Genomic DNA, 68,590 nt, shown 5'->3' with positions numbered 1-68,590 from the left:
GCCACCGTGCCTGGTCCACATTCTTTATATAAAATGATGAGATCTAATATCGACATCTGTATACATATACACTGATGACACTTGCCCAGTGTATCTTTTCTTCAATTTCACAGGTTGAAAACAGATGCTTTTTAAACAAATGACCTCTTTTTGCAGATGTTACCACTATGTTCAAATCCTGGACCAGGCCTCTGACACACCTGACTCCTCTCTTCCTGTCCTTGTTGCCACCATGTTGAGTCATTAGCTTAGCTCTGAGTTCCTATTCATTTGTAAGCATGAATCATCTCATATCCACAACTCTATTGAAACTCCACCCTGCTTTTGTATTTTGCTTCTTTTTTCTGGCTAAAATTCAACTGCTAGGATGAACTTCCTCTCAACGAATAGTGCTTATCAACATTTCACTCCCATTTCTACCATTCACTAGCCACACTTTTAAACAGCATAGAATTATATCTGCTAAGGTCCAAATTGATCACTTTTCACTTTTTAATTGCTCTGAATGCCAGGGTTCTAACTTCACTTAAATCTAATCTCAAGGCCTGGTTAAAGCACAGCTGAGATGTGCTTCTTAGGGGCTGAGGCCTGTTCGACTTGTTTTCTCTGTGGTGCCTCATAGTGCCTGGCACTCTGCAGGCAGCTAGTCAATGTTTGTTTAAAAAATTCCATCTTCTCTCCCTCACCTCTTCTCCCTTTGCTTTTTCTTCTAGATTCCTTTCACACTTCTTTATTTTTTGTTCCCACCTACTCATACATTCTGTCAATATAAAATACACTCTACGCAGAATTCCACTTCTGGAGTTGGGACAGAATACATGCCCTTATGTGCTGGCTTGCCAGCACTTTTTGGATCTTTAGATTATGCTGCTAGAATTGGGGAAAGCAGTACAATTCGCTAAAGCTTCAAAAGGAATAGGATCTTAGTTCCATGTGGGCATTTAGCAATATTTAACATTCTTGTATTCAGGAGAACAAAGGTGAGAAACTCCTGTTATCATCCACACACGCTTGATGAGCATAGTCCAGAACGTCAGTGCTGGCCCAGCTCAGCAGCTAGAGGAACAGCTACTGATGGCACTCTACAGGCCCTTCCAGTACTCGAGAAACAGGAGAGCGGTTAGTGGGGCAGGTTCTAGAGTCAGAAGGCGTAGGGCCAAATCCTGCCATCAATAGCTGTGAACTCTGTGTGCCATGATTTCCTCATCTGGAAAAATGGGCAGCAACAGAATCGATCTTGGAAGATCAGTGTGAGGACTGAGTGGACACAAGGAAAGCACTCAGAACGGTGCTTTGCACCAAGTGTTCATGTGTGTTAGTGATCCCATCATTATTCCCATAGTCAGATCAGGGCCCAAATGTACAAAAGTGAAAACTTTTCTACCACAGTGTGACTGGATACACAGAATCTTGTTTCTGGAATTTATTTACTAGTGGGTGAACCTGGGCAAATCGCCTAAAATGAATCCTAGTTTCCTAAGTTCATCACTGATAAGGTTGTTGCAAGATTGTTCGTACCTATCACAAAGTACTAAGCACATTTAGGTACTCACCCTGAGTCCTTTCCTTCTCCCTAGTTTTAGATCAGGAAATAATTTGCAAATATCCGATTAGGAGTAGGAGAAATACTAATGGCTGGCCAAAAGGAAGCAATCCAATGTACTGGGTTCTCCTTTCAGTGACATGACCTGATGATCTCCCAGTGCCCCAGGTCCTGAAGAGTCAATTCTACTTGCTGCCAGATAATGGCCATGATGCAAATGATATATTTGCTCTGGTAAGGCATTACTCTGGTTACTACTGGCATTGGAAAATAATTACTCTCATTATAGTTTTGTCCGCATCTGGGGATTAACATTCTTCTAAGAGTAGGCCTTTGGCTCTTTCAGGGCAAATGGTCCATACCTGTGTTTTACAAATCACCCCAAATAGGTTGCTTCCAGCTGTAATTCTGGTCCCTATGTGGCAATAATTTCATTTCCAAGCTAAGAGAGTAAGAAAAAGGTCTTCTGGAATTGCCAATACGCACTGCTTGAAGAATGCTTGAGCTTCTCTGCAGTGAGGACTGCGTGGGCCTAACCCTTTCTAGTTGGGGTCATCAGGCAAGATCACCACCTGAGTTGCTATGGACTGCAGACATGCTGTTGTGTCCATTAAGACACCACAGAACTGACTCTCAAAACCTTTAATAAAGTAATTCTAGAAAATCAAAGCAAAGAGAAAAAAGCTGAACTTTTTTTTTTTCCCGAGACCTGTCACCCAGGCTGGAGTGCAGTGGTGCAATCTTGGCTCACTGCAACCTCCAATTTCCAGGTTTATGCGATTCTCCTGCCTCAGCCTCCTGACTAGCTGGGACTACAGGCGTGCACCACCACACCCGGCTAATTTTTGTATTTTTAGTAGAGACGGGGTTTCACCATGTTGGACAGCTGGTCTCAAACTCCTGAACTCAGGCGATCGGCCCTCCTCGGCCTCCCAAAGTGCTGGGATTACACCGTGCTTGACCAAAAGCTGAACCTCTATTAACCTGTGGGGTGGCATTTGTTCTAAGTGGGTAAGAAAGGCCATCTAGAATAAAGGAGAAAGAAGAGATCTGCAGTCAACTTCAAATTATAGCTTTGCTATTTAGAAGCTATTTGGACATATTACCTGACCTTTCTGCCTGTTTATCAGTAAAATACAGGCAGTGAAATGACTGGTAGGAGAGCTACACAAAGCAATGTACGAACAGCACTACTGCCAGAACATGGCCTCACAGAAAAGCTGAGCATTGTGTATACATCTTGCTTGTGGTACCCACCACATTCTACCTTTAATGACAGGTGACTGAACGTGTACGTATCTGGTCCCACTTCTAGACTGTAAACTCCTCGGCAGCAGAACTTTAGAGGCATTATAGCACAGTGGTCAACAACATAGATATAAGAATTCAACCCCGGCTCCAAGTCTTGTTATCTTGGGCAAGGTACTGAACTAAATGTGTCTTCATCAGTAAAATGGAAATAACATCACGTGTTAACACGTATTCCACGGGATTGTTGAACAGATCACTCAAGAAAACACAGCTAAGGCTATGAGTACTTTCCTAGCCCACAGTAAGTGCCCGATAAATGGCAGTGATTATCTTTTCCTGTCTTGTGTCCCTTATACCTGCTAACGGCATCTAGCTAATACCTATAGCTTTGAAGGTTTATGAAGCTGAGACACTGCCCCACCCACAGAAATCCAGAAATATCAGTATCAAGATGCCAAGAAGGGTCCCCTACCTCTGGAAAATCTCTTGCAGCGTATCCCGGGTGAAGGCATTGCTGTCCTGGAAGACGTTATTGAGGGCGTGGAGGGCACAAAGCTCCCTGCGCTGTTTCTCATGGTAGATTTGTGGGGGTGCTGCCTGGGGCAGCTCCAATGATTCAGATTTGGCCTTGTCTCCTTTCCATGGCACACAACTCATGTTTTTTGTTTCAGGTTCCAGAGATGGGTATAAACACCCCACTCTTCCCTCTAGAGGAAGAATGTAAGCTTCTCAGTCTTTTCCGGATTCCTGAGGTCCACCTTATTCTCTGGTGTCCATGATTTATGCTTTGTCACTGGGAGAAAACATTGGAATCAAAAGGAAAAAAAAAACCCACCTCTTCTCTCCTCAATAGAAAAATAACTTTTGGATTACTTTTATTTTGCTACCACTGTCAAAGTGCAGAATTTAAAAAAACACATAAAATGTAAGACCTTGTTTCCGTTTCCCCACCCTTCCCTCCCACCCCCTCCAAAATCTCCACGATTTTCTTGCTGTTTCCCTCTGCAAATGCCAGGCCTCAAAGCAGGAGGACCGAAAAGAATCGGTCACATCGCTCCTTTTCTTCCATTTCTTTTGAACCACGACGCCAATGACTCGGGAGACAAGGCCTGGGTGACGGATAAAGCGCACGAGTCGAGTAGCTAGCGCGGACCGGCAGGCGTGGGACCGCGAGCCGCGCGGGGGCCTCGGGGGCAGCCCTCCATCCCCTTGGGTACGGTAGGGCCCGCAGGGCGCGGCTCCCTCGGAAGGCGCGGACTCTCGCCCTCTGGCCGCGGCCCTGCGGAGGAGGAGACAACTCCGGTCAGTGGCGAGCGGGCGCGGGAAGTGCGCGGCGGGGCCGGCCCCTGCCCGAGGGAAGGTTCCGCGCGGCGACGGGCTGGCTCGCGAGGGGTGGGGCCGGACAGTCAGCCTCGCGCTCCCGGGCCCGCGCCCACCCGGCTCGCAGCCCCTACACAAACCTCCCCGCCCGTCACGTGAGCGCAGGCCCAGACGCCCTCCCGCCGCGCCCCCGGCCGCAGACCCCAGCGCCGCCGGAACTGCTCGCCGCTGGCCGCCCCCTCACCACCGCCGGCCGTCACCTGGAGTGCGGGCAGCCAACTGGGCCGAGCGGGCGGGCGCGCGCACCTGAGCCCGACGTCAGCGGCCCCCGCCCGGCGCGTACTCCGGAAACGCCCTCCCGCGCCGTCCTCGCTCCTCCCAGCCGTGGCGTCACGCCTGACGTAGGCCTGACGTCATCGGCATCGGCCTGGGAGCTGCGGACGCCGGGCGTGCAGAGGCGCAGTTGAAAGTTTGGGGTGTTGCAGAGGCCGTGGGTGTGGGGCTGCGGGCTGCGGACCTCGGCGGCGGCCGGCAGGGTTGGGGTCGAGCCGCTCGGCTCGGCGCGGTCCCTGGCGGGGCGGGGCGGCCTGAGGGAGTCCTGCCAGGATGCCAGCCTGCCCTTCTCCTGGGCGTGGGCGTTGTTTCGGGGCGGCAGCCAGGCCAGCGGCTGCAGTCCGCGGCTTTCCGCACTCCTGCCCTCTCTGGGCCGGGCTTCTCGGCCGAGCGTTCTAGCTCCTTCTGCGTTGACTGTTTTATGTGTGGTTAACGCGCGGCTCACCATGGGGGATTTTGAAGCACCTGATTCAGTCGGGCGCGAATTGCCTTGATTAGTGGGCCCGACCGTGCCACACTGTCCAGGGAGCGCCAAGGGTAGGTGTCTCGCTGGGAGTCACATTTCAAGTGGAAAGGAGAATCTTGTTGCAGTTCCTTGGTGTCGCATTTCGGTTCACTACACACAAGCCACTGCCTTCTTGCCTGGGGGCTCCCCGCTCTTACGGTGGCTTCCTCTCTGCAGAGACCTCTGCGCGAGAGGTATATCTAAGCGCATTTTGTGCGTCTTCTGGAAAAGGCGAATACTCGCAGTCCCACGTGGATTTAATTTTTTTCCCTTTACCTACTCTTAGGGTGCGTGGTAGGCATCATTATCCACCTTAGCTGCCCTCCTTTTGGGTTTTCTGTAAAACTAGAAAAACGAGAAGACATTGTTGCACTTTAAATTTAGTTTTTTTGTTTTGTTTTTTGGAGACGGAGTTTCACTCTTGTTGCCCAGACTGGAGTGCAATGGCGTTATCTCCGCTCACTGCAACCTCCGCCTCCCGGGTTCAAGCAATTCTGCTGCCTCAGCCTCCCGACTAGCTGGGATTACAGGCATGCGCCACCACACCCGGCTAATTTTGTATGTTATAGTAGAGACGGGATTTCTTCATATTGGTGAGGCTGGTCTCGAACTCCCGACCTCAGGTGATCCACCTGCCTTGACCTCCGAAAGTGTTGGGATTACAGAAGTGAGCCACCGTGCCCGGCCTTTTTTTTTTTTTTTTTTTTTTTAAGATGGAGTTTCACTTTTGTCGCCCAGGCTGAATTGCAACGGGGCGATCTTGGCTTACTGCAAACTCCACCTCTTGGACTCAAGCGAGTCTCATGTCTCAGCCTCCCGCGTAGCTGGGATTATGGGCTCCTGCCACTATGCACGGCTAATTTTTGCATTTTTAGTAGAGGCGGGATTTCACCATGTTGGCCAGGCTGGTCTCGAACTCCTGAGATCCACCCGCCTCGGCCTCCCAAAGTGCTGGGATTACAAGCGTGAGCCACCGCGCCCAGCCTAAAGTTTTATGTATTTTTGAGACAGGGTCTTGCTCTCTTTCCCAGGCTGGAGTGCAGTGGCGTGATCACGGCTCACCCACAGCCTCTGGGCTCAAGCGATCTTCCTGCCTCAGCCTCCTGAGTGGCTGGGACTACGGCATGCACCATCACACCTGGCTAATTTTTATTTTTATTTTTGTAGAGATGGGGTTTCACCACGTTGCCCAAACTGGTCTCGAACTCTTTCCTGAGCTCAAGTGATCTGCCCGTCTTGGCCTCCCAAAGTGTTAGGATTACAGGTGTAAGGCCACTGCACCTGGCAAACGCGACTGTTTTAACACCATTAACACTCAACGTTATAATTTAACAGGCTGGAGTGCCTGCCTCAGAGTGAGGAGCCCTCTGGCTCTGTCCAGCCAACTTTTGAATTATCTTAAATTTTTGTGGCCGGGCATGGTGGCTCACGCCTGTAATCCCAGCACTTTTGGAGGCCGAGGCGGGTGGATCACGAGGTCAGGAGATCGAGACCATCCTGGCTAACACGGTGAAACCCCGTCTCTACTAAAAAATACAAAAAAAATTAGCCAGGCGTGGTCGCAGTCGCCTGTAGTCCCAGCTACTCGGGAGGCTGAGGCGGGAGAATGGCGTGAACCTGGGAGGCGGAGCTTGCAGTGAGCCGAGATCATGCTACTGCACTCCAGCTTGGGCGACAGAGACTCCGTCTCAAAAAAAAAAAAAAAAAAAAAAAATTTGTAATTTGTAAGCTACCCACGGCTATGGTTATATTTACATATGAATAGTTTGAGGGCTTGCTGTGCAGCAAGCAGTGTTCTAAGTGCTTTACATATATTAGTTCATTTACAGCTGGTTTTATCCTGTTAGATACTTTATTTCTTTAAAGGAGAAAACAAGCTCTGACAAGTTAACTTGCTTAAGGTCACATACATATGATATGTGAACCCAGTACATAGTGAATACAGAATTTGAACCTAGGCTCCAACTTTTCTTCAGAAAGACGGGTAGATGGGTAGGGTAAGGAATTCCTTCTATAAAATGTCATAATAGAGTTCCCTGTTCAATTCAAAAGTACCTGCTCTGAGAGTTCTTTTCTGGGTAAAGGCTATAGTGCAAAGGGCATTTTTTTAGTTCGCTATTAGCTGTCAGCACATTCCGGACTTGAACTCTTTTTTTTTTTTTTTTTTTTTTGAGACAGAGTCTCGCTGTCGCCCAGGCTGGAGTGCAATGGCGCGATCTCCGCTCACTGCAGGCTCCGCCCTCCGGGGTTCACGCCATTCTCCTGCCTCAGCCTCCCAAGTAGCTGGGATTACAGGCGCCCGCCACCTCGCCTGGCTAATTTTTTGTATTTTTTTTTTAGTAGAGACGGGGTTTCACTCTGTTAGCCAGGATGGTCTCGATCTCCTGACCTCGTGATCTGCCCGCCTCGGCCTCCCAAAGTGCTTGGATTACAGGCGTGAGCCACCGCGCCCGGCCTTTTTTTTTGAGATGGAGTTTCGCTCTTGTTGCCCTGACTGGAGTGCAATGACTCGATCTTGGCTCACTGTAACCTCCTCCGCCTCCTGGGTTCGAGCGATTCTCGTGCCTCAGCCTCCTGAGTAGTTGAGATTACAGGCATGCACCACCACACCCGGCTAATTTTGTATTTTTAGTAGAGACGGGGGTTTCTCCATGTTGGTCAGGCTGGTCTCGAACTCCCGACCTCAGGTGATCCGCCCACCTTAGTCTCCCAAAATGCTGGGATTACAGGCGTGAGCCACCGCACCTGGCCTACTTGAACTCTTTGGAAGAGCCAATTGGTGAGATGCTATCAATCTGGGCCATAAAGGAAAAGCCAAAGTCTGTTTTTTAAAATGTTCTACTCTCAATACAACACAACACCTCTGGTCACCAAAATATGTGGATTTCTCCCCACCAGCAACCCATCAGTGCTGCAGGGGACACCAGCTGGATGTCCTCTAGTTCAATTCAATTGGTCTCACACTGTCTACCTGGAGATACTGTCAGATCCCACTGATTAAGGGCTCAGTCCCACAAAACTGTGCCCCTCCTTCAGAAGCCAGTTGTGAGTTCAGGCCTCCAGTATTTTTTGTGTGTGTGTGTGAGTGGGAGTCTCGCTCTGTTGCCCAAGCTTGAGTGCAGTGGTGTGATCTTGGCTCACTGCAACCTCCGCCACCCCCGGGTTCAGGGGATTCTCCTGCCTCAGCCTGCAGAGTAGCTGGGATTACAGGCACATACCACCACGCCCAACTAATTTTTGGTAGAGACAGCGTTTCGCCATGTTGGCCAGGCTGGTCTCGAACTACTGACCTCAGGTGATCCACCAGTCTCAGCCTCCCAAAGTGCTGGGATTACAAGTATGAGCCATTGCTCCCGGCCCATATAGGATGGAAGTGAGCAATTTGGCAAGGAAGAAATTAAAAAGCACATAAGAACAGTATCAAGACCATTGGAATCAGATGACTTCCTGTCCAAGATTCCCAGCTGTGTTTGTGCAAATAAGACTTGATAGTGGTGGAAAACAAGGACAAGAAGAGACTGTCTCTTTCTTCTCAGGTAGATCCCCAAAACTGAAAGCCATTTTCAATCCTGCCACTTGCTCACTAAAGATTTAGGGTTTAGGTCCAAACCTGCTCTTTGTTTGCTTGATGCCTGGGACGAGTGGCCAAGGCCGACATTATTAGACGTTAGTTAATGCCTAATTTCGCCAAACAATGACGGCCTAGGCTTTTCCGGGCTTTGAAACAGGAATTCAAGACACAAAAACTTGTGTTGATGGCATCTTGTGTTGGGGCTTTTCACAACTGATGACACTGGAAAAATAACCCATAGGAAACTACCTTATGAGACCCTAGATTTCGGTTTAGCAGTTCACTACAAAAGTGGTGAGGTGTTTTTTGGCTTTTAATTTTAGCTGCTTGGCTCTGTTTTTAGTTCGTGTGATTGTCTCCGCAAAGGCAGTGAATGGAGAATTCTCCCTAAGGTCAGCATTTAATTATTGCCTCACTCTGGCTGCTATAGTATTACAACTCTTGGAACGTACAGCATTGATCCTACTATTAAAGTTGCCTGGAGCATGCCAGCACGTTGGACATCGGCGTTCCAGCAACTGCCTCAGTCACTGAATCGAGTGGGAGGCTCATTTTGCAGTTTACTATCTCCATGAGCAGGTCCAGGCGCGGGACCTGTTCTATGACCCGATTGGGTCCTGCCCCTGTCCGTCATCGGAAGTCTTACAGCGCCTACTGTTTTGCAGTAAGATTTGCAGGCTTAGCACCGCCTCTGGAAACAAGGAGAGTGAAGGGGCGTTGACGAGTAACGTTGTTTGTATTTCTCTCCTCATTGGATGGCTGCTGTGTCAGTCACACTCTTCTCTGCTCCCGTTGGCGGGAAGGATTCAGGCGGGTAGCGGGGACTCGGTACTGCCCCCTTCCAAGCTGGGAGCAGGGCGCGTGACGTCTCAGACATTTGTTGTTGGGGTTTGGGCCTCATTAATTATTCATTAGGTACTTGAAAGCTCTGCAGGGATTGGTGGCTGAGAGGCCTGGTCGACTGTTTCTTAGCTAGAGGTACGTGTCACCCAGTACGCGGCTGGAGAAGTTTTGCATAAATTATTCCGATAGGGAGCGGGGCGGGGTTCTGTGCATAGATTAGTCAAATGAGCCTGGGAGGGAGGGAAGCCGGCTACGAATTAGCCTAAGTTATTAAAGATGGCGACGGAGCGCAGTCGCTCCGCGGTGGACTCGCCGGTCCCGGCCTCTATGTTCGCCCCCGAGCCTAGCTCCCCGGGGGCGGCCAGGGCCGCGGCGGCCGCCGCCCGACTCCACGGCGGCTTTGACTCGGACTGCAGCGAGGACGGCGAGGCGCTCAACGGCGAGCCAGAGCTGGACCTCACCAGCAAGGTAGGCCCGGGCGGCGGCGGCGGGCGCAGAGGGGAGCGGGCGGCTGGCCAAGCAGTCTCCGGGGCGACGGCGGGGCCAGCGGCCGCCCTGTCCGCGGGGAGCGCGGAATGGGAAGAAGGGGCTGAGCCCGCCCACCTGCTAGTCTCCGGGACGTGCGGGGGCTCGCGGCGCGAGGGGCCGTCCCCACGGTCCCCGCACCCACCTTGGCTCCCCCGCGTTGCCAACCCAGCCTCCCGCCCTCCCATCTCCCGCCGAGATCGCAACCCCTCGGCTCTGCCACGTGGAACGGGGGCGCCCGATGCCAGCTGCGCTCCGCGAGTTCCCTGTCCCCGCTCAGTGCCCCTCCCCGTTCTTCGGGTCCCCACTTGAGGGGATTCGGAGACCGAGAATCTCCTCTCCCTGGACCGCGCGGGACAGCAGAGGGGCGAGGGGGCCCGGGCAGGGGGCCCAGACGCTCACGAAGACAGGTAGTCGGAGGCCAGGGCAGGGTGGCAGCCGCGTCTCTTCCCAGACTCGGGAAAGGAAACAGAAAGTAGTCGCTCAGCTGGGGAGGAGCATGTCCGAGAATGTCTACTTTTCGAGCCCACCCGAAACAAAATGGAAAGATGGGCAGGCTCCTTAGTCTCGCTATCCTGTGAGTGGAAGCTCATCTTGTATGAGTGGAGCAGTGAAGGACGTTTAAAACCGTGTTTTTTGAGCTGTCGAGAAGGTAGGCAGGAATTAAGGCCTCGCCAACAGCTTGACATTGTGAAGAATAGAAAAGTAAATACAAGATGTGACTGGTGTTTTGAAGGTGCTTAACGTTCCTTAGGGAAAGAATGCCAACTTGGGAGTCAGACAGGGCTGGGCTCCCTTTCCTGCCCTACCATCGAAAGGCTCTGTGACGTTGGGAAAGTTTCTTAACCTTTCAGTTCTCCAACCACCTCATCTTAAAGTACAGATGGGTTGTAAAAATTAGAAATATATAAGAAGACACCTAATAGTGCCTGATGCATACTAGAGACTCAGTAAATGTTTGAAGTGAACGAGATAGTTCCTAATTTCCTGTGCAGATTAAATAGCAGTGGGTGAAAGATAGATCACCAATACCACCACTTACATTTGTAGGATAGTTACGATAAACATTTTATCCAGCTTTGAAAATGTTTGTGACTTTTTATAGTTTATGGCGGCAAATTTGCATGAAACTTGGTCCTAAACTGGAAGGAACTTTCCCTGCAACCTAAGCAAGTTATTTTCAACTGCTCTTTGCCATTCTAGTCTTAGGTGAGCGCTTGGAAGCCAGCTAGCTTGTCAAAGTTGGTCCTGTCTTGTGCCTGTAATGCCATAATGAAGATGGCCAAACTTAGAGAGAGGGATGGCCAGGACGATGTAAAAGACCCAGGAAACATCCAGGTTACAATTACAAGCTCTGATGCGTCAACTCAGAAAGTTACAAGATTATGGACCTGACTCAATAGCAAACAAACTGGATGTCAACACATGGTCAAGGTGCAAAAGAAACATGGTAGGTAGGCCGGGCGCGGTGGCTCACGCTTGTAATCCCAGCACTTTGGGAGGCCGAGGCGGGCGGATCACGAGGTCAGGAGATCGAGACCACAGTGAAACCCTGTCTCTACTAAAAATACAAAAAATTAGCTGGGCGTGGTGGTGGGCGCCTGTAGTCCCAGCTACTCGGAGAGGCTGAGGCAGGAGAATGGCATGAACCCGGGAGGCGGAGCTTGCAGTGAGCCAAGATGGTGCCACTGCACTCCAGCCTGGGTGACAGAGCGAGACTCTGTCTCAAAAAAAAAAAAAAAAAAGAAACGTGGTAGGAAATTGCAGGGCAGAGTTGCAAAGACGGTAGTACCTTCATTTCTTGACCAGCTCATTTAATATTCCTAAAAGTGTTATTTCATCACATAGCTGGGGAAGTCCTCCTCACAATTAAAAAAAACATATGTATCTTAATATTGGTGATATCAAAAAGAAAAAGTGATGGTGTGGAGGGAGAGAAGGGTTGGGTTGCATAGATTGATTCCAGAGGAACAGATTAGAAGCTAAAAGTTCATGTCCTTACAATAAAAAATGTGGAGACCTAAGGCTCCAAGAGTTTCCGAAGGGAGAAACACTTAGTGAATAGGGGTGGCTAGTTTCATCCAACAAGGTTTTTCTGGGAATGATTGGGTGAAGAAAACCTTGTAGTTTCACATTTATTGAGCTGTGGACTAGATGCTTTACATGTTATTGTATTTGCTCTTTACAGTGGCCTTAGGATGCAGGTAGTATTAGCTCCGTTTTATAGATTGAAAAACTGAAACTCAGCCGGGCGCGGTGGCTCACGCTTGTAATCCCAGCACTTTGGGAGGCCGAGGCGGGCGGATCACGAGGTCAGGAGATCGAGACCACGGTGAAACCCCGTCTCTACTAAAAAAATACAAAAAATTAGCCGGGCGCGGTGGCGGGCGCCTGTAGTCCCAGCTACTCGGAGGCTGAGGCAGGAGAATGGCGTGAACCCGGGAGGCGGAGCTTGCAGTGAGCCGAGATTGCGCCACTGCACTCCAGCCCGGGCGACAGAGCGAGACTCTGTCTCAAAAAAAAAAAAAAAAAGAAAAACTGAAACTCAGAGGGGTTAAATTCTTTGTCCAAGGTCACACAGGAGCTGTTAGAGAATGGGGTCTGATTGCCAAATGGCTTCCCCAACCAAGTAAGTGGTTGACACTTTAATGTTATTGGCAGACATTTGCAAAATGATGGTGCTAATACTCCTCGTAGTGGTAATGGTGATGGTGTTTTGTTGATGAAGATGAGTCTTGCAGGCAGTTTTCATTCCCAAATATTCAATATAGCTAAGACAAGATAGAACAGAATTCTTTTGTTATCCTGAGAGCCACTGGCCTGTGGGTGGAGGGCATGGAGGTATATGAGGTATATGTCTTGTGGGCTTCCAGATGCCAACTGCAGGTAGAAGACTTTGGCATGTAGATGGAAAGCACTGCGCTTTCTATCCACAATGCCATATTCTCAGTCACTTGGGTCCTGCCCTTCCTGTTAAGCAGCAGGAGGTAGGCTGCTTGTGCCCTCTTTACCATGGGTTATGGCTCAGACATACACATTTTAGTATATTATTTGGCTCATATAAGGCCTGAGGCTCAAAGGCTACTTCAGGAGAAGCAGAGAGGGCATGAAGGGGCTGTGCAGCCTTTTTTGATGAGGGTGCTATGGGATTCAGTCAGGATCTTTGGTTAGGCTATATTGATCAGCTTTGGCTGTGGTGCTCTTCTAGCAAGTGTGGTCCTAAGGCTGTTGGTTTCTTTTCTAGCTGGTTCTAGTGAGCCCTACATCAGAGCAGTATGACAGCCTACTTCGGCAGATGTGGGAGAGAATGGACGAGGGATGCGGAGAGACCATATATGTCATTGGGCAGGGATCAGGTGAGCATAGTTTTCGTTTCACTTTATTTTTAAAAATTATTGGGCCGGGTGCAGTGGCCCTGCCACCTGTAATCCCAGCACTTTGGGAGGCCAAGACGGGTGTATCACCTGAGGTCAGGAGTTCGAGACCAGCCTGGTCAACATGGTGAAACCCCATCTCTACTAAAAATACAAAAAATTAGCCGGGCCTGGTGGCGGGCGCCTGTAATCCCAGCTACTCGGGAGGCTGAGGCAGAAGAATTGCTTGAACGTGGGAGGCGGAGGTTGCAGTGAGCCAAGATCGCACCATTGTGCTCCAGCCTAGGCGACAAGAGCGAAACTCTGTCTCAAAAAAAAAGAAATTATTTAGAGCACATTTTCCCCTCTTTTTGAACTTTTCTGCTTATGTGTCTCAGTTACAGTGATTCTTTAGTGTCTGCAGAACTGTTTGGAGTACATGAAAGTACAAAGCGAATGTTAATTCTGATCTTAGTGGCCATAGTATGCTTGACTTTCCAAGCAGTTTTACAGATGCTTCCTTTTTACCTCCAGTACTCTCTATTTGCATAAGAGGAAATGAAGCACAAAGCAAAGGAACTTCTTGTCTAAGATCATAGGGCAAGCCATAGTTAGGTCTAGAATTAAGCTTATTCCTGGGCAGCTGGAGGTCTTCCCTTCCAGGCCCTGTTTACAGATCCCATTGCTACTTATTTTCTGCTTAGCAGAGGACCTCTGTGGTTCTTCTTGGTGTTAGCAAAGAAAAGATGCCCAGAATTCCTCTCTTGTCAGGCTCCTTGCCCCAGACCATACTGACTATTTAGTCTGGCTAGCTGGGATAACAGGTCATCTTCTCTCTCCACTGGATCCTGTCAGACACATAGGCTTGTAACCATTCTGAAAGGGACTGGTTATTGTTCTCCCAGCTGCTTATTCCTTGTAACAGAACCTACTATTTTAGAGGAAGGCAGCCCTCAACAATCCCAGAGTATATTACAGTTTCTTTCCCTGGTTGCTCCTAGTTAACAACTTCAATACAAGACCTGCTTACCTTCATCTTCATTATGGGATTATCTTTGCTGAAATGACAGCTGGGGTTGTTAACGATTATGAATTCAGCCCATACCAGCACTTGTCTCTGTCATCTTTGCAGGAAGCCCAGGTGGGCCTGGATGCATCATTTTTCACTTTTCTTTGCTGAATGTAGGCTTTGTAAAGCCAGGTAATAATTCTTTTGTAGTTTGAGTTGAAGATTGAAGAAATCTCAAAATCATTCTTAAACTATTTGACACATATCTATTAAGTATCTTCTAAGGCCTGCCACTGTTGCAAAGCTCTTTTGGAAACTTAAAATCTGATCCCTGCCCCAAGGAGGAAAGATGGCATATACACAAATAACCTCCGTGGAAAACAGTATTTGGAAATGTTGTAAGAGTGACATAAAGAAGAAGGATTTGCTCTCCAGATGCAGCTGTGCCTTCCTTTGAAATATCTTTCGTATCTGTTCTTTCCTTCCCATCCTTGCTGCTACCTCCCTAGTTGAGGGTCTTACCACCTAAAGGAAGGCATGGTCAGAGAGATAGGCAAACTAAGTGGTTGCATATCAAGAAAGGGAGAGAGTTGATTAGCATTATCAAGTGCTACAGAGGCAGCAATGAGTGCCAGGTTAAAAAAAAAAAAAATTCCATTTGTTGACTAGGAGATCATTGATAGCCTTTTGAAGCTTTGATGTCAGGTACACATCTGGCCTGCTCTAATAAGATGAACCACTCAAAGATCACTTAATGATTGTAGAATTTCAGGAACCACATATAGGTCAATTTTGACAAGTGTTGAGTCTGTTTTTGAAGACCCAGATTCTTTTTTTTTTTTTTTTTTTTTTTTTGAGACGGAGTCTTGCTCTGTCGCCCAGGCTGGAGTGCAGTGGCGCAATCTCGGCTCACTGCAAGCTCCGCCTCCCGGGTTCACGCCATTCTCCTGCCTCAGCCTCTCCGAGTAGCTGGGACTACAGGCGCCCGCCACCACGCCCGGCTAATTTTTTTGTATTTTTAGTAGAGACGGGGTTTCACCGTGGTCTCGATCTCCTGACCTCGTGATCCGCCCGCCTCGGCCTCCCAAAGTGCTGGGATTACAAGCGTGAGCCACCGCGCCCGGCCCTGAAGACCCAGATTCTTAAGACTCCCCTTTCCCCTCATCCTTTTATGTGGACTCAGTGAATTTTACCATGCCTTGACAACTCACATCCCACCCATGGCAATTAACCCACCCATGGCAAACCCACCCATGGCAAAGCGTAAGATGTCAGATATTTATTAACACATCTGTACACCCAAGCATCATCCTCGAATCCACCAGTTGGATGCTATTAGATTCATAGTGACTCCTCCTGCTGGAATTCTTTACAAATAGAAAGAGATCATAACTAGTTAAACAAGTTGAACATTAAACAGAAGACTAACCCAGATACACGGCCCCAAGGAGTCAGTTTCATCAGTGATTTCCTTGCTGCTTCACCTCTGTTTATCACATCCTTTCTCTGTAAAATGGGAATGATACCTTCCTCATCCTACCTCAGAAATTTTGTATAGATAAATGAGACATTTAAAATTGTAACAAATGTAGAGGAATGTGCTCTTTAAGAATACATTCTCGGCCGGGCGCGGTGGCTCACGCCTGTAATCCCAGCACTTTGGGAGGCTGAGGCGGGCGGATCACGAGGTCAGGAGATCGAGACCATCCTGGCTAACACGGTGAAACCCCGTCTCTACTAAAAATACAAAAAAAAAAATTAGCCGGGCGAGGTGGCAGGCGCCTGTAGTCCCAGCTACGTGGGAGGCTGAGGCAGGAGAATGGCGTGAACCCCGGGGGGCGGAGCCTGCAGTGAGCCGAGATCGTGCCACTGCACTCCAGCCTGGGTGAAAGAGCGAGACTCCGTCTCAAAAAAAAAAAAAAAAAAAAAAAAAAAGAATACATTCTCAATGTTGGTATTTTAAAAGGGGGCAGTCTGGACTAATCTATAGGATCTAGAACCTGGCAGGCCTGGATTTGCCTACTGACTCTTTTCCTTGTCTTAAAATGGGGATAATAATGGAATCTCTCCCATGGTGTAGTAGTGAAGATTAAATGAGAATTCAAGGAAATCATCGTGAATAGTGAGCATTACATAAATGTTAGCTAATATTAGTAGTTGCAGTAATAATTTTTTTAAGGGTCCCAGGTTGTAGTTGATTTATCGTGAGATTTCTTTGAAAAAGAAGGCTCATGCCTATAATCCCAGCACCTTGGGAGGCCAAGGTGGGCCAATCACTTGAGGCCAGGAGTTCGAGACCAGCCTGGCCAACATAGTGAAACCTCATCTTTTCTTAAAATGCAAAAAATTAGTTGGGTGTGGTGGTGCACCGCTGTAATCCCAACTACTCAGGAGGCTGAGGCATGAGAATCACTTGAACCCTGGAGGTGGAGGTTGCAGTGAGCTGAGATGACGACAGAGTGAGACTCTGTCTCAAAAGAAAAACAATTAAAAAAAAAGTTCAGGGGACATAGGAGGAGTATTAAGTCTTATAAAATTATTATTATTATTTTTGAGACAGAGTTACTGTCTGTCATCTAGGCTGGAGTGCAGTGGTACGATCTCGGTTCACTGCAACCTCTGCCTCCTGGGTTCAAGCAGTTCTTCCGCCTCAGCCTCCCAAATAGCTGGGACCACAGGTACCTGCCACCATGACTGGCTAATTTTTGCATTTTTATTAGAGACGGGGTTTTACCACGTTGCCTAGGCTGGTCTTGAACTCCTGACCTCAGGTGATCCCCCCCCACCTCAGCCTTCCAAAGTGCTGAGATTACAGATGTGAGCCACCGCGCCCGGCCGAGGAGTACTAAGTCTTTGTGGAAGAGTCAGGAAAGGCTATGAAGAGGAGCTGCCCTTTAATTGATTCTAAAGGATGAGTAGGAATTTTCCAGATAAATGGAAGGAATAGTAAATGGGCAGAGGAAACCATTCTCACAAAGGCGTGCAGGCATTAGAGACAGGAATATATAGTGGACCAGAAGTAATCCAGTAGGATGAGTGGAGAGTATGAGGTCCTGAGTGGTAGGAGGAGAGGCTGGGCAGAGGAAGGCAGGGCTCAGATTCTGAGGGTCCTTCAATGCCATGCCAAAGAGGTTAGACTTTTATTCTGAAAGTCTAGGGAGTCTTTGCAGCCTGTAGAAGGGAGAATACATGTAAGAAAGGTAAATGAGCCGGCAGGATGGAAATCTGATTAGCGTCTGGCATGGCTGAGTATGTGGCCTTTAGTAATTGGACCTCTGCAGCTTTTCTCCTCCACCTTTGTCTCCACTTCCACAGAGTGAGGAATGTGATGCATGCTGGAGACGGGTAATGTGACTGACCGAGAGCCCTGATGGACAAGGTGACGTTGGTGATAGCCCTTGGTGTGGAGCAGGACCTGAAAGAACAGTAGCAGGGGAGGTTAAATAGAATTTAGCCAGCCTTCTCAGGAACACTCCCAGCAAACCCTTCTCTAACCCTGAAGGCTTTCACAGCTCACTTTGCCATGCATTTAGAAACTCCTCAGCCCAACCGCTCCCTCTTTGTTCATTTGTTTTACATTTTACAAACATTTGAGGACTTGATATAGGGAAGGCACTGGTTGTGGGGCATCAGGAAATTGTTGCAGTATGTTCCTTGTTTTCAAGATGCTTATGTATTGTGCGGAGAGGGGAGGATGTGTATCCAAAACACTGTTGCACAAGGCAGTACATTGTAAATGTAAGGGAGACATAGACGTTTGTGGGCAGAATGAGTAGGATTTTGCACTGAATGAGTAGGAGGAGGTGCACTGTTGGGCTTCCAGGATAGGAAATCCATGAGCAAAGGTGTAGAGCTAGGACCCTGCAGAGAACCCCAGTACAAGGAAGGGGAGTGGTGTGTGTGTAATGGGGCCACTTGCACCAGGACAGAGCTTACAAGGGGAGAGTGAGGAGGGAGTATGGCACAAATGGGGAGGCTGTTAAGCAGTTGGGCCTGGGGAGCCATTCAGAACCTTTGATTTGAAGTGACAGCGTCAGAGCTGTGCTTTATTTAGGACCTTAAGGGGTCGGTTGGAGGGAATAGAGACTGAATTTGTAAAGACAAAAGTTAAAGAGTCTGTTGTGGTGGTTCAGGTAGAATAAGAGCCTGAATCAGGCTGGTGGCTGCGGATTGGCAAAAAGGGCAGACATCAGGGAAGGAGGCAAGGTAAAATGCTAGAATCAGCAGGACTGGACTGAGGAGACTGGTGGCTGGAGAGATGGTATTGTCATTGTCAGAAATAAAGAAGGAACTGGTCAGGCAGTTAAGAGGAACCCTTGCTCTAGAGGAAAAGGCTCTAGTTTTGGAATCTGAAGACCTGAACTCACGGCCTCCCCCAAGCTCTGAGATCTTCCTAGGTTCTTTTTACCCCACTGTTAAAAGGGAACAGTAATGCCTACCTCATAAGATTACAGTGAGAAATAAAATGCTTTATTAACATTATTAGTGTTTGTGCTATTGTTTAAAAGAGGGTTGGGTTGGGTGTTGAGTTTGGATATCAGACTTCTAGGAGTTATCCAGGCAATTGGAAATTCAGTCTGGAGATCTGGGCATAGGGTGGTGTTAGGAATGAGTGTTTTTATAGTTTTCAAAATGACAGCGAAAGCCATAGAACAAGATGGCCAAGGGGAAAATTTGGAGGAAACAGAACAGGGCCACTGACAGACTACTGGAAAAGACTGGCATTCAGGAGACAGCCGGGGACACAGGGGTGGGGAGGCACAGCAGGAGAGGTCAGGTGATGCGTGAGCAGGGCGGGAGGGAAGTGCTTCAAGAGGGAAAGGCTGAGTGGCCAGCAGTATCGAATGCTGTAGGAGTCAAGAAGAGGGCATTAGAGAGTTTAGAAGGCCACTGGTGGGCCAGGCATGATGGCTGACGCCTGTAATCCCAGCACTTTGGGAGGCCGAGGCGGGCAGATCACTTGAGGTCAGGAGTTCGAGACCAGCCTGGCCAACATGGTGAAACCCCGTCTCTACTAAAAATACAAAACTTAGCCAGGCATGATGGTGGACGCCTGTAATCCCAGCTACCTGGGAGGCTGAGGCAGGAGAATCGCTTGAACCCGGGAGGCAGAGGTTGCTGTGAGCAAAGACTGTGCCACTGCACTCCAGCCTGGGTGACAGAGTGAGACTCCATCTCAAAAAAGAAAAAAGAAAAAAAGGCCACTGGTGGCATGTGACAACTGCGGTTTCTTCTGTAGTGGGCAGATTCCCAGTGAGTAGATGGTGGGGTAGTACAGTCAACACGCGTTGATGACTCTCGAGATGTTTGATGGTGAAAGGAAAAGCAGGAGATGGTAGCTTTGCAGATAAGCAGGGGCGAGGGAAGGGGGGTGGTTTTCCTTTCCTTAGTTTAGGAGCTTGTTTGGAGTGGGAGGAAGAGAAGAAGAGACAAGGAGAATATTTAGTGCGGGGGAAGAGAGTCACACATGCTGAAGGGGTTAGCCAGCCAGGGAAGGAGCAGGGGCGCTCTTGGAGACAGGACAGCTGGGAAAGGCTGAGGGAGTGATTGTGGAAATTAAATCCAATGCCTCATGGAAAGCAGCTGACGGGTTGTCATATAGTAGGAGCTCAATAACTGTTTGGTCGGTTGGTCCTGCCTTCTGTCTGATTCCCTTCCTTGTCCTGAGCTCAAACTCATTTCTCCAGCTGCTTGCTGGACATGTCACCTGAGCCACCTCAGTTAAAAATCTTATCTCTAAAATGTTTCTGAATTCCTCCCCCATTTTCCTCCATCTTTCTGTCGTCATTATCTCTTGCCTGCATTATTAGAATTACTTCCTAACTGTACTCCCCCTTACTGGTCTCTCACTTGCTGGTCCACACTTGGCACTGCTACCCAGGAGATCTTTCTAACCCACAACCATCTGATCGTGTTACTCCCCTGCCTCAGCCTACGGTGTCTCAGTGCCTGGTGCAGAAGGTGTGTCGCTGCTGTCCGTCTGTTGTGCCGCTTCCACCTCTCATGTGGTCTCCCGCCACTCCATGTCACCCATCCTGCTCCCCAACACACTGAGCTGCTTCCTGGTCCCTGAACTTGCCATGATCTGCCACGCCACGCTTTGTTCCTCTGGCTAGGATGTCTTTCCTCCTTCTGCAGGCCCAGCACTTGTTGACCTAGCTTGGTGTCAGCCCTTTGCAAAACTGTCCTCGGCTTCCCCAGGCAGTGCTTTATGTTCTCTTTGCACAGTCCTAGAGTGCAGCACTTGAGCTGTATTGCAATTAATTAATTTCCTGTCTGCCTCCCCCACTGGGCTGTGAGCTTCCTAGGGGCACCTGTAGTCCTAGTACCCAGCATGAGGCTTGGCATAAAACCTGGGAGAGCCTCGGTGGCTGTTGTTGAATGAAGTAGCGAATGCTCTGCTTGACGGAGAGGTCTGTGGCACTGTCATGTTTTAACTTGGTGTGTGCCCAGGTTTTCTCTCAGGTAGAGAGGACCCCTGTTCCTCTGCAGTGCTGGGGTCGGGGGGTGGTGGCCTTTGTTAGGTGGGGTTCCTGGCTGGCTGGTTGGCAGGCTGGTTGGTCAGGACTCCCTCTCCTGCTGATGTCTGGGCTCTTGTCACCAGATGGGACTGAGTATGGGCTGAGTGAAGCTGACATGGAGGCCTCCTACGCCACAGTGAAGAGCATGGCAGAACAGATAGAGGCCGATGTCATCCTTCTGCGGGAACGGCAAGAAGCTGGGGGCCGCGTGCGTGATTACCTGGTCCGGAAACGAGTAGGAGACAATGACTTCCTGGAGGTCAGGTGAGGAGGCCTCAGGACGTTTTGGGGTCCCCATTCTTCACAGAGGTTGGTGACTGAGCCTGTGGCACTCGGTGTGTCAGCTCCATCCTTTCCCCTCCCGAGGCGTGGAAAGAGTGTCCAGGTGTCTGGAGACATGGGCTCCTTGCTCTAATTCTGCATTCCCTGTCCCTTTGGGAAGAGCATGAGAGAGGCCAGCCGTGCATTCTGTGGCCATTCTCTGTGGGTGTGTTTCTTTTCCCTTCAGCCTGTGAGCCTGGAAACCAGGGTCATGGAGAAGAGCCTTTTGTGCCTCTGGTAGCCTTGCGGCTTTTCCTGGCAGCACCCAGAAGCCAGTGGGAGTTAAGGGAGATAGCTGCTGTGGGAGTCTGGGCCCTTCTGATGACTCTACAGTAGCAGCTCCAGGAACCTTCCCACTGTGCTCCTTCTGCTCAAGGAGGGGATCAGGGGCAAGCCTGGACTTGCGGATCCAGTTACTGGGGTTATGATGGTCGCTCCATTTCACTCATGCACTAATTCTCACACAGATGTATGGGTTCATCCACATGCAGGGTAGCAGTGGTGGGCAACGTGGATGCCGGCAAAAGCACGCTTCTGGGGGTCCTGACACATGGGGAGCTGGACAATGGCCGAGGCTTTGCCCGCCAGAAACTCTTCCGCCACAAACATGAAATTGAATCTGGTCGCACCAGCAGTGTGGGCAACGACATTCTGGGCTTTGACAGTGAAGGCAATGTAGTGAACAAGCCTGACAGCCATGGCGGCAGTCTGGAGTGGACCAAGATTTGTGAGAAGTCCACTAAAGTCATTACCTTCATCGACTTGGCTGGTCATGAGAAGTACCTGAAAACCACCGTCTTCGGCATGACAGGCCATCTGCCTGACTTCTGCATGCTCATGGTGAGTGGGAGGCGCCCCAAGGAGGGGAGGCTTCAGCAGGGCTGCTTGGGTCTGGTTATGCTCAAGTCTGAAACTGTTCTGAGACTGAGGCCTGTTGGTTTGGGGCTTTGACATCGGGTGAGGCTGGCAAGTTTTGCAGGGGTGCCCAGTCCTTCGAGTAATGGTCTTCTCAAGGCTTGAACCTTGATCTCTCCCTTACATCAGTCTAGGGAAGGGATCCTCTTGGTGAAAACCAGGTACCCTTGAAGACCTGTCTTATTTTTTGCAGAGGCATAGAGGAGGGTTTCTCCTGGGGCTTACTTGTTACCTTCAGAAATGTTTTCTGCAGAGGATTGGGCTACTTTGAGGAGGTGAAACCAGGTAGATAGTACCTTCAGAGGGGCAGGCCTGGGGAAGAAATGGAGAAGATAGCCATAGGAGGCACAGGCCACAGTCGAGAGGCCCTGAAAGGTGGCCTCCTGGAGCCTGGGAGGAGGATCGGCCAGTGCACAGCCCTTGTTGAGAGGCTCTTATGTGTCTGGTACTATGTGAGGTCTGATGATACAGCAATGAACAGGGCTGTCCAGAGGCTCCCAAAAAGCTTAGGGTCAAGCGTGATTAAATTTTTAAGCAGCTATTCCTGCTAGGAACATTAAAAACAACCAAAAAATGTTTAAGCAGCTCATCTAGTAGATTAACTGAGAAAGAAAGGGAGCAGAGGGCTCTGTGTTGGATCTCATTGCTAAGCTTGCCTTTGTGACCCACTGATCTTCCTCCCTGGACAGACAGTGGGAGTGCTGAGGGGAGCGGCAAGGCCTGTAACCTTGTGCACATCTCCACAGCTTTCACAGCAGGAGTAAGGAAGAGGGAGGGCGGGAAGGGAGAGAGTCAGAGACACACATGCCTTGAGTGTTCCCTTGGCAAGGCCTTCCCAAAACCCTTCCCCATTTCTCGATTCCTTCAGCTGCCTGTATTAATAAATGTAGTAAACATAAGCATCTGTTCATAGCAAACTTGATCAAGTTGCTGCACAAACATGGGTTCTCAAGCAAATTCTCCCTAAACTGGAGAGCAGTAAAGAGAGGCAGAGCATGCCGTGTGAACACTCGTAGGCTCTCTGCCTGAGGCTTTTGGGACCTCAGCATGCCTTCATTTCCCATTTCCTTCAATGTTGCAAAGGGCCGTGACCAGCTTCTTGACTGGGCTGAGGAAAGCTGCTTGCCAGGAAGGGATCTTAGCGGAAGATCCAGAGGGCGTATTTGGGGGAGTTGTTGGGTTGATATTAAGAAGGGTATAGAAACTGGTTGAGAATAAGCATTTTTCCAGCTGAGCTACAGTGAGTAAGACCAATTAATGGAAATGTCTTCACCCAGGACAAAATGTTACATATATATTATCTGACTTTTTGGTTGTGACCCAAATGTTAACCTTTCTGTAGAAAACAATGAAATGTTTCATTATAGTCCCATGGCATTTGACTTCTAGGAAAAAATATTTAAAATATATAGAAAACAGCCGTACAGCACTCTCTTCTCCAGGTTGGGAAGAGCAAAAGCAAGTCTATGTTGGGCTAGAAAGGTGGCTGAAGGGCACGGGAAGACGTAGGGAAGACTGTGGAGGTGTCCTGGTGGAGGGAGAGGGAAGTGCCAGCCAGGGTGACTCATCTGGGAGCCATGGAAACCCAGTGGGCGTCTCCGTGACACACTGGAATGGATAGGGCCCTGTGTAAACACATCATGGCAGCTTTTCTTTCAAATTTTCTTCTGGTTTAGTATGGTACAAAATAGTGAAAAGTTTCCTCCCAGAGGCAACCAGTGTTTCCAGTTTCTTGTGTACCTGCCAGAGATATTTTGTACTCAGATCAGCAAATGTGTATATATTCTTTCCCTCCAATTTTAAACATTCAGAAAAGGTGAAAGAATAGTACAACGAATACCATAAACTCACCACTTAGATTTAGCAATCATTAACATTTTGCCATATTTATATGTATATATGGTGGGTACATATGTGTGTATATATGTTTTTTATTTATTTAAAATTTTTTTTTTTTGAGATGGAGTCTTGCTCTGTCGCCCAGGCTGGAGTGCAGTTGTGTGATCTCAGCTCACTTCAGCCTCCGCCTCTTGGGTTCAAATGATTCTCCTGTCTCAGCCTCCCGAGTAGCTGGGATTACAGGCACGTGCCACCACACCCAACTAATTTTTAGTATTTTTAGTAGAGACGAGGTTTCACTATGTTGGCTAGGCTGGTCTGGAACTCCTGACCTCCAGCAATCTGCCCACCTTGGCCTCCCAAAGTGCTGAGATTATAGGCGTGAGCCACCGTACCCAGCCTGATTTAATATTTTTTAAAGACACAAAGCCTCACTCTGTTACCCGGGCTAGAGTGCGGTGGTACGACTGTAGTTCATTATAACCTCAAACTCCTGGGCTCAAGGGATCCTCCCATCTCAGCCTCCCAAGTACCTAGGACTACAGGCGTGCACAACCATGCCTGGCTAATACTAATTTTTTTAGAGATGAGATCTTGCTATGTTGCCCAGGCTGGTCTCAAAACTCTTGGCTTGAAGTAATCATCCCACCTTGGTGCCTCCCAAGGTGCTGGGATCACAGGTGTGAGCCACCGTGCCCCCCCAAGTATGTATGTTTAGTTTGGTGTTTTTTTTTTTTTTTTTTTGGCTGAATCACTTGAAAATAGTGGAAATGTCTTCACCCCCGACAAAGTCACAATGTAGACATTGTGACTTTTCACTGCCAAACACTTCAGCATACAGCTCCTGAAAGTAAGGCCTGTCTCCTACTGTTTTTACAATTAAGAAAATGAAGAATAGTTACCTAATATCCTCAAATATTTAGTCTGTATTTATGTTATTTCAGATGTTTCCGAAATAACTTTCAGCTGCTTTTTTTAAGCCATGAATCAGTCACCACTTATCCGCCACTGCCTTTTCTTTTCTTTTTTTCTTTTTTTTTTTTTTTCGAGACGGAGTCTCGCTCTGTCACCCAGGCTGGAGTGCAGTGGTGCGATCTCAGCTCACTGCAAGCTCTGCCTCCCGGGTTCATGCCATTCTTCTGCCTCAGCCTCCCAAGTAGCTGGGAGTACAGGCGCCCGCCACGACGCCCAGCTAATTTTTTGTATTTTTAGTAGAGATGGGGTTTCACCGTGTTAGCCAGGATGGTCTCGATCTCCTGACCTCGTGATCCGCCCGCCTCGGCCTCCCAAAGTGCTGGGATTACAGGCATGAGCCACCGCGCCTGGCCTTTATTTTCTTTGAGATGGAGTCTCGCTCTGTCGCCCAGGCTGGAGTGCAGTGGCGCAATCTTGGCTCACTGCAACCTCCGCCTCCTTGGTTCAAGCGATTCTCCTGCCTCAGCCTCCTGAGTAGCTGGGATTACAGGCACCCGCCACCACATGCACCTAATTTTTTTGTTTGTTTGTTTGTATTTTTAGTAGAGAAGGGGTTTCACCATGTTGGCCAAGCTGGTCTCGAATTCCTGACCTCAGGTGATCCACCCACCTTGGCCTCCCAAAGTGCTGGGATGACAGGCATGAGCCACTATGCCCAGCTGACCACTCACCTCTTTTTTTTTTTTTTTTTTTGAGACGGAGTCTCGCTCTGTCGCCCAGGCTGGAGTGCAGTGGCGCAATCTCGGCTCACTGCAAGCTCCGCCTCCCGGGTTCACGCCTTTCTCCTGCCTCAGCCTCTCCGAGTAGCTGGGACTACAGGCGCCCGCCACCACGCCCGGCTAATTTTTTGTATTTTTAGTAGAGATGGGGTTTCACCGTGGTCTCGATCTCTTGACCTCGTGATCCGCCCGCCTCGGCCTCCCAAAGTGCTGGGATTACAAGCGTGAGCCACCACGCCCGGCACTCACCTCTTTTTATGATAGCATTCTGTATGCAACTTACTTTTTTTTCCCCGCCTTAAAAGCATATTTTGCAGATTAGTCCATATCAGTAGATAAAAATTTCTTCCTTCTTTTGTACAGCACATTTTGTACATGTGCCCTGATTTATGTAACCAGTCCTTACGGTGATATTTGGAAACATTTATTGTTACTGGAAGGATAATAACAGTAATAACAGGTGCAATTGCTTAAACACCTGGTTCCTGCTAGTTGTGTGCTGGACGCTTCATGTGTGTTGTGACATTTAAACTTCAGGTGACCCTCTGAAGTGGATCTTGTTATCCCCCCATTTTACAGATGGGGAAACTGAGGGCCAGTGATGTTAAGTTGAATCCACTTTTTGTTGTTGTTGTTTATGAGACACAGTCGCACTCTGTCACCCAGGCTAGAGTGCAGTAGCTTGATCATGGCTCACTGCAGCCACAACCTCCCAGGCTCAAGTGATCCTCCCACCTCAGCCTCCCAAGTAGCTGAGATTACAGCGTATCCTGCCACACCCAGCTAATTTTTCTTTTTTTTTTGCGGTGGGGGGGAAACGGAGTTTCGCTCTTGTTGCCCAGGCTGGAGTGCAATGGCGCTATCTCGGCTCACCGCAACCTCCACCTCCCAGGTTCAAGCGATTTTCCTGCCTCAGCCTCCTGAGTAGCTGGGATTACAGGCATGTGCCACCACGCCCGGCTAATTTTGTATTTTAGTAGAGACAGGGTTTCTCCATGTTGTTCGGGCTGGTCACGAACTCCCGACTTCAGGTAATCCGCCCACCTTGACCTCCCAAAGTGTTGGGGTTACAGGAGTGAGCCACTGTGCCCGGCCTTAACTTTTGTATTTTTTTGTAGAGATGGAGTTCTTACCAGGTTGTCCAGCCTGGTCTCAAACTCCTGGCTTCACGTCCGCCTGCCTTGGCCTCCCAAAGTGCTGGGGTTACAGGCGTGAGCCACTGCTCCTGGCCTGGATTCACTTTGATGGCTCAGGACAGTTGTTTCCCTGACTGGTTTTATCTTTTTTATTGTTTGCAAGTCTCCTCTGATTTTGACACCCCACATCATTGAGTCAGGGGTTAAAGTGATTTTTGCCCAGCCCAGCTTTCATCCACATCTGCTTTTGAGCGCCTGTGTCCACCCAGCAGCAATCTCTTTCTCTCTCATCCTGACACTTCCTTTCTGTGTTGGGGCAGGTGGGCAGCAATGCTGGCATCGTGGGGATGACCAAAGAACACCTGGGCTTGGCACTGGCACTCAATGTACCTGTCTTTGTGGTAGTCACCAAGATTGACATGTGTCCTGCCAACATCCTGCAAGGTAAGTGAAGCCTCCAGCTAGCAGCAGCCCCTCTGATTGGGGCTGTCACCTACTCTGCCTTCAGGTGGTCTGCTACCACAGCTTTAGCCCAGAAACTTCTTTTCTTTTTTATTTATTTTTTTATTTTACAATATGTTTATTTTTATTACATGCTCTACATTGAACACTTCAGCAAAGAAAATAATTACAATAATTTCAAAATGCAATCCCTGGATCCAATAAATATCCTTTATAATCCATTACACTGATCAATATCTAGAAATATATGTAGACAAAGTTAGCTAATGAATAAAATAAGTAAAATGACTACGTAAACTATAAATTTCAAGCATGAGGGATCATGCATAATCAGTTAAGTCACTCTGCCACTTTTTAAAATAATATGATTCACATTTGCTTCAATCACATAAACATTCATTGCAGGGTTAAATTTGACGGCTGCTAACAGTTGAAAGCTGTGATCTTTGTTAGCTTAAAAGAAAATTCAGCTTAATACAAAGACATTCAAGATGAAAATTTCAGGATTTTCATCTTGATCAGAAGCTTTCAATGTGTGTTGCTCCACTTTGTTGTAGACAAGATTCAAGTAAGGCTAAGACAGAAGAGTGTTTCCACTGAAGACGGGATCTAAGAATTGCCTTCTACAGAGGCGAATTATGTGCTGTAGAAACTAGCTAGCCACCAAGATGTTACCAATAAAGGATTCCTTGTACTAGCAACTAACCATGTTTAAAAGGCCTTAGCCAGTATTACAGAAATAAAACATTTAGAGTAATATTTATGAGTACAAGCATAATTGGTTCCTTGCCTTCTACAGATAATCATCTATAAAATGATAAAAGCAGGCTTCAACTGTGTTTCTTCTCTGGGGTGAGAAGGTGCAGATACACATGGGTGATGTACTGATTTACCTTCTGAAAGTACTCTTTGGAAGCAGCTGGATTTGGCTTGATTGTAGGAGAATCCGGTGTCCAGTTTGCTGGGCAGACTTCTCCGTGGGTTTCTACATACTGGAACGCCTTCACCAAGCGGAGGGTTTCTTCCATGCCTCGGCCCACTGGGAGGTCATTGATGCTCAAGTGCTTGATGACTGCACTGGGGTCAGTTAGGAAAAGACCTCTTAGTGCAAGACCAGAACCTTCTAACAGCACACCGTAGTCTCAGGAAGTTTGCTCAAATCTGCCAAGAGTGGGATGTTCATGTGGTCCAAACCACCATTATTTCTTGGTGTATTTATCCAGGCAAGATGACTAAAGTGGGAATCCACTGAGACCACAACAACTTCACAGTTCACATCATGAAATTCCTTAGCTTTGTCACTAAAAGCAACAGTTTCTGTAGGACCACGAAGGTGAAATCCAAAGGATAGAAGAAAAGCACCAAATTATTTCCCCTTAAAGTCATCAAGGCTTAGGTCTTTGAACTCTCCATTGACAGTGGCTGTACCCTTAAAATAGGGTGCATGCTGGGCGACAGCAGGTGCATGGTATGAGGAGCTGGTGCTAAAGAATTTTGCTTGACTGGAACCAGACCATGATATGTTTGTCAAGCTCGTTCTTCCAGAAGCAGCAAGCTTGAGGGCTGCAGTGGCAGAAATGCCCCAAGGAATGGCACTCACATGTCGGGCAACCGATGCTCAGAGCAGCCTTCCCACAGCAGCTACCATCTTCAGTGCATGCGGGCGAAACTTGCTTTGTCTTATAGTTAGATCTTGGCCTGAATTTCCATCAGCCCAGAATCTTCTGCTGCTTCCTCCCCTATTTAGTTCTTGGTCTGAACACAGCCTAGAATTATCCTCTTCCTTGTTCCTTCTGGTTCCAAATGCAGAAATCTTGAGATCCTGAATCTGGTACCTCTTTTCAGGTGACCCCAGGCAGAAGGAGTTGGGCTCTACCAGCTAAGCTGGATATATACGGGGAAGTTTGGACAGAGAGTCTGATTACCTTTTACGACCAAAGCTTTGACACAGGGTTGCAGGACTAAGCCTTCATGCCTTTCTCCCTCACTGCTAAAGATTGTAGAAAAGTATCCCTTTGGGAAGCCTCATAATAAGGGTCTCTGTAGACTTTTAAATGTCTAAGAGATCCTTTTTGTTGGATGAGATTTTTTTCCAGGAAGTAGTGCATTCTGAGAACTGAAGTGTGAACTGAATTGTTTTTCTTGGGGACCCTCAAGTCTCCTGCTTACAGGAGGCAGGTCGTCTAGACACAAGAGAAATCTGCCAGGTTTCAGACGCAGAACCCTAGAAAAGAGGCCCCATCTGTGCTTTTCTTACTCTAGCAGTACCCAAAGTTTTGATCCTCCTTTTTGCTTCTCCAGGCATTGTGGCATTTAACACTGGTCCATCTATCTGTCTGTCTCCTGCTTGCATCAGTAATGAGTGGACCCATCTTGCTCTTAAAGCCTGGCCAAAGAGAAGGCTGTGTCCCCCTAATTCTGTTCCATTTCACCCTTTAAGAAACCCTGAAGCTGTTACAGCGTCTGCTGAAGTCACCAGGCTGCCGGAAGATCCCTGTGCTGGTGCAGAGCAAAGATGATGTGATTGTCACAGCCTCCAACTTCAGCTCTGAAAGGTAACGGGTGGGGAGCGCACACTTCAGACAGGCACCCTTGCAGGCAGGACCACAGTGAATGATGGTCCTGGAATGGCTGTCAGTTTGGGCATAAGGTCTCATGAAAACACCACATCAACACCTCTTCCTATTCAGAGATCGGAGGAAATAGAAGCTTCCAATCTTAGCGCAGGATCTCCCAAGCCAGCATTGTTGCCCAGGGGTAATATCATGTAACCCAGATTGTGAGGTGCTGGCATTCCTGAGGTTGGCATCCCGGCTGAGACTTCAGTGTCCTTATCTGTGAAATGGGAATAACATTCCCTTCCCTGTAGGGCTCCCATGAATGTTGGAAATGAAGTGTGTAGAGCACTTAGTGCCCTGCCTGGCTGATGGATGGTAAATACACAGCCATTTTTGTAACTCAGTTTTTTATGCTGTTGTTCCTCAAAAGCTCACTAATCATAGATCAGTTTTGGCATTTACTCATTAATGTATTCTTTCATTCTATAAATATTTATTGGATGTTTGTTCTGCGAGACTCTTCATCTAGATGTTGAGGATTCAGAGTTGAATTGAACACAATCCTTGTCCTCAAGGTGTTCAGCTCCTTGGTGAGAGATGCTCTCTCGATAATGGTGAACTCTACCAACTCTTCCTGTTCGCCCAGAGCTTGGTCTATAGTGCCAGGCCCAGAGCAGCCTGGCTTTTTGCCTGTGCCTCTGCCCTGATGTGATCTTCAGTACCATCAGTTGGCCAGCAGAGGGGGCACGTTTCAGACAGCCCCATTTGAGCTTGTTGATATCATTGAGTGCCTATTCTGTGCAGGCAGTATTCTAGGAGCTGTGGGGAATGTATACTTCGTGATCTGAAGGATTTTAATTCAGTCACCCTGAATAGGAGCGATAGAGGCCATTTACAAGACTCTGATGAAAGATCAGATGCAGTCATGTGTAATAGAGAAAAAGCTCTCCAGGAACTCAGAGGAGTCAAGAGTGTCCACCCAGGAAGGATTTCACGGAAGAAGTGGTATTTGAGATGAGCTCTGAAGGGTGAGAGGGCCTGGTAGTTGTGTAAAAGGGAAAGAATTCAGGAAGGAAGGTCAGAGTGAGCAAATTCACAAGGGCAGAAAAGTTCCAAGGTTTTAGGAGAAGGGAAAGTTCTCTGGTGTGGCTGGAATATAGGAATTTGCGACAAGTGAATCTGCAGAGATGGCTACAAGCCCAAGCAAAGGGCTGTGAGTGTTGGGAGAGGGATTTGGGGTGTCTCCTCTGCGGTGGAAAGGCAGTTAAGGATTTTAAGCAAGCATGTGTGTGTTTGAGGAAGAAGCAGTCATGAGGTTCCAAACTAGGGCAGTGGTGGAGGACAGAGAGGAGAGGACAGGTGTCAGAGACAGAACTGAGTGAGAGAAGAAGTCCTCAGAGCACGGCTGGCCAGGAGCTTGCTAGATCGGGGCAGAGAGGTCAAGCCTTTGGAGGCAGGTGAGGGAGAGGTGGAGTCATGAATAGTGGCGTCTGCTCCTCGAGCCCTGTTGCTGCCCCTGCCCTGTGTCAGGGCAGGACCTGGCCTCCTGAGCGCCTCTCTTCTTTTTTCCTTCCTCTTCTCCCTCTGCTTAGGATGTGCCCGATATTCCAGATCTCCAATGTTACAGGCGAGAACCTGGATCTGCTGAAGATGTTCCTCAACCTCCTCTCCCCCCGCACCAGCTACAGGGAGGAGGAGCCTGCTGAGTTTCAGATTGATGACACCTACTCCGTCCCGGTGAGTGGCTTTGGGCGGGTAGCTGGGTGGGCACTTCCTACAGTGGCATCGGGGTGGGTCCGTGCTGGGGATGCACTTATGAGGCCAGGGTCTTCTCCTTGGCAGGGTGTGGGGACAGTGGTTTCGGGGACAACACTGAGAGGCCTGATCAAGCTGAATGACACACTGCTGCTGGGCCCAGACCCCCTGGGTAACTTCCTGTCCATTGCTGTCAAATCCATCCACCGCAAGCGCATGCCTGTCAAGGAGGTGCGGGGTGGCCAGACAGCATCCTTTGCGCTGAAGAAGGTGAGTAGCGATGATACTGAACACTCCCCTCAGACTCCATCATGCTCGGCTCTTGGCCAGATGCCCTCCTCACTCACTCTAGTCCTCATGGCTGCTCTGCAAGGTCGGGATTACTGGCCTCATTTTTACAGATGAGGAAACTGAGGCTCAGAGCCCAGGGACTTGCCCAAGACACACAGCTTGTAAGTGCTAGAGCGAGGAATGCCTGCCTTCTAAGCTCTGTTCCTCCCTCTGGTGCCTGAGCAGGGTGGCCTGAGCTCGGTGGTGAGGTCAAATAAGAGTATCCCTGCTGTGCGAGGATCCTTCTACATAGGACCACTGGGATCTGCGCCACATCCTCTTCCCATTCAGCCTTCTATCTCCTGGGGTTTGGGGTGGGTTCTAGTTCAGGGGTCACCTACCTTTACCCACCAACTAAATTAACCAGGAATAGTAGGACTTTCTTCCCCACAGTGGTCAGGTCATGCTCACCTGTTCTTCCCCCAAATGCTTGCCTGCCTTTGCTTCCTCATTTGTCCTTCATGGCCCAGCAGCTGAAGTGCTGATTCCCGCATGAAGCCTTCCTGACCCCCAGTAGTAGTGTTGAGTCTTCCCATGGAGCACTGAGGGTGCTCGTGCTGTCCACCCTAGAAGGCCTGCGGTCCAGTTGGTGAGGAAACCAGGCAGAGTTGGGGTGGTCCCTATCCCTAGAAAGACTCTTGGTCCCTGGGACCAGGGGTGAAACCAGAAGGCATAATTGTCCCTGAGGGCTGGGGCTCCCTCTTTCTTTCAGATCAAGCGCTCGTCCATCCGGAAGGGCATGGTGATGGTTTCCCCACGTTTGAATCCCCAAGCCTCCTGGGAGTTTGAGGCCGAGATTCTCGTCCTCCACCACCCCACCACAATTAGCCCGCGCTACCAGGCCATGGGTAGGTGTCTAAGGCCCTGCCAGCCCAGGAGGCCCTCGTGCTAGCTCCCCTCAGAAGGTGTTCCAGCAACCCAGGCCCCCTAGTTCCAGCTGCCGCTGGGTGGTAGGCCTCCTTCCTGTTTAGTGATGCCGTTCCTTCTGTTCCATCCGTGAGCCGCAGTGTTGATTCCTTCCCACAAACACTGAGGGCTGGGCTCTGAGACCCAGACCTGTCCTCAGGGACCTCACATGCAATCCTTCAGCAAGGTCTGCTGAACGCTGCTATGTGCCCAGCGGTGTTGCTAAGGTGCCGGTAACAAAGTTGAGGTAGATGGGCAAGGATCCTTCGCCGCAGAAGCCCACAGTCCAGCGAGGAGGCACATGTGCAGTGTGCTGTAATCCCAGGAACTAGGACCCTTGTCTGCACAGGGCCTGGGGGTGGGGGACGACGGGTGGGCATTAGCTGGAGGAAAAGGTGGGAGATGGTAAGGCAGGATCAGAGCCAAGAGCAGGCTTCACAGGGGTCTGTAGCCCCAGAGATAAGCCCCCACCCTTCCACAGCTTAAGCGTATTTCATGCTTTCACTCACTGCCTCCCCTTGTCCTGAAGCCACCAGGTGGCTCCAGCCTATCCTGACCTCTGGCTCTCTTGACAGTGCACTGTGGGAGCATCAGGCAGACAGCCACCATTCTGAGCATGGACAAGGACTGTCTGCGCACTGGGGACAAGGCCACTGTACACTTCCGCTTCATCAAGACCCCTGAGTACCTGCACATAGACCAGCGGCTGGTGTTCCGGGAAGGCCGCACCAAGGCTGTCGGCACCATCACCAAGGTATGGCCAGGGCAGACCTTGCCTGCCTCCAGGAAGCACCAGGGGCCACTCCTGTTCTGTGACCCTGAGCGCAGGGCAGAGGTTTAGTCACTGCCATGGGAGAGCTGGATCCACTGAGGTGTGGCCTCGGTGCCATCTCTCTACTCCCTTAGAGGTATCCCATGGCCTCCTGTCCTGGGCAGTGGTGGTGACCATGGAGAGGAGAAGGTAGGGTTGGGGTATGAACTTCCTCCATAGAAAACTGGTGACAGAATGTCTGGGCCCAGCCAGGCTCAGTCTCCAAGGTGCTGTCACAGGTTCCTGTGGCCTCACTGGGGCCATGTCTAAGGTCTCCTCTCAGAGCAGAGGTCTGATTGGAGTATGTGCAGGGGGTTATGGGCCTGAGTTATCTTTGGGTTTAAGCTGTTTGTGTGCCCTGGACACTTGCCCACTGCGGACTTTGCCCTCAGTCTTGGAGGGGCGTTTGATAGAGGGGTTTGACCCCTGCTCCGTACAAAGGAGGTACTGGCCCCAGCCTATCTGAGATCTTGGAATCAGTCTTCGGCTGGCCTTGCCTCCAGAAAAGGCCCCCATCCATGGTCACCCTGGGGCTACAGATGTCCTTGAAGGCCTCCATGCTCCTGGGACTGCTGAGTTTGGCCAAGGCTGCAGCAAACACTGTAATGTCCTCTGGGACTCACTGGGCTTCTTTTGTGCTTTGTATGAGATAGAACTTGGGCCACAAGGGAAGATTTCAAGTCAGTTACTTCTGGCCAAACTCCAGATGTTTCCAGCTGAGGAGACATTCACTTGGTCTCTTCGGGAGGCCTGGAGTTAACACTTGCCCTAGACTCTTGTTACGGGGGCAGCAGCAGCGTGCTGGGGCTGGAGCTGCAGCATGCTCTGAGGAGTCTCCACCAGCTTAGCAATGAGGAGAGCCCAGAGCTCCACTTGCCAGGCTCTGTGCAGGCTCTGGGCTCTGGGGGCTGGACTGAGCGGGAGGTGGGAGCAAGGTTCACCGATTTCTCTGCAGGAGTAGTAGCTGTAGCAGAGAACAGGATGGAGCCTTTCTGGGCTGGGCAGAGGCAGGAAGTGAGGCATGAGCCCAGGGCCATAGCAGTCCTTGGCCACTGAGTGGGGATGAGAATGCTTCTTCATCCCCACTGCCTCCTGTCACGGCCTTCCTGCCACCTGCCTTGCCCTGAACTGGCAAGATCAAGGGATCAGGAGTCCGTGGGAGAAGGGGGCTGGGGGTGGGGGGTAGCCAAGCCAGTGCCACTGCCCCGCAGCTCCAGCCTCAGCCTCTTTCCATGGCTCCCACAGCTCCTCCAGACCACCAACAACTCCCCGATGAACTCTAAGCCCCAGCAGATTAAAATGCAGTCGACGAAAAAGGGCCCCCTGACGAAACGAGATGAGGGGGGCCCGTCTGGTGGGCCAGCAGTAGCAGCACCCCCACCTGGAGATGAAGCCTCCTCTCTAGGGGCTGGGCAGCCAGCTGCGTCCAGCAATCTCCAGCCTCAGGTGAGCCCGGGCCCCTTGCGGCTTCCGCACGGTGGTGGGGGCTGTGGTTTTTACTCTGATTCGGTGAGGGTGACATGTAGGCAAGCCTCAAGCCTGGCTAGAAGGTCTCCTCAACAACTCTGGCACTGAAGTGCTCCTAAGTGTGAGGCATTTGTCTCTAGCAGCTATAAGGCAGTGCTTTCCAAATCAGGGAATACAGCCCACCTGAAACCAATTTAATTGGCCCTAACTAGCATTTGGTTTTAGTGAAATAAAATAGAACAGAAATATGTCGAAGCTTCCCTTTCATCGTAAAAGTATTGCAAGTATTGCTGGTGTGAGTGTCCAAGTGATATATGTGTGCACTGCAGTCCAGCAAGTTTGAGAGACGCTGCCTTAGAGGGTCCCTCCTCTGTCCCCTCCCTGACGTGCACACATCCTGAAGGGAAGGTGGCTTTGGGATGTGCCAGTGCGCCTCTTACTCGGCCTCTCCTGCCAGCTCTCTCCCGCAGGCACTGTCTCCTGGCGTGATGAAGGCCTGGTGCCCCTTGCACCCCTCTCCCCAGCATCTTTCTCCGTTGTCCCCTCATTGGAAAAGGAGGCTATGCCTGGATCTGTCTGTCCATTCTGTTATCTGTCTCCTATGGGTCTTTCCTCTGGTTCGTTCGCTTCCTTTCTCTCTCTCCTGCTCTGCTTTGTGCTTCTCTGAATGGCCGCTTCTCACACCCTCATCACGTGTGTCCTACCCACCCTGTAAGGAAGGCAGGGCAGGCACTGGCTCCATTTTAGAGACAGAGGGGAGGTGCTGCTTGCAGAGTGACCCAGTAAATTCCTGGTCAGGCTGGGGTGAGGACCACGCTGCCTGCTCACGCATCTTCCGTCCCCCTCTCCCCGCTGCTCAGCACCTCTGCTCTCTGGCCCTGCTCCTGATGGGCCAGTACTTCTCAAGCTCCTTCTCTCTCTTTCAGCTTAAGCCCAGCAGTGGAGGCCGGCGACGAGGGGGCCAGCGCCACAAGGTGAAGTCCCAGGGGGCCTGTGTGACTCCTGCCAGCGGCTGCTGAACCTTCCCCTGGCTCACCCCCACCACCCAAGGGGTCATCATCTCTGGCCACCACTCCACCAGATGGGCAGAGCAGCTATGACCGCCACCCAGCCCTCCCGCTCAGGCCACAGCCGGAGCCTCCGCATTGCCCCCACCCCCATTTTCCAGGGGGGTTGTAATTTATAAGCTGAGGAAGGTAGCCAGACTTCTGGAGGACTGACCATCTCTCACTGTCCTCCCCACCTTCTTCCTCATTCACACATTTTTTGTACATCTGGGCCCTTAGTTTTTATTCTGTTTATTATATGTCTCTGTCTCTCTCTATTGTGTGTGTGTGTGTGTGGTGCAGGAGTGCCACCCCCAGGGCCCTGTCAGCCTCTCTTTTCTCCTCCATGGCTGCCTGCCTGCGTGTCTGTCTCTGAGAATCCTCGGGGCCGTCAGGGGATGTCAGGAGGGGAAGGAGCTGCCCTCCCTATCTTGCTGCTCCTCTTGGCACTCAGGGGCACCTTTCATGGAGCCAGACTGGGTGGAGGGGCTTCTGGGATTTGGTGTTTGCTGCTGCCAGAGTAGGAACCCCCAGTCTAGGACTTGGGCATTTTAACAGAGAGAAAGTAGTGGCTTCTCCTTTTCTCTCTCTCCTCCTTTTTCCCTTTAAGCCCAGAGATTCAGGTCATGCCAAAAGCTCTCTGGTTGTAACCTGGAGACATGTGGAGGGGAATGGCGATGGGATTATAGGACTCTCCCCATCCCGGGCCCTGACCCTGACCCTTGCCACCAACCCAAAGACAGCTGGTGGGTTTCCCCTTGGAGACAATCCTGCGTTTGCCTGGGCTGGCCCTGGCTGCCCTCAGCTTTCGCTGATCTGCCCGGCCTGGAGCCTCCCATCACCCCGCTTCTTGTTGGGCCTCAGGCACTGGTTACCAAAAGGGGGTCTGGGTCTGCTCAGGATCATGTTTTCTAGCACCTCCCGTTGGAGGAGTGGAGGGATGTTCCCCTGAGCTAGGCTGAGACTAGAACCCTATCTTCCCCGCCACGTCACCCCTGTGGCTGCTACAGGAGCACAGTAGTGAAGGCCTGAGCTCCAGGTTTGAAAGACCCAACTGGAGTGTGGGGAGGGCAGGCAGGGGTTAGTGAAAGGACACTTCCAGGGTTAGGGCAGAGCATTTAGCCCTCTGGAAGAACCCCTGCCGGGAGTGGGGCTGTGCAGACCAGAGAAGGTGGCATGGGCCTGAACCCACCTGGACTGACTACTGCACTGAAGCCACAGATGTAGGGTAGGCTGGTGGGCGGGGGTGGTTCATTCTCTAGCCGGGGCAGACACCCAGCTGGCTGGGTCCTTCCTCAGCCTTGCCTCTTCCTGTCCCCAACCCTTTCCTTTCCTCCTGCTTGCGGACTGCTGGTCCCCTCTCCTTCCCTCCTTCCAGCTGTTTCTAGTTACCACCTACCCCTGGCCATGGACTGATCAGACCAGCATTCAAAATAAAAGTTTGTTCCAAGTTGACAGTGTGGTGCTCCCTGCCCAGCCCCTCCAGGTGGAGGTGCTGCCACGGGAACGCAGTTGCTCTGCCTGCCCTGGGGCCCCTGGCGACAGCTGGGAGCAGGGCAGTGCTGTGAGGAGCCCAGCTTCCCCAGTCAGGCAGGCATGGCTTCCATGTTCAGGCTCCCTCCACCAGCTGGTGACACGGGACAAGCTTACCAACCTTCTCTGAACTTCAGTTTTCTCATTTACAAGAGGCAAAGCCACACATCAAGGTTGTGTGGATTCAGAGAATGTGAGGCCCTGGGGTGTCCTACACACGGGAAGGGCTTGCTCAGTGAGCGGTCTGCACACCATTAGTCACCCTGCCACCTCTGTGCCCTGGGCAGGCTCGAAAGGAAAGCTGTGGCTGGGACTGCCAGGAGTCTCACACGCTCCTGTTGACATTCCCAGCAGCCGCCCCTGAGGTCGATGTTTTTTCTGTTTTTCTTTTTCTTTTTTGAGACGGAGTCTCACTCTGTTGCCAGGCTGGAGTGCAGTGGCATGATCTCTGCTCACTGCAACCTCCACCTCCCAGGTTCAAGCAATTCTCCTGCCTCAGCCTTCTGAGTAGCTGGGACTACAGGCGCACGCCACCACGCCCAGCTAATTTTTTGTATTTTAGTAGAGACAGGGTTTCACCATGTCGGCCAGGATGGTCTCGATCTCCTGACCTCATGATCCTCCCGCCTCGGCCTCCCAAAGTGCTGGGATTACAGGTATGAGCCACCACGCCGGGCCTGTTCTGTTTTTCTAGTTAAGGGAACTGAAGCTCAGAGAGAAGTGTCACCAGCAGGTGTTCATTCCTGTGCCAGCCTTGCCCCCCGGCTTTTCCCAGGCAGGCTCCTTCGTGTCCACTGGCTCCAGCCCGGTCCTCTGTCTCTTGGCTGCTTCCTTCCTGCTCTTTGTCCCGACTCTGGCCCTGCTTACAGGGGCCACTACCTGCTGGTGCCTCCATAAGAAGCCTCTGGCGTTGAGCCCCCTGGCATGGCAGGGGCTGTGGGGTCTGGGTTTCCACAAGGCTTAGCCATGGCAGAACCTCGTTTTATTTTAACTCTTTGCCCTACAAACAGCAGTACTTGCCGGAACCATTCTTGGGATTCAGGAGCTCTGGCGACTACCTTGGCCTCTGGCCCCACCCAGGAGGGTGGGGTTGGATCTGTGTAGTTGCCAGGCCCACAGCTGCCAGCAGGGGGCTGACTGGATCCATGGTTTACTGTGTTTAATGGGGGTAACAGGGGTCCCTACAGCCCTCCCAGCTAAACATTTGGAACAAAACACCAGCCCTTTTGTAGTGGATGCGGAATAAAATTGTTAATCCAATCACCTCAAATGGCAAGGCCTGACCCTTGTGTGTGCAGCAGGTGTTTGTGGCGTCTTTCCCAGGAGTAAGGCCTGTGATGGTGGGATGGGGATGGCCAGAACCCTGACTCCACAGTCAGGACTGTTCTGGCTTATCAGCCACCCTGGCACAGAGAGGGTCACAGGAATGAATGTGTCACGCACAGGGGCAGCACAGGTTTAGTTGGGTTGGGGGAAGTACCATGGAGCCGGCAGTGTGAGGGCTGTGCTGTGAGGGCCCAGTAGGATTTGAATGTACAGACGGGCAGAGGGCATGTGCCCAGCCTAGGCTCTGGGCTCTTGCCACAGTGTGTGGCAACTTCCAGGGGCTTGTTTATTGGTGCTGCGTGGGGATGTCTCTTTTGTTTAGATGGTGCCAGAGGCAGAGCAGGTGTCAGTGAAGGGGAGTGAGCACAGGACCAGCTGTCTCCCAAGAGGCTGAGGAACTGTCCCAAGGCTTTGGGGGCTGGATTTGTGCCTCACCCAGCTCCTCTCTTGTGGCTGTCTCCACAGCCCTCCCTACTGACTGGGTCCCTGCCTTTATTTTCTCAGCCATGATGAGGAACAGCCCTGGGCCAGGTGCCACAGTCAGTATGAGACGCTCCAGGATCAGGCTAGAGAACCACCCAAACCAGGTCTGGGGAGCTATCTGTGGGAAAGGTCAGGGCCTGTTTTTCTCCTAGAGCTGGCAGCTGCTGGCTGTTCAAGGGACCTACCTCCTTGTCCCTTCCCAGTCACAGGTCCAAGGGGCAAATAGCAAATTCCCATGGAGGAGAATCACTGCACTCCAAGTGGACATGGCCGGTGGGTAAGTGTAACTTTTTCTGCTGCTGTTCAGTGGTACTGAGAGACAGGAAAGCCCCACTGCTCCCGCCCCACCCTTTGTGATGGCGTTATCAATGACAGCTAATAAAGCCACCTCACTTCTTCCTCATGCCAGCCCTTGACCCACAAACACTGGAGGAGACCTGCCTCAGGTCCCATCCCCCACCACAACTGGGCTTTAGCTGAAAGTTGTGGGTGTCTGAACTTTAGGAATAAGTCTTCGGGGACATTCGTTTGGCCAAGAATTCATTCCCTCATCTGCCTAAGAGCAGCTGCCCTAGGTGATATACAAAGGTCATTCCCTCATCTACCCAAGAGCAACTGCCCTAGGTGATAGGCAAAAGCCACATGAAAGCCACATCCCACAGCTCTTGGGCATCATTTATTTTTTGCATAGGCATAAATTAGGATCTGGAGATAAAAAACTTAAGAACCAATAGTGCAGCATTTGTGACAGGAGAGCGCAAAACAAAGCCTGGCTACCTCGGGATGGAGCAGGGGCGGCCTCACCACCACTGCATCCAGCCTCATGCTCCAGAGCGGATTTGAGGCTCAGCGCTACAGTGAAGGCCTGCCTGCCTTCTTGCCCCTTCCCCGCAGCCGGACCACCAGACACAGCCAGAACCAGTGCCCCAGGCCCCTCTCCATGGCCAGGAACAAGAGACTGAGTATCACCCAGTGCCCCACAGAACGGGGCTAGGAATCAAGCCCTTAGCTTTTCAGTTAGAAAAACAGACCTTGAAAAATATATACATAATACAGTGGGGCCTGCTGGCTCTAAAAGTCCCCTCCTCCCCCTTCCCTATCCAGGGTAACTTCTGCCAGCCTCTTCCCCCAGCCCCCACCAACTGCCCCACAGAGAACCAACCAGAAGGGCGACTACCTGAACAAGAGCTGCAAGAGCCCAAGGGGGCAGCCTGAGCAGAGGGCCCCTACATCAGGGCCTGGTTAGATGTGGGGGCCGGTGCAGACAGACCTCCCACCCCGATACCCTGAACGTCCCCACAAGAGCCCAGGAGTTCCATGCTCCCCACTCTTCTTGCTATAACCCCAGATGCTAATGGCCCCAAAGACAGGTCTAGGTCTCCGTACCCCGGGAGAATGTGGAAAGCAAGCTCAGGGGCACTGGCAGGCCCTAGCAGGAATGGGGAGCAGGGTGGGCCCCAACCTAGCATCAGGAGAGAGAAAAGCAACTACCGTCCCCAGCAGAGGGGAAGCCTACAGGGTTGGCCCTGGGCCCCTTAGAAGATCACAGGAGCCAGTCCCCTTTAGGGCACAAGAAGCCCCATGGCCCACTGCTACCCTCCCCGGGACTAATACACGCTTTTGTCGAAGCCCCTCAGGGACTCTGTGGTTCAGGCTTCCCTAGGTGGAGGGCACTAACCTTGTAGAGAGCTGGGCAGCTCTCCATCAGGTGCTTCCTGCTTGGGAAAGTCCCATCCTGCTCTGGAGCTAAGCACCCTCTTCCCAGAGGGCCTTGCTTCCCTGCCCAGGGGCAGAGGCAGCTCACCTAGCCCAGGCCCTAGCTCGCCCCTCCCACAGCCCTGGCACCTGCTTCATCCATAGGCCTCCCTTCAGCAGCTCCCAGGCACCAGCCCCTGACCCCAGGCAACACCAGTCAGGTCCTACCTCTCCCAACTTCCCAGTCCCCCATGATATACTACATATATACACACTCCCAGGATGGGAAGCAGATGCCACGGGCATGGAGGGAAGGAAGAAGGGAGCTGCTGGAGCCTGCTAACTGCTTCGAGCCACCTGCTGCTCAGGAGACCCTGCCCCTCCTTCTCATCTGCATGGGGCCACAGGCTCCTCTCTTGTGCTCCTAGAAGTCAGAGCGCCGAGCAAGCGTGTGGGGGAAGCGGCGGGGTGCTGTTCACCCACTCCCAGATGGCTGGCAGCAGGCACCAGAAAGCAGGGCTAGTGGGCGGGCTCCCCATGCACTCTGAAGCGGTAGATGCAGGTGTACTCGGGGTGGCCCCAGTTAGTCAGGATCCGCAGCTCCACCACCTGGTACGTGGCCATCGTAGGGGCCTGGGTAGAGAAGAAAGGGATTAAGAGCATCAGAGACCTGTGAGGCCTCACTGACAGAGAAAGTGGGAAGGGGAGACAGCCTCGCCTAGGGCCAGATGGCTCCCCTGCTCCTTCCCTGGGGCTCTGAAGAGAACCGGGCTTCAAAAGCTCCTATCTTTAGTCTCCTGAGCAGTGTTTCCAACCAGTGGGTTAAGGGGCCACCTGTAGCACACTTCATCTGAAACCGGAATGAATTCATCCACAATCGCTTTTTTATTGTGATCAACAGATAGAACCACCTTCATAGAGGGCTTCGTAGATGCTGATGTATGGCACACTTGATTCTTTTTCTCAAGTGCCCATCAGGCCTCTGTCTAGCCACAATGTTGGGAATGGTGTTAGCAGCATATCTTACCTGGGCAGATGCCACAGGCCTAGCACACTCCTGGCTTATCCCTTCTCCTGTCTTCTACCCTCTTTTTTTTTTTTTTTTTTTTTTTTTTTTTGAGACAGGGTCTTGCTCTGTCACCCAGGCTGGAGTGCAGTGGTGTGATCACAGTTCACTGCCTCAACCTTCTGGGCTCAAGGGATCCTCCCACCTTAGCCTCCCCAGTAGCTGGGACCACAGGTGCATGTCACCACACCCGGCTAAATTTTTTAACATTTTTTGTAGAGACGGGATCTCGCTGTGTTCACCAGGCTGGTCTTGAACTCCTGGGCTCAAGCAATCCCCTCGCCTTGGCCTCGCAAAGTGCTGGAATTACAGACATGAGCCACCTCGTCTGGCCTCTATACTTTTTCCTAAAGAGAAATCCCGGCCGGGCGGGGTGGCTCACGCCTGTAATCCCAGCACTTTGGGAGGCCGAGGCGGGCGGATCACGAGGTCAGGGGATCGAGACCATCCTGGCTAACACGGTGAAACCCCGTCTCTATTAAAAATACAAAAAATTAGCCGGGCAAGGTGGCGGGCGCCTGTAGTCCCAGCTACGCAGGAGGCTGAGGCAGGAGAATGGCGTGAACCCCGGGGGGCGGGGCCTGCAGTGAGCCGAGATGGCGCCACTGCACTCCAGCCTGGGTGAAAGAGCGAGACTCCTTCTCAAAAAAAAAAATAAAAAAAAAAAATAAAAAGAGAAATCCCAACCTCTCTCGCGGGCTCATTACCTCCTCAGAGCTGACGACAACTCAGTTCTTTCTGGCCCCCCCGACAGCTCCACTAGACTGTCCCATAGGTGCCTCAGACTCAGCCAGACCTGCTGCCTGCTCCACATCCGCCCCCCTCGCAGTGGCTTCTTCCTCCCACCCCATCCAACCAGACATTCACGACCCTCCCTGCTACGTCTTTGTCCTCACTCCCAACGCCCCACTCCCCCACCTATCCTGTTCTGGCTGCTTTCCCGCAACCACTTCCTGACGGGTCTCCCAGGCCCAGGCTCGCCCCCTTCGAGTTATATAGTGATGTTAGTCAAATGGACATAGCTTTGTCACCTGAAGCACAGCACTGCCTCCCCCAGGCCCCTGAGGGCTTATTTCCTGCCTCTCTGTGGCCTCCTCTTCCTGCCACTGTCCCTTGTCCACCTCCCACTATCCCCGCCAACCCAATTCCTCACTCCAGGACTCCCCCGGTGTGGGGCTTAGGCCAATGGTTTGTTCAAATGCAGGCTCCTGGGTCCTGTCAGCCCTAAGGAACCAGACTCTCCTGGGGTGGAGACTGGGAATCTGCATTTCTAACTGACTTAGGAGATTGGATGCCCACTGAAGTTTAAGCCGCATGCACTGCCTGAGGCTCCAGCTGGCCATGATAGAATGCCCGTGCCCTGGCATGTGCTGGCGGCGGCTCCTTGAACGTCTCTGCTGGCCTTCCTTTCCTGGCCACCCAACCCCTCTTGAGTAAAGCCCGCCTCCTGGTGTCCTTTTCCAGGAAGCTTCCCTCATGCTGCCCTTCTGGAAGGTGCTTCCCCTGTGCTGACATCTGCAGGATGCGTGTTACACCCCATTTGGATGTCACATCTTGAGCTGTGGGAAAGGAGAGCAGGGCTTCCCTCTCTGAATCCCATGCCTGGCAGGGTAAGTGCCCAGGGAGCACCTGCTGCCTGGATGGGGAGTCTGCGCCGCTTCTGCTAGCACAGCAGCATCCCGTACCTGAAAGTGAAACGTCTGAATAGGCTCGCCGTCCTGATCATAAGTGAACCTGCCAAGGAGCGTCCCCTCCTGCTGCAGGTCTTCGTCAAACCCCTGCAAAGAGAGCGGAGGGAAGTGGGCGGGGAGGGGGCTGGAGCAGGGAGAACACCCCTCCCCACTCCAATCCCTGCTCCTCCCACCCAGCAGATCAGGCACCAGCGTGGCCTATGACAAGTCACTTCACTCTCTTGTGCCACAGTTTCTGCCTCCAAAGCCTGAGGTAACAGGGACTGAAGTGCTGTCTCTCACCCTGGCTCCTCCTCTTCCAAATCCACTCCTCTCCCTTCCAGTCCAAGGGCGACCCCGACTTGATCCTCAGTAGAGAGGCCCACAGGATCCTCCTGCAGCCCCTCCGGCCCCACCACGGGACAGATACTCACAAAGATGGCGAAGTCCTTGGGGGCACTGGAGATAGTGCTGTTGGGTGACAAGGCCTTGGGCACATGCTCTAAGGTAACGGCCGTGGGGCGGATGCGGGCAGAGAGGCGGACCACGGCGAAGCCCTGTGGCCCCTGGAAGGCCCAGCAGTTGCCTGGGTGCACATCTGGCTGGAGGAGCAGAAAGTCATGTCAGGACAGGGCCCTGAGTCCAGCTCTTGCTGACCCCAGCTCTTGCTGACCCCAGATGGGACCAGCCCCCAGTGTGCTCAGAGCCCCCGCTGCTGTGCTTGCCAGGTGCCCACCTGGAGGATGACTCGGGGTGACTGGGAGTGGTACCACAGGGGGATGCCGAAGAGGCTGAGGAGGGCCGTCTTGGTCTCGTAGGTCTCGGAACATCGGGTGCTGATGACGCTGGCCCCTGAGACAGGAGAAGAAGGCAGGGTGGGATCCCGCATGGGAGGAGGGCCCAGCTCAGGCCATTGGCTGTCTCCTCGCTGAAGGCGGATGGCAGATGCCCCAGGCCTAGCCTTTAACCCTCACGCAGATGCTCAGAGCAGCTTTAAAGGTCAGCCTCTCCCTGGCCCAGGATGGTGCTCGGTACGTCCTGACTTCCCTGAATTGCCACTTGCCTTTGTGATGGGTTCTAGGTTGGGTGATTTCTGCTGATCCTGAGCTTTGCTTGTTTTGCCCCACCACCAACCTGGTAGATGCCAGGGGACTGGCCATTGCGGGGTCCAGGACAAGGCAAAGCGAGGAAAGCAGGGCACGTACCTCCTGACTCCAGGGCGTAGTCCGCCAGCCCGATGCGGTCCTCACTGTAGCGCTGCAGGGCCTGCTTCACGATGTGGTGCACCTGCTGCAATGCAGGCACCAGGAGACGGTTGCAGCAGGGAGCAGACATGTCCCCCGTCACCTCGTGGCCGTGGGCCAAGGACCCATGGGCTGACCCCTTCTAGGCTTGCACTGTGCTGGTGCCCAGGCAGATGTGGGCACACTGCCACCCACCCATGCCGGCCCCACAGCATGCAAAGCCTCCTGCTTGGCACTTCCATCCTGGAACCTGCCAGGGAGCTGGCAGTGTGGGACTGTCCAGGGCTCCCAGGGAGGAGAGCTGTGGGTGGGTGTGTGGAGAGGGGCATGTGGGCCTCACCTCCTCTGTCACTCCAATCACACCTTCTTTCTGCAGCGTCAGGCCCAGGGAGGCCGCGGCTTCCCTGGCCGACTTGCCCTGCATCTCTGCCACATGGGTGAGGATCTTGCTCTCCAGTTCTCGCAGCTGAGCTTGCATCTCCTCTCTCTGAAGGAGGCCCACGCGGCCCCCTCCGCCTCGGGCAAGGAACTGACTGATCCAGGCCGGGAACTGAGATTCCACCTATAGGAATCCAAAAGGGTGTCACCCTGGGGGGCTTGCAGGGACAGCAGGAGCTGCTATGACAGGGCCAGTGCTTAGCTGGATAGCAGGGATAGGGTAGGAGGGAGGCCACTGGAGGAAAGAGTTATGAACACTCCATGGGCACTGACAGAAAAACAGGAAGAACACCTGTCAATGACAGCCCATATGTGCCAAGGCCAGCGCCACAGTCTCTTCGGCATAACAGAGGCTGCAGGGGCGAGGGGTGCCTGCTTTGCAGGCCCCAGGACATGTGGTCTCAAAGGAGGAGGAGAGGGACCAGCACTCACGTCGTCCCGCACGGCCTGGATCTGCTGGGGCAGCAGGTCCACTTCATCCGCCACCGAGCTCTGCTTCAGTGCCAGAGCCGCCAGCTCCTGCTGCAGGCCGGCCAGCTGATCCTCCAGCCGCCTCAGCTCCTTCACAGAGCTCTCCCGGAAGGACTCCTGGGTCATGCTGGTCCCAGAGAGAGAAGAGTAAGCCTCGGATCTCTTTGGTGGGAGGTAAGCCCACACCGAAGAAGAAAGAGGACCCCCTAGTGGGCTCCTGTCATGAGAGTGGGTGCCCAGCATTCATCGTGAACATGAGAAGGGGCAAGGCCTCTCCTGGGGGTTCTGGCTACAGAACACAGTGCAGGTGCCCAGGAACTGGCCTGCCTGTCCCAAGGAGCTAATTCTGAGCCTGCTTCCTTTCTAAGCCCAGAGTCCAGAATGTACTCTGCCTCAGCCTCTCACATCCTCCACAAGCATGGACATCTGGGCCATGAGAAGGCAGTTACATGAGCCTGTAAGAAAGGACGCTGTGTCTATAAATGAATCCTGGTCCTCTCACAGGGCCTGCCCCCTGCCCTCAGGACCCCCCTGCTAACCTCCATGGCACCTCAAAGACAGGCCCTGGGCAGGGGTCCTGAGCTGGGTTTCAACCCCTCCCCCGACCCTCTGCTTGGCAAGATGATCAGAACTCTCTGCTTTGCGGCTCTGCTCCACAGTCCTGCCTGGAGAGTGGGTGGGGCTGGGGAGGAGCAGGCCGAGGCCAGCTGGTGGCGCCCAGTACCTTTGCCACTCTGACTTCAGCTGCTGGATGCGAGCCTCGGACTCCTGTGTAGGAAGAAGGGACAAATACAAGAAATACCCAGCTCAGAAATTGGTGTTCCAGAGTAGGATCTACTGTCTGTTAGCGTCTTTGCTTAACCACACCCCTGCCCAAGGTCTCTTGACCCCTGCAGCAAAAATCAAACTGGCTTCCTGATCAAAGCCCTCATGAGTCTCGTCCATGTCTGACACACTGAGGTATCCGTTCACCCACACTCAGCACGTGCACACCAGCATGACAGGCCGCTGTGCCCTGGCACACCCCAGGGAGCTCCTGCACAGCTCCCCAACTAAGGGGTCGGGGGTTAAACAGAGAAGTCAGAGGAGGGCACGCCCCTCCCCACGCAACACCCAAACAGTCCCTTTGGAAGGGCCGAAGGGTCCGAAGTGAACATGTTGGATGGGGTCAGGACCCGGTCACAGGCCCTCAGTGCCCAAGCCCGCTGACCTGGGAGGCCTGGACGATCTTCTTGAAGAGGTCTTCTGAGTCTTGCTGATGCTCTGCTCTCAGGGTAGACAGTTCTTCCTGTCAGACAGGAGTGAGAGGACAGGTCTGACAGAGTCATGCTTATAGGCACCCTTATGACTAGGAAGTGGTGGAACTGGAATTCAAACAAGGTCTGTTTGCTTCCAAAGCCCTGGCTCTCAGCCTTCAGGCTACATTGCTTCTCTGGACCACGCAAGACTCCCTCTTCAGCTCCACTGCACGTGTCAGGCACCATGCTGGGGCTTTCTACTTGCACAGCTCACTATGGGGGTGGGGGAGACACGATGGCCTCCATCAAAGAGGAGGAAACAGGCTTAGAGAAGGTGAGGAGGCCTGGCGTGGTGGCTTACGCCTGTAATCCCAGGACTGTGGGAGGCCAAGGTGGGCAGATCACTAGAGGTCAGGAGTTCGAGACCAGCCTGGCCAACTTGGTAAAACCCTGTCTCTACTAAAAATACAAAAAAATTAGCTGGATGTGGTGGTGCACGCCTATAATCCAGCTACTCGGGAGGCTGAGGCAAGAGAATCGCTTGAACCTGGGAGGCACAGGTTGTAGTGAGTCGAGATCACGCCACTGCACTCCAGCCTGGGTGACAGAGTGAGATCTTGACTCAAAAAAAAAAAAAAAAGAAAAAGAAAAAGAGAACGGGAGTAACTGCCAAAAGGCAGAGCTGTCTGATCCCAAATGACACTTGTTCTCTCTCCTGCTGGGCACCTTCATGCTTTCCTGTGGGTGTCACCCACCTCCCACCCTGAGGTATTCTGCCTCCTACCTGGATGCGAGCAGCAGTTTCCCTGCGGAAATCCTCCTTCAGGGCAGCTTCACGGCGGCTCACCAGCCCCTCCAGCAGTGCCAGGGTGTCCTCGTGGGTCAGGCCACCACCACCTCCCTGGCCAGGAGCCCCTTGCCGCAGCTCCAGACGTTCCAGCCGCATGGCCTCCTTCTGCCAGTTGGAGGAAAATTCAGCAGCAAGAGCTTCCAGACGCCGCTCCAGAGAGTGTACCCGGGACATAACGCGCTGCTCAGCCTGGCAGGGTGGAGAGAGAGCCACGGAGTGAGGGACCCTTGGATGACAGTGCTTCCCAAAGACCACCCCGACACAGCCAACACAGGAAGGGAAAAGATTCCAGAGACGTTACAGCATAAGGCCACGCAGGGCCAGCTGGAGCTCGTGGGCAGGGGCTGCCGACCTCTGAGCTGGGTGTGCTGGGAGCCGGGGATCACTGGGTGCCGGCCACAGAGGAGGGTCCCTGAGGACACAGTACAGAAGTCTGATCCCAGAGGAGGAAGGAAGGTGGGCTGGGGAGAAGGTCTGAGTGCAGGGACGGTCCAAGGGGAGGACTGACAGCTGCAGGATGGCTGCAGGGGGCCGTGGACCCTGCTGGCCTGAAGCTCACTCCTTCCCCGCCTCCTACAGGGGCAGGGGAGCCAGGGCTGCCAGTTCTGTCTGTGGACTCTCAGTGGCTTTCACTCCTTCCCTAGGTAATTATGGCTAAGAGACAGAATAATTTGAAAATACGTTCCTTTTCCTCTTTAGCTGGATGTCCCACAGAGAAAATGGAATAAATGTCATTTGGACTGAGGGTGGCATTTGATAGTGTGTCATGAATTTGAGAATGTTGTTGGCTTAACAACAAAATCATTGCCAAGAGAAGTGATAAAAACTGTCAAATAAAGGGCAGGGAGCTACTGAGCAGCAGAGGTTCTGAGTTTTAGAAATCCTGGTTTTTAAATAGGCGCTACATTTGCATGACTCAAAAAGCACACAAACGGGCGGGACGTGGTGGCTCACGCCTGTAATCCCAGCACTTTGGGAGGCTGACGCAGGTGGATTATCTGAGGTCAGAAGTTCGAGACCAGCCTGGCCAGTATGGTGAAACCCTGTGTCTACTAAATACACAAAAATTAGCTGGGGATGGTGGCAGGTTCCTGTAATCCCAGCTACTCAGGAGGCTGAGGCAGGAGAATCGCTTGAACCTGGGAGGTGGAGGTTGCAGTGAGCTGAGATGGTGCCATTGCACTTTAGTCTGGGCAACAAGAGCAAGACTCTGTCTCAAAAAAAAAAAAAAAAAAAAAGCCCACAAAAAACAGCAAAAAATCCTCTGCCCCAGTTGCCTCACCAACAGCCTCTCCCAGACCAGGAAGCTGTTTTTATTTTAACTTCATGCAAATGTTGCTAATACAAGATATATTCATATTTTTTTACTTACCCTTTTTTACAAAAAAGATGGTTCTGAAATTGAACTGTATTTAATGTCTTTAATGGTGAAAAAAGGAAAAGTCATAGATGTCATTATTTTGTAAAATAATAAGATCATGGTGTGGTACTCACTTTGGCAGCACATATAATAAAATTGGAAAGATCATGGTCTGGAAAGTTACACAAAAATAGATGGTTAAACATGTGATACCGGCTGGGCGTGATGGCTCACACCTGTAATCCCAGCACTTTGGGAGGCCAAGGCGGGCGGATCATGGGGTCAGGAGATAGAGACCATCCTGGCCAACATGGTGAAACCCTGTCTCTACTAAAAATACAAAAATTAGCTGGCGTGGTGGTGCATGCCTGTAGTCCCAGCTACTCGGGACGCCGAGGCAGGAGAATCGCTTGAACCCGGGAGGCGTAGGCTGCAGTGAGCTGAGATCGTGCCACTGCACTCCAGCCTGGGTGACACAGCAAGACTGTCTCAAAAAAAAAAAAAAAAAAAAGTGATACTATGCCAGGTGCAGTGACTCATGCCTGTAATCCCAGCCCTTTGGAAGGCTGAGGCAGGAGGATTGCTTGAAGCCAGGAGTTCAAGACCAGCCTGGGCAACATAGTGAGACCCTGTCTCTACAAAAATTTTTTTAAAAAATTAGACAGACATAGTGGTGTACACCTGTAGTCCCAGCTACTTGGCAGGCTGATGCAGGAGGATCGCTTGAGCCCAGGAGTTCAAGGTTACAATGAGTTATGATTACACTACTGCACTGCAGCCTGGACAACAGAATGAGACCCTGTCTCAAAAAATTTTTAAATGAATAATAAAAATGTGATACGAAGTTAAATTCAGTGAGGTGCAAGTGCAGGTCAAATAACTATAATTAGAAAATGAAGAGTTTTATTAAAAATAAAGACAGGGTCTCACTGTGTTGCCTAGGCTAGTCTCGAACTCCTGGCCTTAAGTGATCCTCCCACCTTGGCCTCCCAAAGTGCTGAGATTACAGATGTGAGCCATCAGGCTTGGCTTAGAGGTTTAAATTGTCAGTATCAGTACCTGTGCTCACATCGCTTTCTGGTTACGCTGATTGCAGGCTCCTTGAGGGCACAGCCTGGGCCTGATTCATTTTTAGACTCTGGCAGATTATAAAAATGGCCACCATCCCTCACTCCTCCCTGCAGCCGCACCTCTGCCATGTGACTTTGTGGGTTCTCTTGCTGAGAGGTGAAGTCTAGTTCCCTCTCCTTGAATCTGGTTTTGGCTCTGAGATTTGCTGTAGCCAACAGAATGTGGCGGGAGTGACGGTGTGCTGGTTCTGGATCAAGGCCTCAAAGGTCTGGTTGCCTTGCTTTGCTCTTGAAACCCTGCCTGGGTGCGATGAGAAACAGCTGGGGCTAGCCTGCCAGGTGAGCAAAGTGCACATGGAGTACAGCTGTCCTAGGCAAGGGCTTCGACCAGCTGGCCCCCAGCTGACACCCCCGCCCCCAGCCAACTGTAGACAGACAGATCCACACAGGCAAGTACGAGCCCAGCCAAGGTTGCTTCTCTTTTCTCAGACCAGAAAGACCACCCGGACAACCCACAGACTCATGACCTAATCAAATATTGTAGTTTTAAGCCACTGCTTTTAGGGGTGGATTATCTGTGGTAAGAGGTAACTGACTGGGATATTATCTTAGTCATAGAAGGTGCTCAGTAAATATTTGTGAAACAGTACTGAAAAGGAACAAAGTAGACAAGATAATTTGTTGGATTCCTTTTCTTTCTGTTTTCTGTGCCTTGTAAGATGGCAACTAACAGTACGCCTCAGCTTTGTGTGTTCGGTGTGAGGCAGGCTGAGGGCGCACCCACCACTTTCACTGTCACCTAATTATTGCTAAGCTCTTGGGAGCTATCACCGTCAGAGACTCACCTGGAAATGTGGCGATGAGTCTCTGGATTCCCAGCCCTCATCCTGCCTCCTGCTGTCCTTCGCTGCCCACCAGGAAACCAAAGCAGGGTGGAATGTCTGCAGCCCATAGGGGTAGAAATACCAAGCGCCTGTGCACAGGGGAGAGGGTGTTACCCCGGCTAGGCCTCCAGCAGGAGGCTCGCGCTAGGGAGGATGGCTGCCTGATCCCTGCCAGTGCTTGTGGCCTGTTCCACTCGTGGAGCTGTGCCCTTCCAGAGGCATCAGAGGGATGCAGGTGTCCCCATTCTCTGAGGTGGCAACTTCCACCTAACAACCTCAGAGCATAGTCATTCTCACACCCCCACGGGAATCCTTCATCTTTCTTAAATGGCAAAACTTGGAGAAAACATTTTGAATGAGTTAGGGATGATCCAGGGTACAGCCCAGAGGACCTGATGGTTCTCAGCCCTGTCTGGACGTCAGAATCACCTGGGGAGCTTTTAGTACAACGAGGTCCGGCCCTGCCCTCCGGAGAGAAAGCTAATTGGCCTGGGGTGGGGCCCCTGCATAGGTGGGTTTGTAAAGCTCCCTGGTGACTGTCATGGGCCGCCATGGCTGAGAGTCACTGTAACGGGAAGCACCACCCCCTCTAAGAGAGGCTGCTCGTGGCCCAGACCCGAGCACCAAGCTGCAGCCACACAGAGACATGTTCATTCTGTTTTCAGGGCCATCTGTTTGATACCTGTTTACTCCTGAGCTCTGGGGCAGGTGGTGGGGGAGGGAGGGCTTTCTGTCCTGATAAAGCTCCATTCGCTACTCAAGCACCAGTGGTTGGCAGGTGCAAAAGGAAGCTCATGCCCATGGGGCTTGAAGTCCAGCATGGACATGGCCTTCATGCACACACTCCTTGAGCAGGTCACTGAGCCCCCTCCACGCACATCTCCATGTGATGGGTTCACAGCACTGACTACAGCAACCCCACAAGGCCACGGTGAAGCTCAAATTGAACTGAGATAATGCATGGGAAAGTGCTCTCTGGGTACATTGCTATGCAATTATAAAGAATCACTGACTGGGCCGGGCGCGGTGGCTCACGCCTTTAATCCCAGCACTTTGGGAGGCCGAGGCGGGCGGATCACGAGGTCAGGAGATCGAGACCATCCTGGCTAACATGGTGAAACCCCATCTCTACTAAAGATACAAAAAGAAATTAGCCGGGCGGGGTGGTGGCCACCTGTAGTCCCAGCTACTCGGGAGGCTGAGGCAGGAGAATGGCATGAACCTGGGAGGTGGAGCTTGCAGTGAGTCAAGATTGTACCACTGCACTCCAGCCTGGGCGACAGAGCAAGATTCTGTCACAAAAAAAAAAAAAAAAAAGAATCACTGACTGGGTGTGGTGGCTCACACCTGTAATCCCGGCACTTTGGGAGGCCGAGGTGGGTGGATCACTTGAGGTCAGGAGTTCGAGACCAGCCTGGCCAACATGGTGAAACCCCGTCTGTACTAAAAATACAAAAATTAGCTGTGTGTGGTGCTGCGTGCCTATAATCCCAGCTACTCGGTAGGCTGAGGTGGGAGGATCACCTGAGCTCAGAAGGTCAAGGTTGCAGTGAGCTGTGTTCATGCCACTGTACTTCAGCCAGGGTGACAGAGGAAGACTTTGTCTCAAAACAAACAAAAAACCAAGGCAGGCCTGTGCTAGCACCTGGGATGATTCAGGGCAGCTGGTAAGTAACTGGTGTAAAAAAGAGGCACTTATGGCTGGGCGCGGTGGCTCATGCCTGTAATCCCAGCACTTTGGGAGGCTGAGGGAGCTGGATCACCTGAGGTCAGGAGTTCGAGACCAGCCTGACAACATGGAGAAACCCCATCTCTAGTAAAAATATAAAATTAGCTGGGCATGTTGGCGCATGCCTGTAATCCCAGCTACTTGGGAGGCTGAGGCAGGAGAATCACTTGAACCTGAGAGGTGGAGGTTGTGGTGAGGCGACATTACGCCATTGCACTCCAGCCTGGGCAACAAGAGCAAAACTCTGTCTCAAAAAATAAAAACAAAAAACCACAAACAAAAAAGGCACTTATTTCCCTTTGCTGCTTCATTGTTTTTACTTTAAAGACAGCTCAAGATTTACCTTCATCTTGTAAATATAACTCCCTCATAGCCGATGTCCCTGTTGGAGTGGAGGGAGGATGACTGCTAATGATAAGGGGAGGGCATCCCGCTCTTCACCCAATGTTGCGGCACTAGGGTGTGCTCCTGCCTAGGGCAGCACAAAAGAGGCTCAGGAGAGGTGGGGAGGGCCATGCAGAGATGATCCAGGGTCCAGGGCTCAGGCCCTGCCCAGTCATGGGCTCACCCCACCCAGTCTTGCCCCTTCCCTGCCTGCCAAAGGTCACCACCCTCTAGTGAACACATCTCTGTGCCTCCCTCTGCTCTCCCCACGCAGGCTCACCATACGTCAGGCACGTCAGCAAGAGCAGTGGCAGCAGGAACCAGAGGAACGTCTTCAGGGACGAGAAGCGCCTGGACCACGCGGGAGGGCAGGACAGGGGAGGCGGAGGCGTGAGGGGAGCTCCAGGCCTCCACGTTCCACCCAGGGAGTACCCTGAGATGTTTTCCTGGCTGCTGAACTAGAGCTAAGGAGGATAGCTTTGAGCTTCTCACTGTGCCAGGGCCAGCCTGGACATGTCAGAGCCTTTCCTGCTGGGCAGGTCTTAGAGTGATGGGACAATTTTGACTGAATTTTACCGATGTTATTAAAAATAGTGTGGTCTTTGAAAAACTCGAAAATTTTTATATGGACAGGTCCTCTAAGTATGCAAATATAGAAAAAAAAGTAACTCCTTAAATAATAACAAAGAACCTGTTTTTGGTGACACAAACCCATCCTTGCCCCTTGTTTCAGTGTGGCCAGCTGTCCCCTCTGCCCGGACCTGGATTACGGCCAGAGGGATCCTGACTTCTGGGTTCTGTGTTCTTCTCCCTAAGGGGCACGTTCTCAAATCCTGGTTCTGCTGGTTTAGGGACTTGGGGAACAAACCCATAGCATCCTCAGGCAGAGCCCCTTTGTGGCTCTGACCATGAGTGGGGAACTCAGGGGGTTAGATTGTCCCAGGCCCAAGAAGGAAGATGGACTTTCTGGGAAACCCCGCTTCTTGCCTGGAGTCAGTGGGCCTACCCTGCAGGAGGAAAGCCATCATGTGTCTGAGAGCCAGGCATGGCTGGACTAGTGTGGCGTTTAGTAGAATGTGTCCAAGAAGAAATAATCTGTGCTCTGGAATCCTGCCTCGAAGGGCTATCGATTCGGGGAGAAAAACCTGACTCGGAGTCCATCCTCTGTCAGGCAGGGGTGGGCTTTGGGGAGGCTACTCCGTGATCGCTAATAAAGGCTCCAGGGAAACTGGGGAAAACCCTCAGAGAATCGACCATTACAAGTTGACACACTTTACCAGTCCCTTCACCCCAGGGCCTTGTGATTTATTGGCAAGGGTGGAGTCTCGCTCACCTGGTTAAAACGAAGACGTCAAGGAGGGAGGCAGCTGTGGTCAGGCGGTACCAGGTGGTGCCAGCCCACCAGTAGAGAAGTCTGAAGAGCCGGCCTGGAAGAATGACCATCAAGCCGGAGGCTCCACATGGTGGCTGGGGACACCGCTCCTTTGTCCCGTCTGCCGTCCTCCATGCCCCTACCCCACCCCCACCTGCCAGTATGCCTCTGTCCCGCCCTACCGGGACCCAGCTCCTTGGATCCCACCTGCCCACACCCTCTGTCCTGCTCTGCAGCTGCTCCTTCCCCTCCACGCAAGGGGGTCCCCACAGCTCTGGGCTCCCGTGATTATTCTAGAATGACCTTTCCCCAACGGTCCTACGGTCTCTCTGCATGGACAGGATGCCCAACTGCAGAGAGATGGGTAAGAAAGCACTACCACCAAGAATGGAAGTAACTGGGCACGGGTTGCAGCCCACCTGGCGAAGTGGCCACCATCCAGAGTAAGGAGCCCGCCCGGGAGACGGCGCTTCGGAGCCGCGAGCTGGAACTCTGCTGGTCTGCATCCGAGTAGCCTGCGGGGAACGAGGACACTGGCGCTCAGTCTCTGTCACTTTTGAGCCTCTTCCTTCACTGTCCTCTGACATCACCACAGCCCCACGCAGGCCCGGCGTGCAGTAAGGAATGAAATGGGAGCTCTTTGGCATTCTGTTTCCTCTGATAGCTTCCTGTTTGCATCCCTCTCCTCGCCAGCCACCCCTCAAGCTGCTGTTCAGAACTAGGTGACGGGGTCTGACATGGACACCACTCAGAATGACTGAGCACCCACCATGGGTGGAGCCCCACAGGAAAGTGCTGGAATGGGCCTGAATGCAAGGGTGTTGGCCTTAGGTTGCCACAGACTTGTAGGGTGGGGAGGACAGACAAGTGAAGGGCAGTCACAGCCCAGGCACCAGGGGCCACCGCAGGCCAGGCTGGGGCACACCCAGGGCCGGGCATGGGAGGGGTGGTGTGCCTGCCACACGCTGCCCTCTCTCCAGCTCCCTGGGGCTCCCCGTCCAGCCTTCCTGAGGCCTCCCAGCAGCCTCGGATCTGCTCAGGAGGGAGGAAGCATCGCCTACCCACGTAGTCATCCTCAGAGGAGTAGCCCGAGGAAGAGCCCAGGAAGTCCTCGGCGGCCTTGCGCCCCACGAGCCCGCTGGCCCTGCTGCTCTCTGAGCCGCCCGTGCCTCTCCTCCTCCGCACCCGCAGGTCCTCGCCTGTGCAGGGAAGAACCAGGGGCTCTTCTGGGCCTCCAAGAGCTTCTGAAAAGTGGGGTCTGGGAGAGAGGTGCTCTGAGGAGGGAATCCTGGGGACTGCAGGGGACACTGCGAGGAATATCTCGCGGGAGGTGGAGGAAGCAAAGCCCTGGGAGGGAGGGTTCCCCACTCACCCCAGTTGGCGTCACCATGCAGTTCCTCCAGGGAGCTCCTGGGTGGGAACCCGGTGCCGATGTAGGACTCGCGGACCAGCGACTCACTGTAGTAGGAGGTGTGTGCATCAGAGGACGGGCCCAGCTGTGGCGCTGGGGACAGGCGCTTCATGTTGCTGGATTTCCTCTTCAAGGTCCTGTGGGACAACCGTGAGGGCAGAGGCAGGGAGCAGGGAGGTGAGCCCAGCCAGGATCATGAAGGAAAGCCACAGCCTGAGGCCCTGCCTAGTGCAGGGCGTGGGTTCCCTTGTTGCTAGGCAACTCGCAGCTGCCATTCCCCTGACTCTTCCAATGCTGGCGCTTCCTCTCCTGTTATCTCTGAATCTCACCAGCAGATGGGCAAGATGGGCAGCGGCAGCTAGGGATGGACCCAGATTCAAACTTTACAACCCACTGAAACCAGACAGACCTGACCTGGCCTCGGAGCTAGCCAAAGCCTCAGGGCCTGTCCTCTGGGCCCCATGTCTGTGAGTGGGGCAGGACAACCAGGCAGCTGCCGCCACAGCCCATTTCCCAGTGGCCTGAGGACTGCGCCTGTCCTCAGCCGTGTCGCTGGCCAGCTGCTGAGGCCGGACAGGTGGTGAGACATGCGGGCGTGGGGCCAGGAAGGTTGGTAAGGCTGACACGCCCGTCCAGAGCAGGGGGGTTCCTGTGAGCCCAGCCTGCAGTTTTGGGGTTTCCGGCCTGGCTTATGCTTGAAGCTGCCTCTCTCCACTTCCTGTTTTCTTTCTTTCCTTTTTTTTTTTTGAGATTGAGATGGAGTTTCACTCTTGTCGCCCAGGCTGGAGTGCAATGGCATGATCTCGGCTCACTGCAACCTCTGCCTCCCAGGTTCAAGTGATTCTCCTGCCTCAGCCTCCTGAGTAGCTGGGATTACAACTGCCCGCCACCATACCTGGCTAATTTTTGTATTTTTAGTAGAGACGGGGTTTCACTTTGTTGGTCAGGCTCAGGTGATCCATCCCCCTTGGCCTCCCAAAGAGCTGGCATTACAGGTGTGAGCCACTGCGCCCGGCCTACCACTTCCTGTTTTCTAAGCATGAGGGCAGCAGCCCCGGCTCATAGTCGGGGGGAGAAGAATGGGTGCTGTGTGCTCATACACATGGAGCAAGGCAGGACCCCCTTGACCGGACGGGGGCCCACATCCTTCGATCTCTGCCCAAGGTTGCAACAAGAAGGCAGGGGGACGGCTGGACCACAGGGCATGCGAGCAGTAATCAAAAGCATGTGCGGTCGTCAGGGGCTGTGGCACTCCCTTGGGTCCCTACCTGAGAGGACTATCTTTAAACAGGGTGCTCTGGCTCCCGGCCACCGAGCTCCCTCCGCTGCTGCTGCTGCCATCATCGTCACCTTGGGAGTAGCGCGTGAGGCGCTGGCTTCTTCGGGACATGATGAGGTGGGATGTAGACTCTTCCCCTGAAGAGAATCTAAGGAGAGAGAGGAGGAGGAGGACTGGATGTGAGGCCTGGGGCTGTCCCCAGCTCCTCTCTGGAGGAGGTGGGACGGAGGCATCACCTCACAGCCGAGAACAGACCACCCCCCGGCCCCTGGCATTCAGTCTAAACAGCCCTGATGGGGATCAAGGCAGGGATCTGTGAAGCGCCCCTGCACTGCGCAGCGGCTGGAGTCATGCCCGACCTGGGGCTCACTTCGTGACTCTAGAGCCTCTTCCAGGGCGCTTTCCACAGGCTTCCCAATTCTCAGTTTCCTTGTCTTTATCCTTCATGGTGCTGAGCTCCACATAAGCCAGAATTGGGTCTTCCTCAACCTCTGACAAGTAGCAGAGACTCTGGTGCTTCTGGTCACTGCCTGCACGCCCGGTGGTCCAGCCGCCCCACCTGCCTTCTCCCTAGAGACTTCTCCCAGTCTTGCTCTAGCTGTGTCCCTTTGCTGACATGTGCTCGTTAGTCGAGGGCCCCAACGAACCTTGATGGAAAACCTTCAAACCTTCCCCATGTAGATCCCACCTATGTTCTTTTTTTTTTTTTTTTTTTGAGATGGAGTCTCGCTCTGCCGCCCAGGCTGAAGTGCAGTGGTGCAATCTTCGCTCACTGCAACCTCTACCTCCCAGGTTCAAGCGATTCTCCTGCCTCAGCCTCCCAAGTAGCTGCGATTACAGGCGTGTGCCACTGTGACCGGCTAATTTTTGTATTTTTAATAGAGATGGGGTTTCGCCATGCTGGCCAGGCTGGTCTCCAACTCCTGACCTCAGGTGATCTGCCCACCTCGGCTTCCCAAAGTGCTGGGATTACAGGCATGAGCCACCACGCTCAGCCAAAAGGATTTTTCTTTTCTTTTCTTTTCTTTTCTTTTTTTTTTTTTTAATAATAGAGACAGGGTTTCACCAAGTTGGCCAGGCTCCCACTTGCGTCCTGATGGCGCTTGCACTCTCTGTCCCCACGGTGCACACTGTGCTGCCACATCTTGGTAAGATGATGATAAAATGGTAAGTGTCTGCTGGGACTGGGCTCCTTGTATACCCCATTTATGATTATTAGACGCAAGGTAGTTATCATTACTCCCATCTACAAGGGAATAACCTGGACACCGAGGCAATGGGCAGCTTGCCCACAGTCCCCAGCCTGTAAGTGACAAAGCCAGGGTTTGGGCTCAGCTCTGACAGCCTGTAGGGCCTGGGTCTTTCTACGCAGCCTTAAAGTTTTCCAGTTGTTTCAGGAATGTATTGAAGATTCTAGTTGTGTGTCCTCAACTAGAATCTTTTTTAGCCCCACACATGCACAAAACAAGGCTGTATACATACTTGTTACACAACAAATATTTGTTAGCAAACTAACAAAATAGGGAGGAGAAGGGCAGCATGAATTACAGTCAGTCCCAGTCACCATGTGGGGCAGAAATCAAGGCTCTGGAACTGGTAATGAGAACAAAGGAAGCCAAAGTGCAAAGATCTGGCAAAAGGTAGCACTCTGTGACATGAGGAAGATTAATGAACCGCTCAGGTCCAGACACCCGAATTCAAAGTCCCCGACTGCCAACATGGGGAGTCTCAACGTTAGTGCCTCTGCTGGCCTGTACGACAAAGTCACTTGAGAATTCCTAGCACTTGCTTGTGACTTTTGATCACTTCTAGTATTCCTGGTTGATACTTAAATGACCAGTTCTCTGGGTTGTGTGGTGGGTATAGAAGTACACTTCCCAACCCAGGCTGCAGAAACCCGAAGGTCTGGTTAGTCCAGCTAGAAAGTCCTCCTCTGAAAAACAAACAGCCTCATGTCCTGGCCTTCTTGGCATCTTCCCAGGTCAGATGCCCATCTGGCATCCCCCTCTACTTTTAGCTGGTGTTGGAAAAGGGACCGATTGGTAGTAGGAAAAGCAGGAAGTTGGCCTGGGTCCTTGTCTCTATTCCTGTCCTTATAAGGTAATCTCCCCTCCCCCCTCCCTGCCCCGCCCGTGCGGTCCCTACCTGAAGGCTCCAGCTGCCCACACAGGGACTCCTCTTAGCCCCTGAAGGAGGTGACGCCTTTGCCCAGGGCAGAAACGAGGCAACATGTTTATACCATACCCAAGCTTCCGCTGGGAGGAACTAAATATTCTGATGGAGGTTGAGGGGGCAGTGCTGAAAACTGTCAGCACCCGCCTCTGCCCTCCCAGAACTGCCAGAGATGCCTCTTAGTCTTTCCTGCGGCATCCTGGCATCACAAAAGAGTTTACCATTGAGTCTGGCTTTTATAAGATGAAAAAGGTCGAGGCTCCATTCTCCAAAACAAGAAGTGAGCCCCTAGGAGCTGAAATCTACTACTGCGAATCGTAATAGATACCACCCCCGCCCCACCTCCTCCCCAACAATCAGGAAACGCTCACCTAAAGCATCCTTCCCCACTTCTCAGCTGGGCGACATCCTTTCTCAATTCCGCCCTTCCCCATCACAAACATCTCCATCCATCTTCAGACTTAACCCAGATCTGGGGCATCTTCCTTGTGACATTTCTACTCCCCGGGCACAGCCAGGCCACACGCCCTTGTGGGACCTGCCAAACGCCTGGTGCTAACTCCCTCTGCCCTCATTCCCACAGGCCAAACCTGCAGAAATTGTCACCAAAGGCGCGCCTTCCTGGCTCTGTAAGTCACACCGCGCCCCCCATTGCTTTGTTTTGTTTTGTTTTAGAACTGAACAAAACGGGCCTTCCTCTGAGGCCCTGAGTTCTGACAGGCGGAGGCTGGGAACTGCCTGTCCCTGGAAACAGCCTGTCTGGCACAAAACCCGTAGGCGCTGCCCGGGGCCGGGTTGGGGCAGCCGGCCTTTGCCCTCCTCCTCCCGGGAGGCTGCCAGGGAAGTCCCGCCCGCAGACACCGCCCTCCCAGCTGACCAGTGGCGCGGCCGGCGGGGCGGAGGCCGGGAGGTGAGTCAGGGCGCCGGCCGCGGACCCGGGTGGGGTCTGGAGCCGGCCCAGCGCGGCCCGGAGAGGAGGAAGCAGGCCTGGCGGCGCGGCCCCGCCCGAGTGGCCCGACGGTGACCCGGGGTCAAGCCGGTCCGCGGCCCCCCAACCCTCTCCTGAGCTCGCCCGCACTCACCTGCTGCCGCGGCAGCTTCTAGCCCGGCCGGGGGCGTCCGAGGCCCGCCCGCCGCCGGGGCGCGCCCCCTTTCCGCGTGGGGATCCCGCTGGCGGCGCTCCGCGCAGGGCGAGACGGCGGCCAGGCCTGGGGCGCGCGGGCACGCGAAGAGCGGCGGCGCGGGACTAGGCGGGCGGGCGGACAATGCGGCCGGCGGAGGCCCGCGCTGCGCGAGTGGGGCCGGGCGGCGCGCGTGTGGCCGACTCTGTATGTGTGCGCCTGTCGGTCAACGCTGACAGGCCGCAGGCCATTGGCCAGGCCTCGCCGGCCGTCGCCGCCCACCGCCGCCACCCATTGGCCGGTTTGAACACAAAGCCCCGGCTCGCCCCGCCCTCGCGTGGGCCCCGCTGCCCTGCGCGCTCAGCCTAGGAGTCCGCGCGTGGGAGGCGCTGGGCGGGCGGGGACCCCGAGCTGCGGGAGGACGCGACGGAAGCCTGTGCTGGGGCTCGGGCTCAGCAGGGCACTGGACTCCCGATCTGGCGGCTCAGAACACCTGAGACAGCTCCGAGCGCCCCCACGCGCGCCCGCAGGCTGGTTCACCAGGCCGGCGTCCGAGGGGAGGGTGGGAGCCCTGGGAGCGGCAGCGCGCGGGTGGCCCCTGGTGCGCTCTCGGTGAGGCTGTCGAGGGCTTGCTCAGCCCCCGGCACCAGTGCCACTGTCCTCTTAGCCAGCCATTTCTACACCCATTTTACAGACAAGGAAACAGGTTGCTAATTTGGGGATTCCAGACATGCTGGGAGGCCCTGCCTCTTCCCAAGCTTTACCCAGAGCACCCAAGTTTCACGACAGCTCTTCTGTTTTTTTGTTTGTTTTAAACAGATTTTCTATTTTATTTAAATAGAGACGAGATCTCACAATGTTTGCCTAGGCTGGTCACGAACTCCTGAGCTCCAGTGATCCTCCCGCCTCGGCTTCCCAAAGTACTAGGATAACAGGTATAAGCCACCGCGCCCGGCCAGCTCTTCTGTGTTAAGGACGGTGCTTGCTGCCCTTGAGCTGTGGGAAGGCAGGGCTGGCCACTCATTCTTCTACCTTACTCAAACTTGGAAGGAGTGCTCAGCATTTGAGTAAAATGCCGCCTGACTCCGGGGGTCCTGTTCCTTGGCTCCCCATCCACCAACTGTACAGATAGAGCAGGTGCACAGCTTGGGATGAATCACTTTCTGTGCCAGCCCTTCTAAGGGCAGATGAACAATCGTTATTTTACTTTTAAAGTACCAAGAGGAAACGAGACAAGAATGACAAAATCACCGAGGCAGGAACAGGAAGGCTCTGGGGTCAGGGGATTGAGGAAAGGCAAAACCCTCATGCTAAAGTGGTTTCAGCTCAACTCCAGACAAAAACAGTCCCCTTTCCTGGGCCTCCATTGCCTGCTCTGGAAAGAGAAGAGTCTCCTGCTCTTCCACCCTCCTGGAGACCACGGTGCTGGCCATTATCACTCCTAGGTTTAGACTGCAAGCTCTTTGAGGACATGGACAAGCTCTCCGGAGCCTGGTACCGAGCCTGGTACCGAGCCTGGCTCTGGTCTGAGTGTCTGCTGAATGGAGCAATGAAAGGAGAATTCAAATCAGACGTAAGGGGCAGCATCCAGGTAAGGGAAGGGCCTCTCTGACTCCTCATCTCTGGGATGCTTAACCCAGAATTCTGTCCTAACCACTTCTATGGAGTTTCCACATCCTACCGCCCCCATTGCACAGCCTGCTTCCCCCTCTCTGAGGGTCCTAGCAGACGGGGGGTCTGGCCTTGCTGGGGTCGTGGGGGAGTCCAGGTCCCCTCCCAGGATGTGCTGAGTGGATGTGTGAGGCTCTTGCCCACAGGCTGACTGAAGGCAGGCCCCTCTTAAACTCTGCATCCTCTGGGGGCTGGGAGCAGGCAGAATAATGGTTGCTACAGGAATTCGGTACTAATGCTTGGAAACTGTGACTGTTACCTACATGCAAAGACTTTGCAGATGTGACTAAAGATTTTGAAATGAGATTATCCTAGATTATCAGGGTGGGCCCTAAGTGTAACACAAGTATCCCTTTAAGAGAAAGATAGGGGCTGGGCACTGTGGCACAGGCCTGTAATCCCAGCACTTTGGGAGGCAGAGGCAGGTGGATCGCTTGAGCTCAGGAGTTTGAGACCAGCCTGGCCAAATTAGTGAGACCCCTCCGCATCTCTAGAAAAGAAAAACAAAAAAAGAAAATAATTAGCTGGGCATGGTGGTGTGTGCCTGTAGTCCCAGCTACTCAGGAGGCTGAGGTGGGAGGATAGCTTGAGCCTGGGAAGTCAAGGCCACAATGAGCCAAGATCAAGCTACCACACTCCAGCCTGGGTGGCAGAGCAAGACTCTGTTTCAAAACAAACAAAAAACCAAAGAGAGGCAGAGAAGACGAGGAAAGGGCAATGTGACCATGGAGGTAGAGAATGGAGTGATGAAGCCACAAGCCAAGGAATCAGAATAATCATAACTGTCCTGTGTGCCACACTGATGAGCTCTGTGGCCTTGGACAAGTCAATGGGGCTCTCTGGTCTTCATTTCCTCTTGCGTGAGGGTCACGTGAGCAAAGGACTTCTGAACTACTTCATCCCAAAGGGGTTTTGTCACCATGATCTTTGCGGGGAGACGGGAGGAGGCTGGGCGCTTGGTTTGTCCTGGACCCATCATCTGTCAGGTGGGCTTCTCTGTGCTGCCAGAGAGCAGGGCCTCCCCTCTAACACCCCAGGTGATGGTGGAATGTGCTGTGTGCCTGTCTGCCTCCCCCATGGACACTGGACAGTGACAGGTCGTGGTGGGTGCTCAGCGTCCTATGAACACAAGAGTGAAGGAAGAACCTCCAGTCACCTGCCTGCAACCCAGGCACCTCCACGTCTCCCTCCCTGCTGTCAGCATCAGTCAGCAGCCAGGGTGTCGGCGTCTGTCATTTAACCATCACAGGCAGGCCTTGGCGGGGGCGGGGGACTTTCATGTCAGGCATTCTGGCTGCAGGAATACGCTTGGCAGCTGTCAGAGGGCGGTAACCTCAGGGGAGCTTGGCGACCGACCCTCCCTCCAACTCCTGGGAGCTGTTTCTCTGCACCCTTGGGGATCTGATGTGGGCTCCCTATTCCACCCCACCCAGTCTGGTGACAAAGGCTTTGTATTTACAGAATCTTTCATCCTGAGAGCTCAAAGAGCTCCGTCACCAGGTGACAACCTCAGTTAAGCTCATTTTATGGAAGAAGGTTACTCCGAGGAGTGCAGGCGTGGGATCCAGGTTACAAAGTGGGTCAGCTAGGGTGCCAGGAACACAACATGGGTCCCTGACTGAGAGGGACAGTCTTAGGCATGCAGAGATTTGGCCAGACTCTTGTGGGTGACTGCACCTTTGTCACGTCTGTCCCCCACACCTATTACAGTACCTGGCTCCTAATAAATGCTCAATAAACGTTCATCGAGCGACTGCCTGACTGCAGCTTCCCAATCTTAAATCACCCGTTCCCCGGTGTGGTTGCAGACGCAGATCTCCTGCAGGCCTCACCTGCACTCCTAGGGCCTCACCCCAAGGCCTCTCCTACTCCTGCCCCCTTACTCAGGCTGTGCCTCGGCCTGGAATGCCTTTCCTTGTTTCTCTGCCTGATGACATTCTAATCTTTCAGCCGGGTGCAGTGATGAATGCCTGGAATCCCAGCACTTTGGGAGGCCAAGGCGGGCGGATCCCCTGAGGTCAGGAGTTCGAGACCAGCCTGGCCAACATGGTGAAACCCTGTCTCTACTAAAAATACAAAAAAATTAGCTGGGCATGGTAGCATATTCCTGTAATCCCAGCTACTCAGGAGGCTGAGGCAAGAGAATTGCTTGAACCCGGAAGGCGGAGGTTGCAGTGAGCTGGCACTCGGTAGGTTTAAGCTCCAATTAGCCGTCATCGTCACCAACACCCTGAGCACAGCATCTGGCTCAGTGTGTGCTGCCCACGTGGAGGAATGGCCTGAGCTGGCTGTGCACTCACAAGGGAGGTTGGGGCAGCGCTGGAGCTCCTGAGGGCACCGATCCATGGGCCAGAACTCAGGGGCTGACATAGCCTGCTTGCCCCGTGGCCAGGGTATTCCTCCTGGACTCAGCCTCTTCATACATCCACCAGCTGCTCCACCTTCCATGGGGACATTCTGGGCCAGTGGTCCAGAGAGCAGGCTTGGAATGCAGACACTCCTGGTGAACAACGTGGGCAAGTTTAACCTTTCATTGTCTTGATGTCCTCATCTGTAAAACGGGGATGATATCAATGTGTCTGTGTCACAGGAGCTCAGTACAGTGCCTGGCCCTGGGCAAGGATTGCTAACTATCACTAACTAGCAATCAAGGCTAACTATTTTTTTTTTTATTTATAAGCATTTATTTATTTAGCAAATACTTACTGCTTGCCTGTTCTGACAATGTAAGACATGCCCCTGCCCTCCCGGGGCCCACTGTGTGGTGGAGAAGGCAGTCATGTGAGCAGATCATCACACCACTTGAGACTCGTGCCCAGGAGGGACACAGGGCTCAAAGGGACCCAGTGTGACTTTCATGGGCCCCCTCCTCCAGAAAAAGTGTTAAATATTGTGATTTGCAACTATGTCATTATCCACAAGCCGGCTAGTTTATATCCATTTTTTTCCTTTCTGATTAAACAAATAATTAAAACATTTCTGTTGTCCCCTGAAAATTCATGGCCCTGGCCCTGGGCCTGCTGTGCCTAGTGGAGAGTTGGTCTGGCCCTGACTCTCGTAACCAGACTTGGGGAGTCAGAGAAGCTGCTGGAGAAAGAGACCTCTGGAGAAAGAAAGGGCAAGAGGAGTAGCCGGGGACAGAGGGGACAAGAGTACCAGACAGGCCGGGCGCGGTGGCTCACGCTTGTAATCCCAGCACTTTGGGAGGCCGAGGCGGGCGGATCACGAGGTCAGGAGATCGAGACCACGGTGAAACCCCGTCTCTACTAAAAAACTACAAAAAATTAGCCGGGCGTGGTGGCGGGCGCCTGTAGTCCCAGCTACTCGGAGAGGCTGAGACGGGAGAATGGCGTGAACCCGGGAGGCGGAGCTTGCAGTGAGCCGAGACTGCGCCACTGCACTCCAGCCTGGGCGACAGAGCGAGACTCCGTCTCAAAAAAAAAAAAAAAAAAAAAAAAGAGTACCAGACAGAGGGGATAGCAGTGAGAGCGCTCAGCTCACTGGTGGGGAAGCTGCCAGATGGACCAGGCCCCCTGCGTGGAGACAGCTGGCAGAGTTGCCTCTGCCCATCCAGCCCTGTCACTGCAACGTCCAGCTCTGTCCCCTGGGCTAGCTGGAACGCCATAGCACAACCCGAGTGCCCCGGACCCCGGTAAAACTCCCCGGTCTACCCACTTCCCTCCTGCAGGGCTGCAGCCCCCAACCCCTGCTCTGGTCTTGGCTTTTTTGCCTGTAGAGCAGGGGGAGTAATTGCCCTGCTCCCTTCCCTGCCGGGTGTCTGTGGAGGCAGAAGAGGTGGGAGGACCCTCTAGGCCTCCAGTTCTCCCAGCAGTGTTGCTGTGGGTGTGGCCTGTGTGCTTCCCATGCAGGGACACTCAGCACCCAGCTGTCAGCACTGCAGCCTGCACGCAGTGAGTCACTGAGGGTGGTCCCCAGGGAAGCCGGAGGACTAGTGGTCATGGCTGAGGGCATTTGAGCCTGGGACCCCAGTTCATTCAGTCCTCCTTTGTGCCCACCGCCCCTCCCCCAGTGCCTCTGTTTCCCTGGGGACAGTGCTTCCCAACAGCCAGAGGGATCCAGGTGTAGGGAGTCTGGGTGGGTGGCCTTGATGGCACACAGCTGCATGTGGGCAGCTGCCCAGCTCGGCTTGGGTAGGCTCTGCAGTCAAGCACATCAGGCGGCACCTCCCAGGGCCCTGTCCATGCACCTGTGCATCACATGCAGAACAGCCTGCCGCTGCCAGCCCGGGGCCTCCAGGGGCTTGAGACGCAGGAAGTGGCTCGGCGGTAGGGCGTGGTGGCCAGGAGCTGAGGGCTGGAGAGGGCGGCTTCTTGATGCTGAAGGGAGGGACGGTGGGGCAGGATCAACTGAGCCAGGGACCAGGGATGCCCCCTCCCCTCCATGTCCAGGAGAGGCTCACCTCCAGGTGGGTGTGAGAATGTGAGAGTGTGTGTGAGTGTGAGTGTATGTATGGGAGTGTGTGAATGTGTGTGACTGAGTGTGAGTGTGTGTATGGGGAGTGTGTGAGGGGAGTGAGTGTGAATGTGTGTGCGAGTGTGTGAATGTGTATGTGTGTATGAGTGTGTGTGTGAGGGTTGTGTGTGAGCGTGAATGTATGTGTGCGTGTGTGTGCAAGTGTGTGACTGTGAATGTGTGAGTGTGCGAATGTGTAAGAATTATGTGTGAATGTGTGTGCATGTTTATGTGAATGTGTATGTGTGTGAATGTGTGTGCATGTTTGTGTGAATGTGTGTATGTTTGTGTGTATGTGTGTGAATGTGTGTGCATGTTTGGGTGAATGTGTGTGAATGTGTATGTGTGTGCATGTTTGTGTGAATGTGTGTGCAAGTGTGTGTGTGTGTGTGAATGTGAATGTGAGTGTGTGTGTGAACTGATGCCTGCTCTAGCGACCTCTCCTCTGTTCCCTGGACTGGCTTCCCTAGCTTGGGCCACGCGGGCTTTGAGGGTCCCCCGGGTCATGGTCTTCCCTCTCTCCTTTGAGTCTGGGGTGCTGGGAGCTCTCCTGTTTTCGCCTCCTTTTCTGTGCCCAGGTTCTTTTCTCGGTGACCCCATCCTACTCTGTTTGATTCTCAACAGCTCAGCTCTTAGGGCCAAGGTGGCTGCGGTGATTTGTAATTCAGGCAATTTCTTAATCTTCTCTTTCCAGCCTCTCCCCAGCCCAGCCCCCACCCCCTCCTCAGCTCCCTCAGTGCCAGGTTCCTGCCCCCACCCCATGCCCACTCAAGTCCTGCCCAGGACATGCTTTTTGGATCCTGCGCCCCCCTCTCCCTCCCACAGGCTCAAACAGTTCCCCCTGGGACCCCCTTGGCACAGCCCCGCCTCCTCCTCCAAGACAGATGGGTCTTCTGCCTCCATGGGGCCTCTTGCTACACTGTCCTCTTCTCCAGTGAGCTTCAGTCCCTGAACTTGACTCTGGATGGTTTCTGCAGCTTCCTGGCTGCTCCCTCCCCTCCTCTCCGCTCCAGCCTCCACAAAGCTGCCAGGCGGATGTTCCTGAAGCAGGGGCTGGACCCGGTCACCTGCCTGCAGCCGATCATCCGTGCATGGCTCATCAGCCTCACGGCCAAGTCCATGGCCTGGAGGCCCCTGTGACGTGGCCTGTATCTGCCCCTCTGCCTCATGGCCTCCCCTCCCCTCCTTCTCCCCTAACTGTGCAGAAAATAATGAACATAGCAGGCTGGAGACAAAGGCCTGCTTGCAAGGCTGGCCCTGGGCTGGCATCTGGGAAGCTGGATTTTGGGAGGATTCCCGCCGTTCCCTAAGAAGACCAGCTCACAGTGCCAGAACTGTTTCTACGCACAGTGTGTCCATGATGCACACCAGCTTTCCTTCTGGGGGGCTGGAATTCTGGTACGTGCCAGGCAGAGGGTGCCCATGTAACCAGACCCTGGGCTGAACCCCGGGCACTGAGTCTCTTTTGGGCATCCCTGGTAGACAACATTCCCGTGTTGTCACCACTTGTTCTGGAGGAATTGATTACATCCTGGTAACTCCACTGGCTCCACTGGGGGAAGAGTTTTTTTTTTTTTTTTTTTTTTTTGAGGCAGAGTCTCACTCTGTCGCCCAGGCTAGAGTACAGTGGCCCAAT

At 52.6% G+C, this 68,590-nt stretch overlaps 3 protein-coding genes and 1 pseudogene across 9 annotated transcripts in view; 1 reads left to right on the top strand and 3 right to left on the bottom strand.

Moving 5' to 3' along the window:
* The window catches only part of JOSD1 (Josephin domain containing 1), a 15,897-nt gene extending 11,834 nt beyond the window's left edge, over window positions 1–4,063 (bottom strand). Inside the window, exon 1 of the mRNA XM_055253285.2 lies at window positions 3,267–4,063. Within this exon, the coding sequence (XP_055109260.1) occupies window positions 3,267–3,451 (185 nt within the window). The 5' untranslated portion in view covers window positions 3,452–4,063. The remainder of the gene's footprint in view (window positions 1–3,266) is intronic.
* Window positions 4,064–8,714: 4,651 nt separating this feature from the next.
* Window positions 8,715–38,817, top strand: GTPBP1 (GTP binding protein 1). 3 transcript variants are annotated; one of them, XM_055253271.2, is made up of 12 exons: window positions 8,715–9,834; window positions 13,136–13,247; window positions 20,858–21,038; window positions 21,587–21,935; window positions 27,000–27,123; window positions 29,582–29,696; window positions 31,292–31,436; window positions 31,542–31,724; window positions 32,497–32,632; window positions 33,266–33,444; window positions 34,747–34,947; window positions 35,895–38,817. In XM_055253271.2, exons 1-12 carry the CDS (start codon window positions 9,643–9,645, stop codon window positions 35,985–35,987), a joined length of 2,010 nt encoding a protein of 669 aa, XP_055109246.2. In that variant the 5' UTR covers window positions 8,715–9,642; the 3' UTR covers window positions 35,988–38,817. The 3 variants fall into 3 exon arrangements, with proteins under 3 accessions (XP_055109246.2, XP_055109250.2, XP_055109247.2); XM_055253272.2 differs by lacking the exon at window positions 8,715–9,834 and adding an exon at window positions 11,092–11,341; XM_055253275.2 differs by lacking the exon at window positions 13,136–13,247 and having other exon boundaries at window positions 9,695–9,834.
* LOC129468130 (thioredoxin-dependent peroxide reductase, mitochondrial-like) lies at window positions 27,807–28,789 on the bottom strand (annotated as a pseudogene).
* A 1,202-nt stretch (window positions 38,818–40,019) lies between the features above and the next one.
* Window positions 40,020–60,001, bottom strand: SUN2 (Sad1 and UNC84 domain containing 2). Of its 5 annotated transcripts, none has more exons than XM_055253268.2 (18): window positions 59,663–60,001; window positions 57,507–57,665; window positions 56,200–56,375; window positions 55,889–56,026; window positions 55,247–55,342; window positions 54,789–54,882; window positions 53,736–53,806; window positions 51,304–51,431; window positions 47,963–48,217; window positions 47,151–47,228; window positions 46,665–46,708; window positions 45,902–46,067; window positions 45,372–45,593; window positions 44,993–45,077; window positions 44,524–44,639; window positions 44,222–44,389; window positions 43,803–43,895; window positions 40,020–41,684 (listed from the first exon to the last, which is right to left on the bottom strand). In XM_055253268.2, the coding sequence occupies exons 1-18, from the start codon at window positions 59,746–59,748 to the stop codon at window positions 41,571–41,573; spliced, it is 2,289 nt and encodes a 762-aa protein (XP_055109243.1). In that variant the 5' UTR covers window positions 59,749–60,001; the 3' UTR covers window positions 40,020–41,570. The 5 variants fall into 5 exon arrangements, with proteins under 5 accessions (XP_055109243.1, XP_055109244.1, XP_055109241.2 ...); XM_055253269.2 differs by having other exon boundaries at window positions 44,993–45,074; window positions 59,663–59,763; XM_055253266.2 differs by having other exon boundaries at window positions 55,889–56,071; window positions 59,663–59,742.
* Between the last annotated feature and the right edge of the window lie 8,589 nt (window positions 60,002–68,590).

This window comes from Symphalangus syndactylus, chromosome 18 (genome assembly GCF_028878055.3).
Source record: "Symphalangus syndactylus isolate Jambi chromosome 18, NHGRI_mSymSyn1-v2.1_pri, whole genome shotgun sequence".
In the NCBI taxonomy this organism is placed as follows: domain Eukaryota; kingdom Metazoa; phylum Chordata; class Mammalia; order Primates; family Hylobatidae; genus Symphalangus; species Symphalangus syndactylus.
Note: the sequence above shows the minus strand (reverse complement) of the source record. Positions and strands in the feature narration are given on the sequence as shown.

Coding starts and splice junctions, on each gene's coding strand:
- GTPBP1 (XM_055253271.2), top strand. CDS start 9,643: ATGGCGACGGAGCGCAGTCGCTCCGCGGTGGACTCGCCGGTCCCGGCC. Junction 21,039..21,586: donor AATGACTTCCTGGAGGTCAG/GTGAGGAGGCCT, acceptor ATCCACATGCAG/GGTAGCAGTGGTGGGCAACG. Junction 34,948..35,894: donor CCAGCAATCTCCAGCCTCAG/GTGAGCCCGGGC, acceptor TCTCTCTTTCAG/CTTAAGCCCAGCAGTGGAGG.
- SUN2 (XM_055253267.2), bottom strand. CDS start 59,748: ATGTTGCCTCGTTTCTGCCCTGGGCAAAGGCGTCACCTCCTTCAGGGG. Junction 46,068..46,664: donor CTGAAGTCAGAGTGGCAAAG/GTACTGGGCGCC, acceptor CTCTGGGACCAG/CATGACCCAGGAGTCCTTCC. Junction 45,078..45,371: donor TGATTGGAGTGACAGAGGAG/GTGAGGCCCACA, acceptor CCTGCATTGCAG/CAGGTGCACCACATCGTGAA.